Here is a 72,089-nt window from a genome sequence, read left to right on the forward strand (position 1 = left end):
TGGCATTTTTTTTTTCTATTTTCTTTATTGTGGTAAAAAGACAAATAATATTTTAATGCAGTATTTTAAAACATCAAAATCAGTGCAGAAAAAGCCACAATGAATGAAATAACAGTTTTCAATACAGTAAGGTGGGTGAGGTGACTATGCAAATTGAGGGTTGGATCCTGCTTTGTTTTATTTATTTTTAATTTTCTGGCTGCCCTGGGGCTTCATTGCTGTGCACAGGCTTTTTCTAGTTGCGGAGGGTTGGGGGCAGCTCTCTAGTTGAGAGTGGGGGCTTCTCTCGTTGTAGAGCACAGGCTCTAAGTGCATGGGTTTCAGCAGCTGTGGCATGTAGGCCCTTGATCGCACAGGCTCCAGTAGTTGTGGTACGTGAGCTTAGCTGCTCCAAGGCATGTGGACTCTTCCTGGACTAGAGATGAACCCACGCCCCCTGCATTGGCAGACAGATTCTTATCCATTGTACCACCAGGGAAGCCTCTATTTTGTTTTTACTGATGTATTGCTGCTGCTGCTGCTGCTAAGTCGCTTCAGTCGTCTTTGACTCTGCGTGACCCCATAGACGGCAGCCTACCAGGCTCCCCCATCCCTGGGATTCTCTAGGCAAGAACACTGGAGTGGGTTGTCATTTCCTTCTCCAATGCATGAAAGTGAAAAGTCAAAGTGAAGTCGCTCAGTCGTGTCCGACTCTTAGCGACCCCATGGACTGCAGCCTACCAGGCTCCTCCATCCGTGGGATTTTCCAGGCAAGGGTACTGGAGTGGGGTTATTGATGTACAACTGACATACAATATTATATTAATTTCAGGTGTACAACATAGTGATTCATTTGTATATAGTGATCACCACAGTAAGTCTAGTTGCCATACGTCATCATACAAAGTCAGTACAATACTGTTGGCTATATCTGCCATGCTGTACTGTGCATCCCCATGACACTTATTTTCTAACTAGAAGCTTGTGCTTTCTGACCCCCTTCACCCATTTAGCATGCCCTTCCTACATTTCCCTGCCCTCTAGAAACCCCCAATCTGTTCTGTGTACCTATGAGTCTGGGTCTGGTTTGGTTTTGTATGTTTATTCGCTTTATTTTTTTTAGATTCCACATATAAGTGAAATTGTGTGGTATTTGTCTTTCTCTGTCTGACTTATTTCACTGAGCATGATACCCTCGAGGTCTATCTCTGTTGTTTGAAAATGGCAAGATCTCATTCTTTTCTATGGTTGAGTAGTGTTCCATTGTGTATGTATAAACGACAACCCACTCCAGTACTCTTGCCTTGAAAATCCCATGGATGGAGGAGCCTGGTAAGCTACAAGTCCATGGGGTCACAAGGAGTCGGACACAACTGGGCGACTTCACTTTCACTTTCACGTGGATATGTGACCATGTGCATGTGTGCTAAAGTCCCTTCAGTCGTGTCTGACTCTTTGCGACCCCATGGACTGTAGCCCGCCAGGCTCCTCTGTCCATGGGATTCTCCAGGCAAGAACACTGGAGTGGGTTGCCAGGCCCTCCTCCAGGGGGTCTTCCCGACCCAAGGGCTGAATCCACGTCACCCATGGCTCCCACTGCAGGTGGATTCTTTACTGCTGAGCTACTGGGAAAGCACGTACATACGGTGTGTATGTGATATACATGTGCACCATATATACGCATCTTCTTTCATCCACTGATAGGCATTTAGGTTGTTCTGTATCTTGACTACTGTGAATAATGCTGCATTGAGAAAGCTTGGTACTATCAACGCTGCCAATCTAGAACGTGAATCTAAAACCGGAGTCAGTCAGTTAACTGGGCTATGTTTCATAGCTAAGTCATGACCACAACTGTCCACTGCTTCAGTTTACTAAAAAGTACATACCATTGGCAAGTCAATGCAGTGTTGATTGTTAGAGCAAAACACTGTAAACAACCTAAAGATCCAACAACAGGGAACAAAATGTTAAAATGGAACATTCTTCAAGATGTATTGTTAAAGAAAAAATTGAGTGAAAAAACTATATATTTTATAGTAATTGGAAGGATGCCCAAAGCATTAGTGACAATGCTAGCCTCAAAGTAAGGGTGCTGGGTGACTGAGGTTCAGGAAAGGGAAGGAAATTATTTTACGCTGGTATCCTTTGTACCTTTTGAATTTTGTACCATGCGCATGTGTTACAAATTCAAAAGTCTACAAAAAAAACTTTTAATGAGGAAAAAGTAAGAAATGTCATCAATTGAAAAGGCAATTGAGATGGTGGAGCAGATTGGCCAGGTGCCAAATGAGGGCTGAACGAGGACCCCCTCCTCCTGGTTCTGTTGCTCAGAGCATGATCCAGGGTCAGAAGCCACCAGCCTGCAGAAAGAACCTGGCTCAAAAATCCGTGCTTTAAAAATGTGGATTAGATGGACTCCAACGCAGATATGCAAATGACTGGTGAACACATGAAAAGATGCTCAATGTCAGTAATCATTAAACCACCATTAGATACAACCTCACACCCATTAGGATGGCTACTATTAAAAAGAAAACAAACAGAAAATAAGTGTCAGTAAAGAGACACAAAAAAGGGAATCTTTGTGCATTGTTTAGAAACAAAAAATGGTGTGATTGCTGTGGAAAACAGCATGATTGTTTCTCAAAAAATTAAAGATAGAATTACCGTCAGATCCAGCACTTCTGAGTATATTCCCAGAAAAATTGAAAGCAGGGTCTTAATGGGATATTTGTACATACATGTTCATGACAGCATTACTGACAACAGCCAAAAGATGCAACTCAAGTGTCCATCACTGAATGAATGGGTAAACAAAATGTGGTGTGAACAGACAGTAGAACATTATTCACCCTTAAAATGGAAAGAAATTCTGACACCTGTGACAACATGGTTGAACCTCGAGGACATTATCCTAAGTGAAATAAGCCACTCAGGTCATCTCAGGAGGCAGATCTTCAGAAAACTAAGATCATGGCATCCAGTCCCATCACTTCATGCAAATAGATGGGGAAACAATGGAAACATTGAAAGACTGAAAAAGATGTTCTTTTCATCATAGGGGACTGGAATGCAAAAGTAGGAAGTCAAGAGATACCAGGAGTAACAGGCAAATTTGGCCTTGAAGTACAAAATGAAACATGGCAAAAGCTAACAACGTTTTGCCAAGAGAACGCACTGGTCGTAGCAAACACCCTCTTCCAACAACACAAGAGAAGACTCTACACATGGACATCACCAGATGGTCAATACTGAAATCGGACTGATTATATTCTTTGCAGCCAAAGGTGGAGAAGCTCTATACAGTCAGCAAAAACAAGACTAGGAGCTGACTGTGGCTCAGATCATGAACTCCTTATTGCCAATTTCAGACTTAAACTGAAGAAAGTAGGGAAAACACCTAGACCATTCAGTTCAGTTCAGTTCAGTTCAGTTCAGTCACTCAGTCGTGTCTGACTCTTTGCAACCCCATGAACCACAGCACGCCAGGCCTCCCCGTCCATCACCAACTCCCAGAGTCCACCCAAACCCCTATCCATTGAGTCAGTGATGCCATCCAGCCATCTCATCTTCTGTTGTCCCCTTCTCCTCCTGCCCTCAATCTTTCCCAGCATCAGAGTCTTTTCAAATGAGTCAGCTCTTCACATCAGGTGGCCAAAGTATTAGAGTTTCAGCATCAAAATCAGTCCTTCCAAAGAACACCCAGGACTGATCTCCTTTAGGATGGACTGGTTAGATCTCCTTGCAGTCCAAGGGACTCTCAAGAGTCTTCTCCAACACCATAGTTCAAAAACATCAGTTCTTATGTGCTCAGCTTTCTTCACAGTCCAACTCTCACATCCATACGTGACCACTGGAAAAACCATAGCTTTGACTAGACGGACCTTTGTCGGCAAAGTAATGTCTCTGCTTTTTAATATGCTGTCTAGGTTGGTCATAACTTTCCTTCCAAGGAGTAAGCATCTTTTAATTTCATGGCTGCAGTCACCATCTGCAGTGATTTTGGAGCCCAGAAAAATAAAGTCAGCCACTGTTTCCCCATCTATTTGCCATGAAGTGATGGGACAGGTTCAGGTATGACCTAAATCAAATCCCTTATGATCAAATCCCTTACTGTATAAGTGGAAGTGGACAAATAGATTCAAGGGATTAGATCTGATAGAGTGCCTGAAGAACTATGGACAGAGATTCGTGACATTGTACAGGAGGCAGTGATCAAGACCATCCCCAAGAAAAAGAAATGCAAAAAGGCAAAATGGTTGTCTGAGGCAGCCTTACAAATAGCTGAGAAAAGAAGAGAAGCTAAAGGCAAAGGAGAAAAGGAAAGATATACCCATTTGAATGCAGAGTTCCAAAGAACAGCAAGGAGAGATAAAGCCTTCCTCAGTGATCAGTGCAAAAAAGTGGAGGAAAATAATAGGATGGGAAAGACTAGAGGTCTCTTCAGGAATATTAGAGATATCAAGGATACATTTCATGCAAAGATGGGCTCAATAAAGGACAGAAATAGTATGGACCTAACAGAAGCAGAAGATATTAAGAAGACGTGGCAAGAATACACAGAAGAACTGTACAAAAAAGATCTTCATGACCCAGATAACCACAATGGTGTGATCACTCACCTAGAGCCAGACATCCTGGAATGTGAAGTCAAGTGGGCCTTAGGAAGCATCTCCAAGAACAAAGCTAGTGGAGGTGATGGAATTCCAGTTTAGCTATTTCAAATACTAAAAGATGATGCTGTGAAAGTGCTGCACTCAATATGCCAGCAAATTTGGAAAACTCAGCAGTGGCCACAGGATTAGAAAAGGTCAGTTTTGATTCCAATTCCAAAGAAAGGCAATGCCAAAGAATGCTCAAACTACTGCACTATTGCATTCATCTCACATGCTAGTAAAGTAATGCTCAAAATTCTCCAAGCCAGGCTTCAACAGTATGTGAACCATGAACTTCCAGATGTTCAAGCTGGTTTTAGAAAAGGCAGAGGAATGAGAGATCAAATTGCCAACATCCATTGGATCATTGAAAAAGCAAGAGAGTTCCATAAAAACATCTGCTTCTGGTTTATTGATTACGCCAAAGCCTTTGACTGTGTAGATCACAATAAAATGTGGAAAATTCTTAGAGACGGGAATACCAGACCACCTGACCTGCCTCCTGAGAAATCTGTATGTAGGTCAAGAAGCAACATCTAGAACAAGACATGGAACAACAGACTGGTTCCAATTTGGGAAAGGAGTGCAGTCAAGGCTGTGTATTGTCACCCTGCTTATTTAACTTATATGCAGAGTACATCATGAGCAATGCCGGGCTGGATGAAGCACAAGCTGGAATCCAGATTGCCGGGAGAAATATCAATAACCTCAGATACACAGATGACACCACCCTTATGGCAGAAAGTGAAGAGGAACTAAAGAGCCTCTTGATGAAAGTGAAAGAGGAGTGGAAAAAATTGGCTTAAAACTCAACATTCAGCAAACTAAGATCATGGCATCTGGTCCCATCATCTCATGTAAATAGTTGGGGAAACAATGGAAACATTGAGAGACCGTATTTTCTTGGGCTCCAAAATCACTGCAGATGGTGACTGCAGCCATGAAATTAAAAGACACTTGCTCCTTGGAAGAAAAGCTATGACCAACCTAGACAGCATATTAAAAGCAGAGACATTACTTTGCCGACATAGTCCATCTAGTCAAAGCTATGGTTTTCCCAGGGGTCATGTATGGATGTGAGAGTTGGACTATAAAGAAAGCTGAGTGCTAAAGAATTGATGCTTCTGAATTGTGCTGTTGAAGAAGACTCTTAAGAGTCCCTTGGACTGCAAGGAGAGCCAACCAGTCCATCCTAAAGGAGATCAGTCCTGAGCGTTCTTTGGAAGGACTGATGCTGAAGCTGAACTCCATCTGATACTTTGGCCACCTGATGTGAAGAACTGACTCATTTGAAAAGACCCTGATGCTGGGTAAGATTGAAGGCAGGAGGAGAAGGGGACAACAGAGGATGAGATGGTTGGATGGCATCACCAACTCAATGGACATGAGTTCGAGCAAGCTCTGAGTGTTGGTGATGGACAGGGAAGCCTGGCATGCTGCAGTCCATGGGGTCGCAAAGATTCAGACACAACTGAGCCACTGAACTGAACTTTCCTGGTAGTGAGATTTACCATCTCAATTCAATAACATAATTTAACAAACATCAGTTCAGTAATAATGAAGAGGATTACTGGGTGGCACACAGATCAAAGAAATATAGTTTCTGACATCAGGAGCTCGCCCATAGCCCCTAGCATGCAGGACTATTTCTTCAGGTGTTTAGCCTGATTTGTAGTTTCTACTATAGCTAGTACCATTTTCAACCCTTCATATGTCTTGTATCTAAGAGTTCTGTAAATAGGAGCTGGTTTTTCTAAAGGTCCTTCGTTACTTCCTCCCTCCCACTCTCCCCTCACTCTGTCCCTTCCTTCCTTCCTTCCTTTCTACCTCCATCCTTACTCTTTGAGCATCTGCTATGAGCCAAATGCCATTGAGATATGGAAGGTACCATGATTAATAAGACAAAATCCTTAACCTCATGCCACTAACACTCTGATTGAGAAAGTTTCCTTCCTGGCCAAAACTCTGTAGTACTCTGAAAAACGTCATCTGTCTTTAAATAATGTCCTTGAAGAAGCTAGATGACATCAGTGTATCAACACACTGGGCACTGCTTGACTCTGACCTATGAAACAAGTAACAAAAATATTTGACTTTATAAATAATACTGTACGTATATTTATAGTGCGCCTTTCCCATGCACAGCTCCAAGTGTCTCAGGATTTATGTAGCGGAGGAGAAAATCATCCTCATGTGAAAGATACGAAAACAGGTTTAAAAAAAAGAAAACTCAAGTGATAGATCTCTGTAGGATTGTCAACTTGAGGACACTTGTCGAGGAATATCCCACAGGAGTCATCTTACTTAATTTTTTGTCAACAAGTTGGTTAAGTGGTTTTAATAAATGATTCAAAATATGTCTGAGTGGCTGGAGCTAGAAGCACAAATGGCTTTTAAGACAACCTTGACAGCCTTTTCCTGCTGACACCCCAGGGGCAAAGATGATGAACATTCCCAAAACAATAGGTCCTCCTTGTAAGGGAAGTGGTTGGCATGAAGGTTTGAACACATTGAGCCCAGCTGCTGTCTAAGATATTGCTATTCATTCAAAGATGCTAGAATTTGGAAAGGAGCATAGAAAGGAGCCTGGGAGATGAAGCCTTGTCTGCACTTCATAACTTTGGTTTTATGATGAAACCATTAAAATACTGAAGTCGACATGACACCTAACAAAGTCCCAGGGTGTCCCAGGTGTTGACTTAGAGCCTCCCGGCTCCAAAGACTCCTCTCATGGTTCCTCTTGTGATTCTGGAGGTGGATCCTCTGGCTGTTTATCCTCTGCCAAGTGGCACACTGTGGACCTCAGTCATAATGGTGCTGTAGGAGCACCGCAGGAGGAAGGGCCTTGTCTTCCTGGATCTGGGGCTTTTTCCTCTCTCCTTGTTCCTACAGCACATGGGACATCCTGTGGCAGTGAATTCAGTGGTTCCATTCCAGGTGGTCACCAGAAAGTTCTCCAGAGCCGCAGCCAGTTTCCTGGAAAGTACACCCCCACAGCAACTTGCCATGACTTGGCCAGTGCCCCAGTCAAACCCTAGAGGGTGGTTCATAGCTAGTTTCATCAGGACCTTACAGAACTTCTCTGCTAGCCAGAGGGCTGTATAGCCATGCCCTCTGCAGGAAATTCTGAGTCTCAGTTTGCAGGAGAGAAGGCCCTCTCTTCTAAATTTGTTCCTTCCTTGGGGGGTCTGCTCCTGTCTTGCTCCTGTCTATAGTTGTTCTTCCTGTCTATAATCTTGGGAGTTTCTTAACCCCTTAAGGTAACGAATCCTGTGTTACTAGTTAATACTTTCGTATATGAAACTTTTCCTGTTCATTACAGTGTGATTTCTGTTTCTTGACTAAAGACCTTGATTAATTCACTGATACCCAACAGAAATGTGTGTTTATGTTCACCAAAAGTTATGTACAAGAAATTTCATAGTTGCACTTTTCACAGTGGCCAAAGTGTCCATCACCAAGAAACTGTAGTACATTAATACAAGGGAATGCTATCCAGCAATGAGAGTAAATGAACCCCAAGTATATGCAACGCCACAGATGAACTGACAAACAATGTTAAGTGAAAGAAGCAGAAACAAAAGAAAATATTCTGTACGATTCCATTTATGTCAAGTCTAAAACCAGGCAAAACTAATCTCTGGTGCTAGAAAGTAAGAAATGTGGTTATTCCTGGAGGGGACTAATGATTCAAAGGAGGCACAGGGATCTTTGGGGGTGCTGGTAATGTTGTTTCCTGGCCAGGGTATTGGTTATATATCATTGTTTATGCAAATTCATTGAGCAGTGCATTTTTGACGTTTGTATTTAAGAAATGTTTCAAGCTGAAATGTATTATGTAGTTATTGAAATTATGAAGTGTGACTTATTTGACTCAAATAATGATAGCTCAGTCGGTAAAGAATCTGCCTGCAATGCAGAAGACCCCAGTTTGATTCCTGGGTCGGGAAGATCTGCTGGAGAAGGGATAGGCTACCAACTCCAGTATTCTTGGGCTTCTCTTGTGACTCAGCTGATAAAGAATCCACCTGCAACGTGGGAGACCTGGGTTTGATCCCTGGGTTGGGAAGATCCCCTGGAGAAGGGAAAGGCTACCCAAGCCAGTATTCTGGCCTGGAGAATTCCATGGACTGTATAGTCCATGGGTCACAAAGAGTCAGACGTGACTGAGTGACTTTCACTTTCACTTCCCAATGAAGTCAAATTCATTCATTCAACAAAAAGTATATGTACATATTAGATACCAGTCACTGTCTATAATGCTAAGGATCTAGAGATGAATTAGTTATTGTAGTTCCTGTTCATAAAGGGGCATAGTATAAAGGAGGAGGCTGACATGAACATGTAAACTACAGTGCAACATGATTCATGGGTTGGTTCAGGTGTGTATGGGGTGCTAGAGATATAGAGGAGAAGCTGTGAATGGTGCACTGAAAAACTACACACAGAAAGGTGATGTTTCAGCAGGGAACTGACCCCTGTGCACAGTGTAGAAGTGTCTACTCACTCCTCTGTCCTCCATTGCCATAAAGGGATGAGCGGGAGCTGGCCAAAGTGAAAAGGGTGTTCTGAGCAGGCCAAACAGCATGTGGAGATGTGAATTTTGAGTCTCCATAAACTCAGAGAACAGAGTGTTTAATGTGGCAGGAATCCAGGTAGTACTGGAAAGAATGGCAGGAGAGGAAATTCCAAATGTAAACTGAGGCTTTGGCAGGAGAGGAAATTCCAAATGTAAGCTAAGGTTGATGATGCCTTCTACAGTGTGAATTTCACACAAGGAGCCAAGAAACAGTGTATAATTAGTCTTCAAAGATGCCTCTCTACCCACATAGCTGATGCTTTCACTAGTCCCTTCTCAGAATGAATCTGAGACTCATTCTTGGCCAGTGGAACCAATAGAATTTGGTGCAAGTGATATCTGAGACCACTTCAGCTTCTGACTTGATTTCTTGGAATGCTTGTTCTAGGGGGAGCTAGTTGTCTTGTGGGAAGTCTGGCTATTCTGAGCTCACCTTATTGTGAGGAAGCACAACCTAAGAGAGGCCATGAGGAGAAACCCTTCACCAGCCAAGACTTCGGATGACACCAGCTGCAGCTGACATCTGGCCACAGCTACATCCAAAACCCCAGTGGAGAACGGACTAGCCATGTGTCAGATGTTGTCAACATACAGAACTGTGAATGAGAGAAAATCTTTTCGTTCTGTGCTATCTTTTCTAAATATTTATTTATTTTGGCTGCACTGGGTCTTCATTGCTTTGCATACAGGCTTTCTATACTTGTGGCAAGTGGGGGTTACTCTCTACTTGTGGCGTGTGGGCTTATTGTGGCTTCTCGCCTTCTCACGTTGTGGAGCATGGGCTCTAGGTTGCTCAGGCTTCAGTATTTGGGTTGCACAGGCTTAGTTGCTCCATGGCATATGGGATCTTCCCAGACCAGGGATCAAACCCGTGTCTCCTGTATTGGCAGGCGGACTCTTAACCACTGGACCACCAGGGAAGCCCTATACTATGTTTTCAATGGCCATATTTTGGGGTGGTTTGTAACACAGTGGTAGCAATTGGAAGACTTGTTGGAATAGCATTGTGACATAAAGAGTCTATTTTTGGGAGCAGTGTGGAGACAGCATGGAGGATGGGCTGAAGCTACCAAGAACGTGTTAGGAGGGGAAGTGGGCATGGATGTAAACTGAAAGGAGAGGCTGGAATCTAGAGATACTTGTCAGGTAGAAGTGTTGTGAAAAGAAGACTGTGAATATCTTTCAGGTTTTTGCCCAAAGAGAACAGGTGGTGGATAACGTCCTTAATAGAAATAAGGCCCTATTTGAGAGGGTAGATAATGAACTGTGTATATGTTGATGTTGAGGGGGTTACAAGGATTCATTGGTGAAAATGTCTGATAAGCAACTGGAAAATTTAAGGCACACAGCCGATTGGGGCTACACGTGTACATTCATGTACCATCTCAGTTACAAACAGTGATGGTTGAAGTTATGAAGGCGAGGTCATCAATAGAAAGTATACACAGCAACAGGAGGAGGGACAGACAGTGGAGGTTTGTTAGGAGAATTCAGTGGACAGAGCAGGAAAAAGCCAAATAAAAACTGAAAAAAGATTAGGTCAGAGAAGTAGAAAATTCATGTCATATAAGCAGAAGGACAAGAGAATGTCAAGAGCATTGAGCTCTCATTATCAAAAGTCATTCCAAGATTGAGTAAGGTGTGTTTGTGGTATTTGGTTTTGACAATTAAGCGGTCACTAGGTTTCTTAAATAAGACTGCCTTCAATAGGCTGGCTTCAGTCAGAGTGAAATGAAGAAATCATGAATATAGATTACTCTTTAAAGATATATGGTGTTAAAGTGAAGGAGGAAGACATGGTAGCTTATTTGAGCATGATTGTAGGCCATGGGGGAAAAAGGAGCCTGGCTGGCTGCCTGAAAGTGAAAGTTGCCCAGTCATGTCTGACTCTTTGCAGCCCATGGCCTATATAGTCCATGAAATTCTCCAGGCCAGAATACTGGAGTGGGTAGCCTTTCCCTTCTCCAGGAGATCTTCCCAACCCAGGGATGGAACCAGGTCTCCTGCATTGCAGGTGGATTCTTTACCAGCTGAGCCACAAGGGGCACTAAATCCCTGAGTCAAAGGAAGGGGTGGGATAAAAAGGTCTTCAGTGTCAACTATTTAATAGGCATCTAGGGGGGAAATCCCATAGACACAGGAGCCTTGCAGGCTACAGTCTGTGGGGTTGCAAAGAGTTGGACACAACTGAACAATAGCACACACACTTCAAAGTGTGGTAGATGGATCTGTAGCATCACCAGCACCTGGGAACTTGCTGGAAATGCAGAACCTCAGGATCTGCACTTTCACAAGATCCCCAGATGATCACAGCTTTTAATCCTCACAACCACCGGGTAAGATGGGCATTGCTGTGTTCTGTGCTTAGTTGCTTCTGCTGCTGCTGCTGCTGCTAAGTCACTTCAGTCGTGTCCGACTCTGTGCGACCCTATGGACAGCAGCCCACCAGGCTCCTCTGTCCACAGGATTCTCTAGGCAAGAATACTGGAGTGGGTTGCCATTTCCTTCTCCAGTACTGGGATGTGGGATACCTAAAACAGAAGGGCAACACATGTGGGAAACCAGAGTCGTAGAGTAGAGTGCGGCCTGGTCAGGGTACAAGAGGGGATTGCTTGGACTCAGTTTTTTATGGTCTGTAAAATTGAGGGAGTTGAGTGATAGCCCCTTCCAGTGCTGATATAATGTACTGTTGTGTTGCTCAGTCATGTCCAATTCCTTGCAATCCATGGACTGCAGCCCACCAGGCTCCTCTGTCCATGGAATTCTCCAGGCAAATACTGGTTGCTTCAGTTGTGTCCAATTCTTGGTGACCGCCTGGACACCTGGAGCCCCCAGGCTCCTTTGTCCATGGGGATTCTCCAGGCAAGAATACTGGAGTGGTTTGTCATGCCTTCTTCCAGGGGATCTTCCCAACCCAGGGACTGAACCTAGGTCTCCCAAATTGATGGCGGATTCTTTATCATCTAAGTCACCAGGAAAGCAAGATGGGCATTACTGTTCCTATCTTTACCTATAATAAGAAACAGGTTGCCTTCAGTTCAGTTCAGTTCAGTTCAGTTCAGTCGCTCAGTCGTGTCCGACTCTGTGACCCCATGAATCACAGCACGCCAGGCCTCCCTGTCCATCACCAACTCCCGGAGTTCACTCAGACTCACATCCATTGAGTCGGTGATGCCATCCAGCCATCTTATCCTCTGTCGTCCCCTTCTCCTCCTGCCCCCAATCCCTCCCAGCATCAGAGTCTTTTCCAATGAGTCAACTCTTCGCATGAGGTGGCCAAAGTACTGGAGTTTCAGCTTCAGCATCATTCCTTCCGAAGAAATCCCAGGGCTGATCTCCTTCAGAATGGACTGGTTGGATCTCCTTGCAGGTCAGGTTGCCTTAGCAGAGCTGATTAGTGGCTAAGCCAAGACTGAGTACTAGAACTTCCTGAGTCCAAGTTCAGTTCAGTCGCTCAGTCGTGTCCGACTCTTCGCGACCCCATGGACCGCAGCACGCCAGGCCTGCCTTCCATCACCAGCTCCCTGAATCCTAAGTTCTTCTCAAAAGGTAGAGAAGCAAGTTCAGAAAATTTGCACTTTCTCCCAATTCAGGAGAATTGTCAGATCCTAGAACACTTCTAATTATCAGTCAATAATAGGTGTGTTGTTCTAGTGCCCTCAGCTATGAGTTTGCCCTGAAAATGATGGACGAATCCCTTTCGTAGCCTTTGGCTGTCTCACGGGAAACAACACTGACAGCGTTGGAACTTCACTTCCCAGCAAGCCTCGCGGCTCGCTACGGCGCGAGGCATGACGGGCACCTCACCTCTCTCTGACTGAGCTGCTCAGCAGAAGCGGAATACGTCGCAGCCGGACGTACGGGCGCGCGGCATTCTGGGAAGTGTAGTCTAGAACGGACTCGGACGCCCCCTCGTATGAATGGGGCTCCGGTTGACGGCGAACTACAGCTCCTTGACCGGCAGCGTTGGTGGCAGCCGCTGAGAAAAGGGAGACCGTCACGCACCCCGGAGAGCGGCGCTCCAGGACGGTGGTGATGTTCAGTGCCGCGGCGAGGCGGTAGCCGGGCTTCCAGGGGTAGTGGTCTAGTTGGGCGCTTCCTCTGCGCTCTCGCTCCCCTTCCCCTGTCTTGGCAATGCGCCCGGCCTTCGCGGTGGGCCTGGTTTTCGCAGGCTGCTGCAGTAATGTGATCTTCCTAGAACTCCTGGCCCGGTGAGTGACCCCCGTCGGTCGCACAAAAGAAGCGGGAGGAGGGGAGCCCCCGAACGCCGCAGCTCGGCTTCCCCCCGCCCCGTCTTGATGCCGTTCCTTTCTCACCCCGAGGCGCGCGCGGGCCGGGATGGAACCGCCTCCGCCCGGGTCTGCTCTGGACTATGCCCCGTCAGCTCTCCTGCCCAACAGTTTCTCAGCATCCCTCGAAGGGAACCCTCTGGGTGTTTGCTGTCGTCACCCGCCCGTTTCATACCCTGGAGGATTGAAGCCTGTAGAGTTTCCCACCCCCAAGGTCGAAGGGAACTCGTGGCAGAAGCCAAGATTCCCCCCAGCTCTTCTTGATCCTGCTAATGCCTCTTGTATGACTTGAGCAAAGCTTGGACTTAAAAAGCAGTCTGACTTGGTTTACACTGCAAAGAAAGTTTCAGTTGTATTAAAGTAGGCTGCAAAACATTTGTTTTATTGGCCTTAGAGATGGTTATGATACTTCGCCCAGCATATCTCTTGGGGATGTAGTAGAACGAATTCTTAGGCAGAAAGTTGTCTAATTGACCGGAGATAGACTTTCCAGCATTAAGATACTATTGAATAAATTAGGAAGCTTGCAATTTGAGGCGTAAAACTTTATAAATTAAGAATGGTTATGACACTTTCCCAAAGGACACTAGGGTAGCTTTATTGAGATGGCACACAAACAGTATTAAGTAACAATGTGCAAAGGTCATTGAGCAGAAACAGTTACAGAAAAGGCGACAGGTGGACTGAAAAAGCTCAAGACTGAAAATCTCATGAGTTTCAGCCTTTGGCTCTGTCATTCCCCTGGCTGTGTGACATTTTCAAGTTATTTAGTCTCCCTGGGCTTCCTTTTTCCACCTATAAAATAATATCTGTGCTGTTTAACACCTTGTTTTAAAATCTGCACGATTATCTCCATTGCCCATCAGAACAATCTTATTTACAAGATAGGTCAATAATTATATTCTCTGTTTTACTGAAAGTGAAACATGTCCCAAGAAATTAGGTTCTCTTTCATCACTTGTAAGTGGCGGAACCAGAACTGGAACCCAAGAATCTAAACTCCTAGTCCAGCATCTTTTTCAGCCTTCCTGTTATTTTTAAACTGGAGTAGCCCATAGTTTTGGTCACCCAATTCTTTGTGTGGTGCCTATTAGACTTGTATTTTATTTTCATGACACTATTGATCGGTTAAGTTATTCTGAAGCAACCAGTTTTCTTAAGGGAATTCTGTGGGGTTAATTTTTGCAATTACAGAGCTTGAAATTTTATTATGCAAAAAGTGTTGATAAAGATCTGTCATTTGTCATTCTTGGGAGTAAGTGGTGAGGGATATGAAAATAAAAGGAAAAGATGCATCCAGCTGTCAGCTGGTACACTTCAAAGGAAGGTCACTTTGGAAATTGGTTTAAAAATATAAAAATGTGATGAAATCAGGTCAGCCATGGAAATGAAGGTCAGAGAATAATAGTGTGTTTATGTTGAATATGCCATTAAATTAAATCTTGCCAAAGGCTGTATGACATCAGAATACGCTAGCAACTGAGAGCCTTTTTTTTTTTTTTAACCAGTTGTGAGCCCTTAGCTAAATTACTTAGTCCTTCTGAGTCTGTCCTCTGAGCTGTGAAGGGATGGTGATAGCTCTGCCAGCCTTACAGGGTTTTGAAGAATTAAATGAAATTCACGTGCAAAGCCTGAAGCTCATATTCGGTTTGTTCCCCTTTTAACAACTTTTGTTTCAGTATTTGTATACCCATTTTATTGGGCTTCCCAGGTAGCTCAGTGGTAAAGTATGCGCTTGCAATGCAGAAGATCAGAGTTCAATCCCTTGGTCAGGAAGATGCCCTGGAGGAGGGCATGGCAACCTACTCCAGTACTCTTGCCTGGAGAATCCCATGGACAGAGGAGCCTGGTGGGCTACAGCCCATGGGGTTGAAAAGAGTTGGACATGACTTAGTGATAAACAACAACTCTGTTTTATTAACTGTTCCTGAAAAGTTGTGGGTAAATATAACTGTACAGAATGTTTTTCTGCATTATTCATCTGAATGTTTGCATACAGTGGTAAGGGGTACATTTGCTAATTTAATGAGTGGTACCCCAGACTGAATAGCAGTTTTTTCCTAATTTGCTTGCGCAACTCCAACTTAATCATGTTTCAGATTGAGAAAATAAGAACTGGTTGGACTAGATAGTCTTCATGGTTCTTTGTAGATTTGGCTTCCCATAATTTGTAATTTTTATCTTGGGACATCATGCTGCTGCTACTGCTGCTGTCGCTTCAGTCATGTCCGACTCTGTGTGACCCTATAGATGGGAGTCCACCAGGCTCCCCCATCCCTGGGATTCTCCAGGCAAGAACACTGGAGTGCGTGGCCATATCTGTCTCCAATGCAGGAAATTGAAAAGTGAAAGTGAAGTCACTCAGTTGTGTCGACTCTTTGTGACCGCATGGACTGCAGCCTACCAGGCTCCTCCATCCATGGGATTTTCCAGGCAAGAGTACTGGAGTGGGCTGCCATCGCCTTCTCCGTAGTGGAATGCTAATAAAATTTTGTAGAGCAGGCACTGTGCTTCTTCTGTGGTTTTCTTGGAATCATTAGGTATGGAACACCAAGTATGAATGGAAATATTAAAGCGACTTGTAAAGAGAGCATTTTTAACCGTTCTTTTCCAAATTGGAAAACAAATGTAGGTTTTTCTTTCTGATTTCATACCTATGATTGAGACCTATAATAAAATACAAAGCACCCATACAGTGTATAGGGCAAGCATAAAGTATTGAATGAGTGCCTTGATCTTCCTTCTGAGAGAGTTCACCTTCTACTTGGGAATCAAGATACACATCAGTTCCCTATCTAGGTGAAGTGTCTCAGGAAAACAATCTGAAACATTTTCTTTTCGGCATTTTATTTTTTAATCAAGTGCCTAATGTTAAATAAGGACATTTTCTAAAAGTAAAACTTTGGATTCTTGCCAAAGAGAATTCAAACAGAAATGATTTGCAGTTAGTGATTATAATTCCTGAGGAATAAAGTTCAAGAAAACAAGTGATTTAGGGGAAGAAGATCTAAGTTTGTACTCTGATGTTTTCAAAAGAATTATTCAAGTTGAATTGTTCCATTGGTAGCTATATAGCATTGTGTTCTTAAAAAGTTTGGTAAATTGATTTCTTAAAAATTGAATTATGGGGGCACATTAGGGAGATATGAAAATCCTATAGAAATAGAGGCAAAGTAGATTAGATTGTCAAGGGGAGGGGGAAATGGGGACCGATTCCTAATGGGTATGGGATTTCTTTTGGAATGTCCTAAAATTAAATAATGGAAATGACTGCACAATTCTAAATATACTAAAAGTCACTGAATTTAAAAAAAAAAAAGGGACCTCTTTGGCGGTACAGTGGTTAAGACTCAGCACTTCCAGTGCCGGGGCACGAGTTAATCCCTGGTGGGGGAACTAAGATCCCACATGCCACGTGGCAAAAAAGAAAAAAAAAAAAAGATAATAAATAGAATAATAATAAAATGCAAACACCACTTATTTGCCAGGTAGCCCTGAGAGACTTACCTAACTCAGTATCATATGGCCCTCGGTGTCTTTAGCAATGAAATGGGCATAATAATACCTACTATGGAGACAGGTATTGTTATAAAATAACACCCATGAAGCCATCATAATCAAGGTAGTAAACATATCCATCACCTCCAAAATTTTCTTGTGTTCTATTTTGTGATAAGAACACTGAACATAAGATGTACCCTCTTAACAAATTCTAAAGTGTACAATATGGAATTGTTAACCATGGGTACTACAATGCACAGCTATCTTTTGAACTTATTCGCTTTGTGTAACTGAAAACTTATACCCATTAAACAACAGGTCCTCAGTTTCCCTTCCCCTTTGACCTTGGCAGTCTCCATTCTATTGTCTGCTTCTGTTAGTTTGATTTTAGATGCTTCATGTAAGAGGAGTCATGCAGTATTTCCCCTTTTGTGACTGACTTCATTTAGCATGTCTGCCACATTGTTGCAAATGATATCATTTCCTTCTTTTTTTAAGGTTGAATAATATTGTATGTTTATACCACATTTTCTGTATCTATTCACCTGTCCATTGGAGAAGGACATGGCAACCCACTCCAGTGTTCTTGCCTGGAGAATCCCAGGGACGGGGGAGCCTGGTGGGTTGCCGTCTGTGGGGTCGCACAGAGTCAGACACGACTGAAGCGACTTAGCAGCAGCAGCATTGACCTGTCCATGGACATTTCAGTTGTGTCTGTATCATCACTAGGTATTGCAAATAGTGCTGCAGTGAATATGGGGGTACAGCTATGCTTTCAAGATCTTGATTTCAATCATTTATTTTTAACATTTTTAAAAAATTGAAATATAGTTGATTTCTAATGTGCCAATCTCTGCTATACAGCAAAGTGACTCAGTTATACACATACATACATTTTTGTGGGGTTGGGGGAGCGCTTCCCTTGTAGCTCAGTAGGTTAAGAATCTTAACCTATCTGCAATGCAGGAGACCCGGGTTTGATTCCTGGGTTGGAAAGATCCCTTGGAGAAGGAAATGGCTACCCACTCCAGTATTCTTGCCTGGAGAATCCCATGGACAGAGGAGCCTGGCGGGCTACAGTCCATGGGGTTGCAAGTGTCGGACACCACTTAGCGACTAAGCTACCAACCACCACCACAGACATGTTTTTAAATATTCTTTTCCATTATGGTGTATCCCAGGAGACTGGATATAGTTCCCTGTGCTATACAGTTCAGTTCAGTTCAGTTGCTCAGTCGTGTCTGACTCTTTGCGACCCTATGAATCGCAGCACGCCAGGCCTCCCTGTCCATCACCAACTCCCAGAGTTCACTCACACTCACGTCCATCGAGTCAGTGATGCCATCCAGCCATCTCATCCTCTGTCGTCCCCTTCTCCTCCTGCCCCCAATCCCTCCCAGCATCAGAGTCTTTTCCAATGAGTCAACTCTTTACATGAGGTGGCCAAAGTACTGGAGTTTCAGCTTTAGCATCATTCCTTCCAAAGAAATCCCAGGGCTGATATCCTTCAGCATGGACTGGTTGGATCTCCTTGCAGTCCAAGGGATTCTCAAGAGTGTTCTCCAACACCACAGTTCAAAAGCATCAATTCTTCGGTGCTCAGCCTTCTTCACAGTCCAACTCTCACATCCATACATGACCACAGGAAAAACCATAGATTTGATTAGACGGACCTTAGTCGGCAAAGTAATATCTCTGCTTTTGAATATGCTATCTAGGTTGGTCATAACTTTTCTTCCAAGGTGTAAGCGTCTTTTAATTTCATGGCTACAGTCACCATCTGCAGTGATTTTGGAGCCCCCCAAAATAAAATCTGACTCTGTTTCCACTGTTCCCCCATCTATTTCCCGTGAAGTGATGGGACCAGATGCCATGATCTTCGTTTTCTGAATGTTGAGCTTTAAGCCAACTTTTTCACTCTCCTCTTTTACTTTCATCAAGAGGATTTTTAGTTCCTCTTCATTTTCTGCCATAAGGGTGGTGTCATCTGCATATCTGAGGTTATTGATATTTCTCCCGGCAATCTTGATTCCAGCTTGTGTTTCTTCCAGTTCAGCGTTTCTCATGATGTACTCTGCATAGAAGTTAAATAAGCAGGGTGACAATAGACAGCCTAGACGTACTCCTTTTCCTATCTGGAACCAGTCTGTTGTTCCAGGTCCAGTTCTAACTGTTGCTTCCTGACCTGCATACAGATTTCTCAAGAGGCAGGTCAGGTGGTCTGGTATTCCCATCTCTTTCAGAGCTTTCCACAGTTTATTGTGATCCACACAGTCAAAGGCTTTGGCATAGTCAATAAAGCAGAAATAGGACCTTGTTATTTATCCATTCTATGTATAGTAGTTTGCATCTGCTAACCCCGAACTCCCTAGTCCATCCCTCTCCTCCCCTCCCCCTTAGCAATCACAAATCTGATCTCTATGTCTGTGATTCTATTTCTGTTTTATAGATGGGTTCTTTTTTGCCATTTTTAGATTCCACGTATAAATGATGTCATATGGTCTTTTTCTTTCTGACTTCACTTAGGATGATATTCTCTAGCTGCATCCATGTTGCTGCAAATGGCATTTTTTTTTAATGGCCGAATAATGTTCCATTGTGTGTATGTACTATATCTATATGTACTATATGTACTATCTTTATCCATTCATCTGTTGATGGACATTTAAGTTGTATCCATGTCTTAGCAATTGTGTATAGTGCTGCTTTGAACATTGGTGTATGTGTATCTTTTTGAATTAGAGTTATCTCTGGATGTATGCACAGGAATGGGTTTGCTGGAACATAAGATAAGTCTGTTTAGTTTTCTGAGGAACCTCCATACTGTTTTGCATAGTGGCTGCACCAACTTATATCCCCACCAACAGTATAGGATAGTTCCCTTTTCTCCACACCCTCTTCAGCATTTGTTGTTTGTAGTCAGACGGGTCATTCTGACTGGTGTAAGGTGGTACCCCATTGTAGTTTTGATTTGCGTTTCTCTAATACAGTGATGTTGAATATCTTTTCATGGGCCATCTGTATGTCTTCTTTGGAGAACTGTCTATTATGGTCTTATGATTGGGTTGTGTTTTTTTGTTGTTGGGTTGTATGAGTTGTTTGTATGTTTTGGAGATTAAGCCCTTGTATGGCGCATCATTTGCAAATAATGCTCCGGCTTTCATTCTATAGATTTTTTTTTTTTTTTTTTTTACAGTTTCCTTTGACTTCCCTGGTAGCTCAGGGAGACCCAAGTTCAAGCCCTGGGTTGGGAAGATTCCCTGGAGAAGGAAATGGCAACCCACTCCAGTACTATTGCCTGGAAAATCCCATGGACAGAGGAGCCTGGTAGGCTACAGTCTGTGGGGTCGCAAAGAGTCAGACACGACTGAGTGACTTCACTTGCTCTGCCAAAGCTTGTAGGGTCACATTTGTTTATTTTTGTTTCTGTTGCCTTGGGATATTGACCTAAGAAAACATTGGTATGATTTATGTCAGAAAATGTTTTGCCTGTGTTCTCTTCTAAGAGTTTTATAGTATCATGTCTTATGTTTAAGACTTTAAGACATTTTGAGTTTATTTTTGTGCGTGGTATGAGGTTATGTTCTAACTTCATTGATTTATTTGCAGCTGTTCAACTTTCCCAGTACCACTTGCTGAAGAGACTGTCTTTTTCCCATTTTATATTCTTGTCTCCCTTGTCAAAGCTTAATTGACTGTAGGTGTGTGGGTTTATTTCTGGGTTCTCTGTTCTGTTCCATTGATCTATACATATGTTTTTGTACCAATACCACACTGTTTTGATTACTCTGTGTGTGTGTTAGTCGCTCAGTTGTGTCTGACTCTTTGTGACCCCACGGACTGTAGCCTGCCAGGCTCCTCTGTCTGTGGAATTCTCTAGGCAAGAATACTGGAGTGGCTTGCCATGCCCTCCTGCAGGGTTTGATTACTGTAGATTTTTATTAACAGTATTGTCTGAAGTCTGGAAGAGTAATGTCTCCTGCCCCCCCACCCCCTTAGGATTGCTTTGGCAATTCTGGGTCTTTCATGGTTCCATATACATTTTGGGGTTATTTCTTCTAGTTCTGTGAAAAATATCACGGGTAGTTTTATAGGGATCACATTAAATCTGTAGATTGCTTTGGATAGTATTGCCATTTTTTTGTGTTAGTCGCTCAGTCGTGCCCAACTCTTTGCGACCCCATGGACTGCAGTCCACCAAGTATTGCCATTTTAACAATATTAATTCTTCCAAATCAAGAGCATGGGATATTCTCCCATTTCTTTGAATCCTATTTGATTTCCTTTATTAGTGTTTGGTAGTTCTCGGCATTTAAGTCTTTTACCTCCTTGGTCAGGTTTATTTCTATTTTTTTGTTTTGTTTCCTAGTGTGATTTTTTTAAAGGTTTTTTTTTTTTCCCTACATTCTCTTTCTGTTATTTCATTGTTTGTATAAAGAAATGCAACTGATTTCTGAATGTTAATCTTGTATCCTGCACTTTGCTGAATTCATTTAATTAGATCTAGTAGCTTTTGTGTGGAGACCTTAGAGTTTTGTATATATAGTTTCATGTCATCTACATATAGTGACAATTTTATCTTTCCTTTTGATTTGGATACTTTTAATTTCTTGTCTGATTGCTGTGGCTAGTACTTCCAATACAGTGTTAAATAAAAGTGGTGAGAGTGGGCATCCTTGTCTTATTCCAGATTTTAGCAAGAAAGCTTTCTTGCTAAAAGTATTATATTGAGTGCTGCTGCTGCTAAGTCACATCAGTTGTGTCTGGCTTTGTGCGATACCACAGATGGCAGCCCACCAGTCTCCTCTGTCCCTGGAATTCTCCAGACAAGAACACTGGAGTGGGTTGCCATTTCCTTCTCCAATGAATGAAAGTGAAAAGTGAAAGTGAAGTTGCTCCGACTCTTAACAATCCCATGGACTGCAGCCTATCAGGCTCCTCTGTCTATGGGATTTTCCAGGCCAGAGTACTGGCGTGTGTCGCCAGTGCCTTCTCTGTTTATATTGAGAATTAAAATGGCTATGTGTTTGTCATAAATGACTTCTGTTATGTTGAGATATGTTCCCTGTATACCCACTTTGGCAAGAGTTTTTCTTTTTTTAATCACAAATGGATGTTGAGTTTTGTCAAATGCCTTTTCTGCATCTATTGAGATGATCATGTGGTTTTTTACTTTTCTTTTGTTAATGTGTATTATATTGATTTTGCATATATTGAACCATCCTTATGAATTTGGGGTGAATCCCACTTGGTCATGGTGTATGATCTTTTCTGTGTGTTGTTGGATTTGATTTGCTTATATTTTGTTGAGGGTTTTTGCATCTATATTCCTCAGAGATATTGGCCTGTAATTTTATTTTTTGGCGATATCTTTGTCTGATTTTGACATCAGGGTGATGGTGGCTTTGTAAAATATCTTTGGGAGTGTTCCCTCCTCTTCAAGAAGAATCAGTATAAGTTCTTCTTTGTGTGTTTGGTAGAATACGCCTGTGAAGCTGTCTGGTCCTGAAATTTTGTTTATAGGGTGTTTTGTTTGTTTTTGTTTTTTTTGTTACAGATTCTATTTCACTTCTAGGGACTGGTCTCTTCAAATTATTTCTTCTTGATTCAGTTTTGGTGGGCTGTATGTTTGTAGAAAGTTGTCTGTTTCTTCTGGGTTGTTAACTGTGTTGGCATGTAATTGTTTATAGTATTCTGTTAAGGTTTTTATGTATTTCTGTGTTATCAGTTGAGATTTCTCCCTTTTTATTTCTTACTTGGTCTCTCCTCTCTTTTCTTCTTGGTGATCCTGGCCAGAGGTTTGTCAGTTTTGTTCACCCTTTCAAAGAACCAGCTCTTGGTTTTATTGATGTATTTTTTCTGCTGCCCTTTTAATTTCTATTTTATTTATTCCCTCACTAATCTTCAATGGTGGCTCAGATGGCAAAGACTCTGCCTGCAATGGGGAGACCTGGGTTCAGTGCCTGGGTTGGGAAGATCCCCTGAGGAAGGGAATGGCTTCTAATGCCAGTAGAATTCCTTGGAGAATTCCATAGACAGAGAAGCCTGGCAGGCTACTGTCCATGGGGTCTCAAAGTGTCAGACACAACTGAGCAACTTTCACACACAATCTTTATTATTTCCTTCCTTCTTCTGACTTTAGATTTTGTTGGCTCTTCTTTTTCTAATTGTTTTAGGTGGTAGGTTATTATTTCAGATTTTTCTAATATTTTGAGGAAGGCCTGTATCACTGTGAATGTCCCTCTAAGAACTGCTTTTACTACATCTTGTAGACCTTTGTATGGTTGTATTTTCGTTGTCATTTGTTTCAAGGTATTTTTTAATTTCCTTTTTGATTTCCTCATTGACCCATTGGTTTTTTGTATGTTGTTTAGTCCCCATATAATCCTTTCTTTTCCCCTCATTTCTTTTCCTATATTTGATCTATAGTTTCATGCTGTTGTGGTCAGAGAAGATGCTTGAAGTAATTTTTTTTTTTTCCTAACAAAATTCTTTATTTCACTAGAAAATAGCTTTATTGATGAAATCACCAGGAATTTTCAACACAAGATTTAATATCTTAATATCCACTAAGGCCTGGGCTCTGGGGTTTATTCTGCCTCTCCCAGTCCTTAAAGGGGTTTAGAGAGAGATGTCATTAGCAGCGATCAAGTAAAGTGGTTGGAGGTCCTCCTTTCCCAGGCATTGGACAAGCTGCTCAATTCTTGTCCAGAGTAGGAAAGAGCCAGTATTTCAGAGTAGTCTGAGAATTTGACATTGCATTTTAATCTCTCATAACAGTTTCAGTTTATCAACAGTATTGGTCCAAACTTATTTGCTTCTGATCTAAGTGTTTTTAATTTTGCAATTTATTTTTGGTGTCTATGTAATTTTAATAAATAACCTCACTGCTTGTGAAAAAATCAATTAACCCTGTGCCAAGAAATATATCTCAAACCTGAATAACCTCATCTTGCTCTTGGAAAGAGGAAATGGGGGTTCCTGCTCTTTTTCTCCTCAAGAGATGAACAAATCTACCCCTTGGAAGTCTAGAATGTTACTTCTGGCCTTGGAATCTGCAGTTTTTAATGAGCTAATTCGAATTACCTCGGAAGAGCAGCTGGCAGTACTAAGTGGGCAGCCTTCTTTGGAAATTTTTTCCTAAAACCAGCTGTAGAGAATGGTCCATGCTTGTGTACAACTTCTGCTGTTCCATCTCACAAGCCAGGCTCAGAGGAGGCACTGGAGTTCTCAGGAGCAAGAGCAGTAGCAGTGGTCCCACAAGGCAGGACCTCAATAACTCGAGGCTTGTCAATGATCCGGGCTGTCTGGTTTCCCTTTTCAACAATGCTGACAATCTGGGCTTGACGACCCTCTCCATACTTCGAAGATTTGATTTCTGAACAAAAGTGAGCTGCCTGTTCTCTTGGCAGACAAATCAGTAGCCCTCCAGAAATTTCTGCTGAGGTTCCTTGCAGGAAACCAGAGTACCTTGTGGCCTGGCTGATGGCAGCCATCTTGGCAATGATGGGCAGATTACAAATGACAAAGGACACTTCATTTCTGTTCTTTTACAAGGTTCTGAGAGTGACCTAGAATGCCAAAGCCTGTGATATCTGTGGCTGCGTGGGCATTAAAACGTGGGCATTAGTCCGGCAGCAATTCTGTTGAGGGTAGCCATGTTGAACGTAGCTTCCTGATGGCCCAGCTCTACCTCTTCTCTGGAGAATACCATCTTTATCTTATTCCATCCTTCAGGATTATCCAGCCATTGGTGCGCATTGATGGGCAACTTGGGTTCCTAAGGGTTTAGTTAACACAAGCACATCCCCAGTAGCCCCGCTGTCAGGCAAGACGAATTCATTTGGTTGACATACCACAGTGGCAACCCCACCAATGATACCACCGTTTGCCCACCGGCCACTGCAGTCCCTCCTTCCTCGGCAGCATCCTGAAAGCCTTTGATCATGGGTGGTGTGATCCTTCCTCAGGCGTATGCTGAGGCGTCTGGCTGACGCTGAGTAGCATCAGCATGTTGTCACAGTCAGTAATGCGCACGGCATAGCGGTCACCCAGCACGTTGGTGCATGTGATGGGCCCCATCACTGTAGGGATCTTCCACCAAGGGGTAAAAGAGGTCGGTGGTCTGCACCAGGGACAGGCCCCCTGTGCCTCAGGGGTATGATGCCGGAGTCCATCCCAGTGCTGAGAATGGGGAAGGGCAGGCTGGGTCCTGCCCTCACTGGGCAGATCGGCCTCCCACCAGGCTCCGGCCCATAGCGGGTCGCACTTCTGGTCGCATCAGTCCCGCCCGGGGTTTGAGCAGTGTCTCCTGGGGGACCTGAAAGGCTCAGCCCTTCCTGCCGAAGCCAGTGAGCCGCCAGCTCCGGCTGCTACCCAACGCCTGGGGCTCGAAGGGCCGGTAGTTCGAGAAGCTCCGGCCTAGAGGCAAGCCCGCCGGCCCTGAGGAGCCTTCTTCCCCGCGGCCACCGCCACCAGAGCCTCGTGCCAGCACCTGTCGCTGCGGCTTCCGCCACCATGCCTGCCCGGCAGGGAGAGGAAAAAGAAGATGGAGGAGGAGAGGTCCCTTTTACTTTCCACTCCAGTTAGCAAGGCGTAACGGATATTACCGCAGAGTGTCTCTCTGGCACAACTCGCGCAGCCCAACTGCCGCCACACCACACGCTCCGGGGCCTCCTTCTATACTCTCAAATTTGCTGAGGTTAGTTTGTGCCCTAGTGTGTAGTCAATCCTAGAGAATGTTCCAGGTGTACTTGAAAAGAATGTGTTTTCTTTTTTGGGGAAGAAGGCGGTTATAATGTCCTGAAAAACGTCAATTCTTTTGTATTATTTAGGATCTCTGTTGCCTGATTGATTTTCTGTCTAGAAGATCTGTCCATTGATGTGAGTGAGACTTAAAGTCTCCTACTATTGTATGCTCATCGGTTTCTCCTTTTATGGCGGTGTTTGTTGTATGTATTTGAGTGCCCCTCTATTAGGTGCATATATGTGGATGAGTGTAATTACTTTTCTTGTATTGATCCTTTTATCATTATATAGTGTTCCTCTTTATTTTTGTTTATAGCCTTTGCTTTAAGGTCTATTTTGTCTGATATGAGTATTGCAACTCCTTTCTTGTCATTTCCATTTGTGTGAAATACGTTTTTTCCATCCCCTCACTTTCCGTCTATGTGTGTCCTTTGTCCTAAGGTGGGTCTCATACTGCAGGCAGCATATTCTAGGCTCTTGTGTTTTAATCCAGTCTGCCACTTTGTTCTTTTGATTGGAGCATTCAGTTCACTGACATTTAAGGTAGTTATTGATACGTGTGTATTTATTGTCATTTTAAACTTTGTTTTCCTGTTGATTCTTCTGTTTCTTTTTGGGGTTTGATGTATTTTATGCTTGTGTTCTCTTCTTTTTGGTTTTTGTGAATCTATGTTTTTGATTTGTGGTAGCCCACCTTTTTTTCCCTATTGTGTTAACCACTTCTAAAGCTTTAGATTACTTAGACTATAGGCTCAAACACATTTTCTTTTAATCTGTATTTTTTTGCTGTCCTTCCCCACATTTTCTGATTTTGGTGTCTTTTTTTACGTTTATATGTTTATTTTTCTCATTTATCTTGTTCCTTGTGTTGATCATCACTTTCACAAGTAAGTTTGTTGTTGTTTTTTTTTTAATCTGTGTACTGGCCAATTTAAATGAATTCCTTTCCAATTGTGATTTCCTCCTTCCTATATCTTCTTGCTTTTTTTCTGTTTGGAGAAGCCCTTTCAATATTTCTTTTGGGATCGTTTTTAAAGTTGCTGTATTTGTTTAGTTTTTGCTTGTCTGAGAAATTCTTTATTTCTTCTAAATGATGATCTTGCTGGGTAATCTAAGCTCCAGATTTTTCCCTTTCAAGACTTTGAATATGTTTTGCCGTTCCCTTCTGACCTTCAGTGTTTCTGTGGAGAAATCAGCTCATAGCCTTATGGGGGGGGGGGGGTCCCTTATAATTAACTCATTTTAAAAAGTACTTTTATTTATTTCTTTTTGGCCTTGCTGGGTCTTTGTTGCTGAGCGGGCTCTCTCTAGTTGCAGCGAGCAGGGGCTTCTCTCTAGCGGCGGTGCACAGGCTTCTCATTGTGGTGTCTTTTGTTGCAGAGCACAGGCCCTCAAATGCAGGCTTCAGTAGCTGCGACCCTCAGGCTCCAGAGCACAGACTCAGTAGTTGTGGTACATGGGCTTAGTTGCTCTGCATCATGTGTGGGATCTTCCTGGATCAGTTGTTTATCACTGAGCCGCCAGGGAAGCCCTGTCGTTGACTGTTTTTCTTTTCATTTAGAAATCTCTCTTTAGCTTTAGCCATTTTTATTAAAATGTGCCTTGGTATAGGTCTCTTTGGGTTTATCTTGTTTGGAACTCTCTGTGCTTCCTGTATCTAGATATCTGTTTCCTTCTTTAGGTTTGGAAAGTTTTCAGCCATAATTTCTCCAAATACATTTTCAATCCCCATTTCTCTTCTCCTTCTAGAATACCTATTATATGTAGATTGGCATGCTTTATATTATCTCACAAGTCTTTTATATTGCTTTCATTCTCTTTTTTTTTTTTCCCATTTGGCTTCCTGTCTGCTGTTTTGATTGGGTAATTTCCATTATTCTGTCTTTCAGGTCACTTATTCTTTCTTCTGCGTTATTCATTCTGCTGTCCATTCCCTTTAGCTCTACTTTTGTCTTGGCAATGAATTTTTAAATTTTTATTGCCTCTTTATGTTTCTAGTAGTTTGCATTTCTGTCAATAGCCTTTGTTAATTTCTTCAGTATTTTCATTACCTCCTTTTTGAACTTGGTGTCTTTTAGGCTGAAGAGATCTATGTCATTGTTTGTTTCTTCAGGGGAATCTTCTTGGTCTTTTAATTGGGAGTGTTTCCTCTGCTTCTTCATTTTGCTTATATCCCTCTCACTCTGTGAGTTTTGAAAAAACAACTATCTACTGTAGTCTTGGAGGGCTATTTATATGTGGGAGCATCCCCGCATAGCTTGTGTGAGTTTAATATTTTTTGGCATGAGGGCTGTTTTGGGTTTGGATGGTGTCTCTTTCCTCGGGACTCCTAGAGTTCAAGTAGCCTGTGCCATGCCTCCTGAGAGTGTACTCAGAGAAAGAAGCTCCTATGGTGGGCCCACCACCTCCTCACACCGCCCCCCCCCCCCAACAATGGCCTTGCTTCTCTGGTGGGCCCAGGCATCTTCCCATACTCCCTTGCCTGTGGCACACCACATCCTAGGCAGCCTCCTCAGGCTGTCTGCACGCAGCCAACCCCAGTCCTCTCCCCAGAGTCTGAGCTCTGAAACCCGAGCCTCAGTACCCAGCCCTCACCCACCCCAGTAGAGGAGCATCTCAGTCTGGGGAGAGCTAGGCAACACTGACCATCTGTGTGGGTCTTTCTCTTCTTTGCCCTTCACAGATGGGTTGCTGTGCTCTTCTCCAGGACTCTGAAGCTCCCCCTCTGTCCTGGCTGATCTTCCTACTAGAGAGGGCCTTTCCCAGGGGCAGGAACCTTTCCTCCTTCACAGCCCCCTTTTAGGGGGTCAGGTTCCCATCTCGATTCCTTTCTCTTTTCTTTTTTTTGTCCCACCCAGTTACATGGAGATTTCCTTGCCCTTTTGAAAGTCTGAGGTCTTCTGCCAGTGTTCAGTAGGTGTTCCATGAGAATCGTTTCACACATAGATGTATTTTTGATGTATTTGTGGGAGAAAGTGAGCCCCACCTCCTACTCCTCTGCCATCTTGATCCAATCCGTTATGATGCCCTTTAAAACATCCTGTGAAGAATATACTTTTACAGGGAATTTTTTTTTTGAAGTAGTTTCTTTTTAACTTTCATACAATCCTAATATTCTAGGTCATATTTGCTTCAGTTGCTTGAGTGAAGGCCAGACTCAGTGCCCAGAGACTGGAGGCATGAAGATGAACAGGACACCCTTTAACCATCCAGGAAGAAGGATCAGGGCACTGGGTTCTTTCCCCCTCTTACTCCATCCATGCTTGGCAGGGATCATGTCTCATTCAGTTGGCAGCTCCCTCACAGCCAGCACTTAACTGCACATGCAGAATGTTCTCAATAATTATTCATTAGTTGAATTGGCCTAAGCCAATTGGCCTAAGCCATTGGTAAAGAGGAAATGGAAGGGAAGGCAAGAAGTATCATGAGCCCTCCTTGGACCGAGTCCTGTGATTGTTGATTTCTCATTGAATCCTCACTATGGCTTTAAAAATACAAAACTTCTATTTTACAGGTGAGAAGCTTTGGTCAGTATAAATGTCTTTAAAAGAGCTACTGTACTTAGGTTGGAGGCGTCCTAGCGTTCTGCTCTTTGCCTTTTCCCTCTGTTAAGTGCGTTTCAGGGACTGGCTTATTTACTCAAGGAGATAGGCACTAGTACTGTTCCCATTTTAAAGATAAGGAAACTAAACTTAGGGTAATTAACTTCCGCTGTCATCAGGTAAGTGGCAGAGCTGGGCCCTGCATGTCACTGTGTGCTTCTAAGCCGTAGGGTCACAAAGAGTCAGATATGACTGTAGCAACTTGGCATGCACAAGTTCTGTGGAGCACATGGACTCTCAGCCCCATGGCAGTCCTTAAGACTTGTGCATCTTATACACACACACTCCTACGCCTCCCAGACCTACCCTAGTGGTTCTCAGCTCTGGGTGCACATTAGGATCTAGTGGGAAGCTTTCAAAAGTACAGATTCCAGGGCCCCACCCCACAGGGGAAGGTGAGGCTTCTCAGGCTTACAGGTTTTTAAAGAGGAGCCTAGCCTGAGTCCCTTGTGGCTCAGCTGGTAAAGAATCTGCCTGCAAAGTAGAAGATCCCGGTTTGATTCCTGGGTCTGGAAGATCTACTGAAGAAGGGATAGGGGCTACCCACTCCAGTGTTCTTGGGCTTCCTTTGCGGCTCAGCTGGTGAAGAATCTGCCTGCAATGCAGGAGACCTGGGTTAGGAAGATCCCCTGGAGAAAGGAAAGGTTACCCACTCCAGTATTGTGGCCTGGAGAATTCCATGGACTGTATAGTTCATGGGATCGCAAAGAGTCGGACATGACTGAGCAACTTTCACTGGCATTTCAGCCGGAGATGAAGAGCACTGTGCTAAAGCTAAAGTTCCCTCTCCTGTCACTTATATTTAGGCTCATAGTCTTGATTAGTTCCTTGAATGAGGGAAATGACTTACATGATTATGTATGAATTCCTGCAGTGTTTCGCCCTGTCCCTCAAACATAAGGAGTGCCATAAGAGATCGTTGAATACAGAGCAGTAGTTTTCAAGGAAACCTTCATAAGCAGTAGAGCCTAGAGAGGAGCAACAGTTCTGCTTCAGATGGAAAGCACAGCTCCATACAGGAATGGCTTATGCTTGCCATTGTTCATTTTTATTTAGTGAATTTAAGAATGAGATCCTTGGGATTGCTATTTTAATATTAATACCACCAATAGGGGCTTCCCTGGTGGCTCAGCAGTAAAGAATCCACCTGCAGTACAGTAGGTGCAGGAGATATGTGTTCTATCCCTGGGTCAGGAAGATCCCCTGGAGGAGGGCATGGCAACCCACTCCAGTATTCTTGCCTGGAGAATCCCATGGACAGAGGAGCCTGGCAGGCTACAGTCCATAGGGGGTCAGGGAGTAGGACACGATTGAGCAACTGAGCACACACACACACCACCAATAGAGAATGGAGTTGTTAATAAAGAACATTATTTTAATATATGATAATTGTTAAATCCCTCTAATCACTAGGCTTGAGTAAATGTCTTTGGTTAAGATGTGGATACAGAATTGGGAGGCTCTGTTTCATAATATGGGAATAATGGTAACATGAGGACTGTGGAGGGCTCAGGAAATCAAAGACAACTGCTCATTTTGTCCTTCCAGTGATGGGGCAGCACTACACGATGCTAAATGAAGCTGAAAACAAACCACACATACTAAGTACCTAACTTTCACAAAGTGCCTCAAGAGGGACGTCAGAGAATTTTACTACCTTGTAGATTTGTTCCGAAGCATCACTGTGGAAGATTGCCCAACCCTTACATAGATGACTGAAGAGGTTCCAGTGAAGTCCAGGGATGTACGCTGAGTGCCTAGTACATTTGTGTTAAGGATGGTGGAGACTGGCAGACTGTAGCAGTGCTCCTTGGTCTTGTCTTCATCACTGCCCCTCCCCCAATGCCCACAAAAGACCCTTCCCCCTAGTCATCCCTCTGCAGATACACTATAAATGGACTTACATGCTGTATGTTTATCCTGTGCTTCATACTTAGAAAAAGAGTAAGATTCCGCGTCCCTCTCCCCACAACCGGTTGTGGCCCGCATCGGGTCTCTGTCTAAGGTAGTGTTCTTGTGGTCAACACTGGGCAGGAGTCTTTGATTGACAGCTGTCTTGGACATTCCTGGTCGGGAGGATATGTAAACATTACAGGTCAAAGTGAAAGTGGCTCAGTCATGTCACTTTGTGACCCCATGGACTGTACAGTCCATGGAATTCTTCAGGCCAGAATGGGTAGCCTTTCCTTTCTCCAGGAGATCTTCCCCACCCAGGGATTGAACCCAGGTCTCCCGCATTACAGGTGGGCTCTTTACCAGCTGAGCCACAAGGGAAGCTAAAACATTACAGAAGACCTGAGCATATTTCTGTCCCTGGACTTTGTGTCTAAGCTGACAAGGATCTGGACTAAAGCCCTCTTGGTTAAGTGAGGATCCCAATGAGAACCTATGACCAACTTCCTACAGTTCACTGGGAAAGTTGTATCATAGTTCTGGGAATGAGCATTATCAGAGTGGTTCTTCCCCCTGCCCTGCTACACCCTCAGAAGAGTGAAGGAAGAAAGCTGACGTTCTTCTCTGTGGGTCTGTTGCTGTGTGTGTGAGATCCATGGGATGTGAAAACTCAGATAAAGACAAACAGTGGGTAATAGAAAGCCATCTTCCCTGTTATTCTGAACTACCAGTAAAACAAGTCTTAATGCCCTTTAGCTCAGTTTTCTGTGCTTTTTTTTTTCTTTCTTTCTTTCATCCACTCCACAGGAAACATCCAGGATGTGGGAACATCGTGACATTTGCGCAGTTTTTATTTATCGCTGTGGAAGGCTTCCTCTTTGAGGCTGATTTGGGAAGGAAGCGTCCGGCTATCCCAATAAGGTATGGCACGTTGAAGTCTTCTTTTAGCCCCTTTATAAAACTTAGCAGCTGTTCTTCTCGTAACCATATAAAGGGAATGTGAGGCATCCTTTTATAAGATTTATATCAAAGATATCAGTAGAATAATTCATTTTCTGAATTTAATATGTGCAGGGAGCCTATTTTTAGAATACAGTTCCTGCCACAACACTTAAAATAACTCATTTGTGTGTGTGTGTCTGTGTATCTTCTGTGTCTGGCATATGGTCAGTTAAAGGCCTAGTGTGGTAACCAGTTTTTAAGTACTTATGTGTGTTATCCTCATGATGGTAACCAAATATGGTAAGAGTGGTATTGTTGTTACTTTTTAAAAAACTAATGGCTTTTGGAGATAGAGGTTGTAGTTACGTAACATTGTAATATATTGGGTTGGTTTTTCTGTAACCCAAACTTTTTGGTCAACATAATACTAAATACCACTGAATTGTTCACTGTAAAATGGTTGGGTTTTCTGTTATGTGAATTTCACCGCAATCGAAACAAAATGAATGGCAAGCTAAGGTAAGATTCTTATTTCCAGACGTCCCTCCATGAGTCTAAATTTGTGTAATTATACTCATGGGGCCAGATACAAACAGGGCAGATCTTATAATAAGCACTGTATTGAAAAACAGTGTTCTTACTCTGAGATACTTGAAATCAAAGTGTATTTATTATTATTTTTAATTTGATTTTTATTTTATATTGGGGTGGCGTTGATTAACAATGTATTTGTTTCAGGTGTACAGCAAAGTGATTCAGCCATGCATATACATATATCTATTCTTTTTCAGATTCTTTTCCTGTACAGGCTATTACAGAATATTGAGTAGAGTTCCCTGTGCTATACATTAGGTCCTGTTGTTCAATTAAATTAAAAAGATACATGCACACAAAAAACAAAGTGTAATCCATCCAGTTGTGAGTATTTAGTAGGATAAATACCCCCATCCCCCAGTGTCTTTAGTATCTGTATAAAACTTTCTTCTCCCAAGACCAGCATTTACATCAGAGTAGGTGCCCCAACCTTTCTTTTATTCCTCGGGTCCTTCTTCTCCTCCTCCCTCCACTATTTCTTTCTACTCTGGCAGCCAGTAGCATAGCTCAAGAACATTTTCACTCTCCCCATAACTTTTATACTAGTAGCCTAGCAGGCTGACCTCCTGCCCATCACCTGTTCCTCCCTCCATGTCAGCTTCCTACCATTGTATCATAGCACCCACTCTCTCAAGCGCTCAGGGTTCACCACTGGACTCAGAGTGAAGCCCAAACTCCCTAACCTGCCTTTGGAGGCTCCCCCTGAACTTGCCCTAACAACCATGCTCCCATGTGTGCAGTTTTTGCTGGATATTTTATTTTCTATCAGTGAAGGCATAATCAAAATCTTGCTCATGTCATTCATCCCCACAAGCAATTTCTAGGCAGTGCAATATGTAGGCAGTGAGGTGGAATAGTTGGAATTAATTATCCTGAAAGAACTTGATGAACTCTATCTCCAAATGGCATCTTTTCAAGACAGGACAAGGAAAATTGGACAAAAAAGCTTGTGAAATCACTAACAGTTTATTATTCAGAAGCTGTGAAATTGCTCTTAGCAGTAACTTTGCATGTGTGTATTACTGGGTTCTGCGTTCATTGTAAAGCTCTTCAAACTTCCCAGACTGGATTAATGTTGCCCTGGCATGGCTGCCTATGAGGGCAGAGAGTCCTCTACCTCACCAGGAACACAAAACTGGTTCTTGTTAGGGAAGGTAACTTGAGACTCAGTCTGTTACATTCCCCAGATGTGCAAAGGGGTAAAAGGATGGAATTCTGTGCTCAAAGACTTCCGACACGTCTGAAGAATATGGAACCACTTGTTCACGTTTGCCCTGAATTCTTTAGCTCTGCTTTGGGTTGGTCATAAAGTTCATTCAGGTTTTTCTGTAACGTCTTGCAAAAAAAAACCCAAACAAACTTTTTGGCCAACCCAACTTCAAATACAAACAAAGCTAGTGGAGGTGATGGAATTCCAGTTGAGCTATTTCAAATCCTAAAAGATGATGTTGTGAAAGTGCTCCAGTCAGTATGCCAGCAAATTTGGAAAACACAGCAGTGGCCACAGGACTGGAAGAGGTCCGTTTTCATTCCAATCCCAAAGAAGGGCAATGCCAAAGAATGCTCAAACAAACACACAATTGCACTCATCTCACATGGTAGCAAACTAATGCTCAAAATTCTCCAAGTGAGGTTTCAACAGTCCGTGAACCAAGAACATCTAGATGTTCAGGCTGGGTTTAGAAAAGGCAGAGGAACCAGAGATAAAATTGCCAACATTCATTGGATCACAGAAAAGGCAAGAGAGTTCCAGAAAAACATCTATTTCTGCTTTATTGATACACCAAAGCCTTTGACTGTGTGGATTACAACAAACTGTGGAAAATTCTTAAAGAGATGGGAATACCAGACCACCTTGCCTGCCTCCTGAGAAATCTGTATGTAGGTCAAAAAGCAACAGTTAAAACCAGACATGGAACAACAGACTGGTTCCAGTTGGGAAAGGAGTACGTGAAGACTGTATATTGTCACCCTGCTTATTAAACTTACATGCGGAGTACATCATGCAAAATGCCAGGGTGGATGAAACACAAGCTGGAATCAAGATTGCTGGAAGAAATATCAATAACCTCAGATACGCAGATGACACCAACCTTATGGCAGAAAGTGAAGAAAAACTAAAGAGCCTCTTGATGAAAGTGAAAGAGGAGAGTGAAAAAGTTGGCTTAAAACCCAGCATTCAAAAAATTAGGATCATGGCATCCGGTCCCATCACTTCATGGCAAATAGATGGGGAAACAGTGACAGACCTTATTTTCTTGGACTCCAAAATCACTGTGGATGGTGACTACAGCCATAAAATTAAAAGATGCTCGCTCCTTGGAAGAAAATCTATGACCAACCTAGACAGCATATTGAAAAGCAGAGACATTACTTTGCCAAGAAAGGTCCATCTAGTCAAAGCTATGGTTTTTCCAGTGGTCATGTATGGATGTGAGAGTTGGACTATAAAGAAAACTGAGCCCTGAAGAACTGATGCTTTTGAATTTTGGTGTTGGAGAAGACTCTTGAGAGTCCCTCGGACTGCAAGGAGATCCAACCAGTCAGTCCCAAAGGAAATGAGTCCTGAATATTCATTGGAAGGACTGATGCTGAAGCTGAAACTCCCAATACTTTTGCCGCCTGATGTGAAGAGCTGATTCATTGGAAAAGATCCTGATGCTGGGAAAGATTGAAGGCCAGAGAAGGGGACAACAGAGGATGAGATGGTTGGATGGCATCACCAACTTGATGGACATGAGTTTGAGCAATTTCTGGGAGTTGGTGATGGACAGGGAAGCCTGGCGTGCTGAAGTTCTTGGGGTTGCAAAGAGCCAGACACAACTGAGTGACCGAATAGATACTTCAAATACAGTTTTTCTCATTTTGAATATATTAGGTTGGATCGTATGAAATTGCTGATGTTTAGCATACCAAAAGAGAAAAGCATTTTAAATGGCTTAAGCTGATTTATATGAAAGTCATCTTAAGTATTTTCTAGCTCAAAATGGGGGCATACAAATATAAAACTTTTTCATTTGTATTTATCCCTTTATCTAAGTGATTAGAGTTCCTAAATTTTTTAAAAGTTGTTTTTTATCATTATGCTGCTGCTGCTATGTTGCTTTAGTCGTGTCCGACTCTGTGCGACCCCAGAGACAGCAGCCCACAGGCTCCCCCGTCCCTGGGATTCTCCAGGCAAGAACACTGGAGTGGTTTGCCATTTCCTTCTCCAATGCATGAGAGTGAAAAGTGAAAGTGAAGTTGCTCAGTCGTGTCCAGCTGTTCACGACCCCATGGACTGCAGCCTACCAGGCTCCCCCGTCCATGGGATTTCTCAGGCAAGAGTACTGGAGTGGGGTGCCATTGCCTTCTCTATTTATGGGAGAATATTAAAATAGTGTCACATTCTATAGTTCAAACTTTTCCTGTGTTAGTCTAGCTTTGTGAAGTATTTTGATATATACTTGGTATTTGACTTCATGTGATAGTGTTACCATCTTTTAACATAGAGAAGATAAGCACAATACTTTTAAAATCAAAAATATGTATTTCCTAGTCGACTTGATTTTCTTGAAATTGTGGACCCTGTGTGATGATGAACTGCTGTCTCTGCCTCTCAGGTACTACGCCGTGATGGTGACCATGTTCTTCACTGTCAGCGTGGTGAACAACTACGCCCTGAATCTCAACATCGCCATGCCCCTGCACATGATATTTAGATCTGTAAGTCTGCAGACTCACAGGCATATGTTCCTCTGGAAAATGAAGTTAAGTGGGTCCATTAAATTCAAAGGTCCTATAGGAAGTAAAGTCTAGGGTGTAAGACTAGGTCTCATGGATGAATGAAAAGAAACTGAATTTCCTCTGAGACAGAAAGCAAAGAGACAGAAATGTGAAGGTGGATGGTTTACTTTCATTTATCAGAGAGCTTATAGGCAGTTAATAAAAGAAAAGTTAAAATTTCCCCTGATAACAGATCTTGCCTTTAATTTTCTAGTTGGTTTTATATTGTCTTGCTATGAATGTTATTTAACTTTTTTCTCATCACTTTTTGTCTCTTCTGTAAAATTATATTTACTTCTAGTATGTGGTATGAAAGTGAAAGTGAAGTCGCTCAGTTGTGTCCGACTCTGCGACCCCATGGACTGTAGCCTACCAGGCCCCTCTGCCTGTGGGATTCTCCAGGCAAGAGTACTGGAGTGGGTTGCCATATCCTTCCTCCAGGAGATCTTCCCAACCCAGGGATCGAACCCGGGTCTCCCGCATTGCAGGCAGACACTTTACCATCTGAGCCTCCAGGGAAGACTCAGTATGTGGTATAGATTACTTCTTTTTTCTGCTGTTTTTTGAAAGCAGAGACTTGAGATAATTAGCTAAAGGGAAATTCTTGAGGAAGGTAGGGTTTCTCCCGAAGCAGCAGAGGTTTTCGTCTTTGCCTCAGGCATGGTGGGAGAGCTTTGTTTAATCTGTGTATAAATAAGGACAGTGTTTCCTGAAGAACAGGAGAGAAACTCAAAGGGGAATGTAGTTAGGCTTGTAGAGGAATGCAAAATGGGTGAAAATTGGAATAATAACTTTTTTGTGTGGCCTGAGATTTTTGTGAGATGAAATGTGAGATTCCCTAAAGGAACTTTCCAGAGCTGATTATAATAACTAAGATGACCTTCAGAGCACTGCACACAGAGTAGACTTTCAGTAAACACTTGCTGGCTGACTGATGCCTTTTGAGAGGATAGAGAGGTCCCTGCACAACTTCATTCAGTCGAACAGCAGCTCAGGAGAAGCTTATTAAAGGCTCCTGTGAATTATATGGGTGTCCCAGGTGGCTCAGTAGGAAAGAATCCTCCTGTCAAGCAGGAGACCTGGGTTCAGTCCCTGGGTGGGGAAGATACCCTGCAGGAGAATGGCAACCCACTCCAGTATTCTTGCCTGGAGAATTCCATGCACAGAGGAGTCTGATGGGTTACAGTCCATGGGGTTGCAAAAGAGTCGGACATGACTAAACAAAAACAACAATTATACCATCTGCCCAAAATAAGTCTGGAATATTCCTGCTAGCCCTAGCTTCACCTGTGACCATATTGGGAACTGATCATTTTTATTCTTAATTTCATCTCTAAAAGGTGTTGTTATTTTCTATGATAGATTTTTATAGCTTGTCCTTTTTGCTGTCCTAAGAACAAGTGATTCTCGCTAGTTATTGATCCTAACCTCCGTCTTTGTAGTTGTTTCTCCCCCTTGTGTATTTTCATGGTTGTCTTGAATCACATCATTTTCTTTCCCTCATGCGCTAAAACTGTTGTCTCTCTTTACAGGGTTCTCTAATTGCCAACATGATTCTGGGAATTATCATTTTGAAAAAAAGGTAAGCAGTGCTCTTTTATTTTGTGTATAGGAAGGCTCACCCCCGCCACAGTTTTGCCTGGATTCCTTTTCTCATAGTGCTGATAAGTTTGCTCTTGGCCATCTGCCTTGGTTCTTGGTTCTGTCTGTGACAGTGAGGCCCATTCCTGAGGCAGTGGATCAGGGAAGAGGCTCCACCTGTGTCTTTGGAGCAGCATTTTCTCTGTGTAGAATTAATAGACTCTTGTCATTAAATCTTTAGTACCATACTAACGTGTGAAGCCAGGCTTCCCTGGTGGCTCAGTGGTAAAGAAATCTGTCTGCCAATGCAAGAGCCCTAGGTTCAATTCCTGGGTTGAGAAGATCCCCTGGAGAAGAGAAGGGCAGCTCACTCCAGGCTTCTTGTCTGGGACAGAGGAGCCTGGCAAGCTATAGTCCACAGAGGGTCAGATACAACTTCACAACTAAATAACAACAGTAACTTATAAAGCAATTGATCTAGAACTTCACTGTCCCACATGGTCATCACTGGCTACATGTGACTATATACTAAGACATATATGTGGAGTTTAGAAAGATGGTAACGATGACCCTGTATGCGAGACAGCAAAAGAGGCACAGATGTATAGAACAGACTTTTGGACTCTGAGGGAGAGGGTGGGATGATTTGGGAGAATGGCATTGAAACGTGTATGCTATCATGTAAGAAACGAATCGCCAGTCTAGGTTCGATGCAGGATACAGGATGCTTGGGGCTGGTGCACTGGGATGACCCAGAGAGATGGTATGGGGAGGGAGGTGGGAGGGGGGTTCAGGATTGGGAACTCATGTACACCCGTGGCAGATTCATGTTGATGTATGGCAAAACCAATACAATATTGTAAAGTAAAATAAAGTAAAATAAATAAAAAATTTTTTAAGTAAATAAAATTAAATATATAGTTTCTCCATCTCTCTAGTCATATTTTAAATGTTCAGTAGCCATGTGTGACTAGTAGTAACCATGTTGGAGAGCCCAGGTGTGGAACATTTCCAGATTTACCAAAGTTCTGTGGGACAGGGCTCTCCTAGGAAGCATACAGCATAGTGAACTAAGGAATAATCATACCCATTACAAAGAAGATTCCTAACAAAGGCCCAAGTGGCCAAGAAGAGGCAAGGAAAAGTTTTAGGACTGGTGTTTGTGGCTATCACGAGCAGCTCACTCCGGGTACAGTTGGGAAGTATCAGAAGTACATGAGGGACTCTCCTGAAGGTCCAGTGGTTAAGACTTCACCTTCTAATTCAGGCAGTGCGGGTTCCATCCCTGGTTGGGCTAAGATCCCACATGACCCCAAAGCATAAAACAGAAGCACTATTGTAACAAATGCAATAAACACTTTAAAATGGTCTACATCAAAAAACAATCTTTAAAAAAAAGTAGCAGTACCTGGGATGCTGTTTCCAGGGATTTGTGTCTCACCTTCGTTCAGAGCCTCACCCCTCACACCCAAGGAGGAGGGGCAAGGGGCAGAGACAGCACATATAGGCCGGAACGTTTCTTAGGGAAAGTTCAGCCTCACTGTTAGGACCAAAAATGTGAGTTGGTGCCAGCCTTTCAACGTAGTCCATACCCAATCCCAGTACTGGAACTCTGTACCAGCTTGGAAAGTAGCTGTCAGCTCAGCATGGGAACCTAGGGTTTTTTAAGTAAAAAGGACTGGGTCATAAAAAGGATAATTGTCCTATCCTGCTGGCTCCTGGTGATGAGCTCTTTATCTCCCGAGGCTCATATATTCCCCAGATGAGAACACCCTTGCAGTTGATTGCTTTTCTAGGCTCTTCTGTTCAAGCATACAGAGATAATGCTCAGGCTCATTATCTTTGAAGTGACCCCTGTGCTTCTTGGTAGTGTAAAATTCACATTGGGACAGACCTGTGGTCTTTATAACCTTTGATTTTGGTGCATAGCAGGGATATAGAAGAACTTACTATAAAAGGAATGCATTAATATTCTGACATACCCCAAATGTCAGGGGCCTTTATCAAACATCTAATTTTTCCTTAAGAACCTGTTCTGAGTCTGTCATCTCTCTCTCTCTTTTTGACTCGGTCTAGTAGGTCTTACCCAGAAAGCAGAAACTTCTCTAAGCTAACTATCTATATCATGGATTAGTCATTTGGCATCTCCTTTTGCTTATCTTGAGTAGTGCCCCTTCAAGTTTATAGTGTGTTCCCCACTATAGACCAAACCTCTGTTCACCTTAACTGTGTTCTTCATGATTGTTCAGACCTGAATTTTAGACCTCTCTCTCTGATCGTTGCAGACTGAAGAGCTCCCATCTGTTTATACATCTGCTGCAGCAGTGCCTGTCTCCTCACCCACCCCTCTTCTCTAGAGGGTGCTTTTGGCTCCTTACCCCACCCCTTGGCCGGTTCTTAGTCACCCCTTGGCCTTTTTCTGACACGCTGTGACCAGAACTATACAAAATATTTCAGTAGAAAATTTCAGATTTTCTGAAGGTTTTAACACCTTTTTATTGTCACCGGAAGCGTTTTGCTTCACCAAGAGCCTGAAAGGGATGTTAATTGATACTATTATAGTTAATGTGAAATGCCACCGTTATTCCTGCTAATAGTCCTATTGGTTTAGTATTACTTGCTTTATCCAACTATGCCCACATTTAAAAACAATATTTAAGTCATTCAGAGACATTAAGACAGCACCCTCCCCTGAAAAGGGACAGTTGAATTCTTTTCTGAGGGTGGAATCCTGCTGCTTGTCCTGGTAGTCCTTCTGTCCTGTTCTTCCCCTGCAGGCTGTGTCTCTTCACACTATGTTTGGGCCCCAGAAACCAGGAAAAGCAACAGGAATTCCGTATTAAGATCTGTCAGACTTTCATTTAGACACAAGAGCAGAATAGACTGTCCTGCCTGATCTGTCTTTTTTTGTTTTCTGATGAAACAGTCTGATGAAACAGTTTTCTGATGTACGAAGTCTTGGACACCCCCAGAAAGGGTGTGGTCTAGAAACGAGTCAGTATCCTGATTCTTTCACGCACAGACTTAGGTGGACTCTGCTGAGAAGTGATCCCCTTGATCATGTCTTGGTGATCTGTACGTTCGTGAACCACACTTTACTGTCAGCATCATGTGGAAATTCATATCTGTGCTCTTTTTATTATTTTTGCAGATACAGTATCTTCAAATATACCTCCATTGCCCTGGTGTCTGTGGGGATATTTGTTTGCACTTTCATGTCAGCGAAGCAGGTGGTAAGAGTCTGTTCACAAATGATTTCTATTCACTCCTCACCAGGGATGCCCAGGTACTTATTAATGATACAATAAATGTAAGTACTCATGTAATACAAGGATCTACATCTTTGAAAGAGAATTATGGAGGGAAATTGGTGACATAAATATTTTCCTTGTATCAAGGCCCCTTGCATGTAGTTCTGGTCTCTGTACCTCATATGTTTTTTTATTTCCTAGACTTCCCAGTCCAGCTCAACTGAGAATGATGGATTCCAGGCATTTGCATGGTGGTTGCTAGGCAAGTACAGTAATTACAGTAAAGCTAATTGCCTCTGCAGTTCTGTTTTCAGAGTTTTCTCCTAAGGGATATGTTTCTTGGCAAGAAGCTTCAACTGAACAGATTACGCCATGGAAGAGAGAGGCACCTTTAACTATATATCTCTGAACCTTAGGGTTGAAGAAACTAAAAAGAAAATGTCTATGTTCAGGGTAGCATGTTCTACAACATGGATGTTTTTCCTGGTTGCCACTAGTATAGAAAGAAAAGTCTGTGTCTAGTTGCCCATCACACTCTCTGGGAACAATGGGAGTGTCACCCATTTCTTTATGATCTGTCTGCTGAGCAGAAGCTTCTACAAAAGGAGGGCACATTACAGCAATTGACTCTTTAAATTTCCATAGGACCCATTTCTAAATCTTAGATTTCTTTTCTTCATAAGCTCTTCCACAGGGCAGTGTTCCCAAACCTGACTGGTCATCAGAATCTCCTGGGTAATTTTTAAAAATACAGATATCTCTTGCTTTAATTAATTAAACAACTCCTATAGAGCTTTGCCCTCGATGTATCCTATAAGGAAGGGAGAGTCAGTGACAGCGATAAGAGATGGAGCCTGACCAAACGGAAGGAAAGTAGTGAAAGAACTGGATTCTCCTTGCTTCTTGACTTTGCAGCTTTATCCCTTTAGGTTGCTATTCTTGACATACGAAGATCTTTATGAGCTATTAGGAAGATACTTTCTCTAATAAGAATGAAAGACATTAACACACAATTCATGGGCACAGAATTAATATTCAATAAACTTATGTTCAGCCTCATTGGTTTACTAAACAAAGAAATGCAAACTGAAACCAAAATGCAGCACCTTTTTGTTTTGGTCTATTATATTGGCTAGATATTGATTATTCTCATTGCTGCTGAGGGTGCAGCAAGGCAGCCATATTTATATAAATTGTTTATGGTAAATTGACACAGACTCTCTGGGCAAAAAATTAAGTACTGAGCTTTTTAAATGTCTGCAACTTTTATGTCAGTAATCCCCCTTATAAGAGTTTTCCCTAAGGGAATAATCAACATTTTGTTTAAAGATTTATGTACTAGGATGTATGTTGATTTTAATGATGAAATAATTAGAAGTAATCTAAGCATTCTCCTCTTGTAAGACATTTAAGTATGGTACAGTCCACATGATAGAATAGTATGCCATTTTTAAATCATACTTTTGAAGACATTTTTAATGGAATGACTTGAAAGAAAATCCAGGAAAAAGATCATGAAGAAAAAGATATGAAATTACATACTCATTATGATCCCATCTCAGCATAAAGTATCTATTGGGTTGGCCAAAAATCTCCTTTGAGCATTCTGTAAGATCTTAGAAAATCCCGAATGAACTTTTCGTCAACCCAATATCTACGTAACATATACAGGGAAAGATAGCAAACTATTGGGGACTGGATGGTAATATGGTGGTTGATTTTTATTTCTTTTTAAATTTCGTACATGTTCCATGTCTAGTGTGTAATATTTGTAGAACTGAATAAATGTTTGTTTTGTTTTTTTTTTTAAGAAAAGAATAAATGTTTTTTGAGAAGTTAGCCAGTATGGGCGTTTTATAATTCCATGTTTGCTTTTCAGGCATTGGGGCACTGACTTTCGCTCTTCTGATGTCTGCAAGGATGGGTATTTTCCAAGAGACTCTGTACAAACAATTCGGGAAACACTCCAAGGAGGCTTTGTTTTATAATGTAAGCAATTTCTTGAACCCGGGGAAAAGGAAATTACTGAGTTGTTTTTATAGTATATTAGTTCAAGTATGATATGCCATCTTTCTGATATAGTTGAAGGATCAATTTATTATCCAGTAAACTGCTTTGGGGCCCACCGACTTTGGCACTTTTAATAGCCTGCTGTAGCTCTCTACAAGAAGTGATTGTTATTAGTCAGTGTGAACAGAATATGTCTGCCAACCAAGAACAACCATTCCCTTCTAGGAACCCAGTGTTCCTGAAGATGAAATCAAGTTAAAACCGATATGGAAACCTGGAAAGTTCCAAAAGCCCTATGCCAAGGAAAAGATGTGCAGGCGGGAGTTGGGGAGAACTGGGGGGATTTGAGGAGCAGGCCGCTCAGACAGTCTCTGTTCCTTTGAGAGAGAGCTTAATTAGCTAATTATATGCCCGTTTGCCTTTTGTTTGAAATTGCTGATCTAGAGCCACCTTCTCTAGCTTTCTTCTTTCTCCCCACTCGTTTGTGTTGAGATAACGCCCAGCTCCTCAAGGTCTCAGGGACAGCGTTGCCTCCAGGTTCAGTAACCTCAAGGAATCCTTCCCTGTGAACCTTTTGAACTGAAGTTGCAAACAAGCAATTTGAGATATTTAATTGTAGCTACATTATGTGGCTGGGAGTTTAAAAAATAAAGGAGCATTCTGTTTGGTTCCCATGTTTCTTTTAGCACAGTACCTGGCATATAGTTAACTGCTTGGTAAATGTTTACTGTGGTGGGGGTAGGTGGGTGGGTGTCAGGCACCTTAATGTTTGCTTACCTATTGTATCCGCTTCCTCTTCAGTCTCTCTCTCTGTCTTCATTTCTTTTCCCCTGACTTCATATTATCCTCTAGTCTCTCTCCCATTAGTTTCATGAACTCCCTAAAATCTGTCTTCACATTCCGTATAATTTTAAAATCTGTTATATTGTTTAACCATTCTCAAAAACAGTAAGATGTAGGCAGATCCTTTGGGCAGAATGACTGTGTTTCAATTTCCCATTCCCTTTTGTTGAGGAAAGGATGCTAGCTCTATTGTTTTGTAATGACCATCAGCTTCTATGGGGCAAGACTGTAATTCCCGGGTTGATATCATACCATACAATGTCAGGACTTCCTAAAAGTATCCAGTGCTTTAAAAGGCACTGCGTATGTGCCCAGTCACTTAAGTTGTGTCCAACTCTTTGTGACCCTATGGACTGTAGCCTACCAGGCTCCTCAGTCCATGGATTCTCCAGGCAAGAATACTGGAGTAGGTTGCCATTCTCTTCTCCAATGGATCTTCCCAACCTAGGGATTGAACCCATGTCTCTTACATCTCCTGCATTGACAGGCAGGTTCTTAACCATTGGTGCCACCTAGGAGACTATTAAAAGCATTGGATACTTTTAACAAGTCTGACTTGTTTTTCTTGATATTGCTTGTTGCTGCTGCTGCTGCTGCTGCTGCTAAGTCGCTTCAGTCGTGTCTGACTCTGTGCGACCCCATAGATGGCAGCCCACTAGGCTCCCCCGTCCCTGGGATTCTCCAGGCAAGAACACTGGAGTGGGTTGCCATTTCCTTCTCCAATGCATGAAAGTGAAAAGTGAAAATGAAGTCGCTCAGTTGTGTCCAACTCTTCATGACCCCATGGACTACAGCCTACCAGGCTACTCCGCCCATGAGATTTTCCAGGCAAGAGTACTGGAGTGGGGTGCCATTGCCTTCTGCGTGATATTGCTTTTTACACAACTTGTAAAACTTTCAATCATTGTAAAAGATACTCTGTATTATACTTCTGTAATGTTTTTGCATTTAAATTTACATGAAATGTTTCTTCCCCTAGCACGCCCTTCCACTTCCTGGTTTCATCTTCTTGGCTTCTGACATTTATGACCATGCAGTTCTGTTCAATAATTCTGGTGAGTTTGGGGTTATCCAGTAGAATTACCTGACGGTTTCAGACGCAGCGTCTCAGTTTTACTCATGACTTCACCTCTGCAGTTTTTGTCATATCCAGATCACCCATCCCCATGCCACCTTCCTGAAATATAGTGCCATTAATCAGTGGTTGCAGAAACAAAAGCTTTTGCAGGCACTTCTCAATTATTTGCCAATGAAGTAAGATAGTGTCTTCAAATTTTCTGTTTTGCTTTGGAATTTGTGTGCTGTTTGCATTTGAATAGGGAATGTATGCTGATCTGAGAATGCAAACAAATCGTAATAGTACTGCAGTGACTGGAGCCGTGAGAAGTTGGACAGCAGTCCAGCTTCTTTTCCCCTGTTCCTCCTTCTCTGCTAGGAAAGGCACATCTACTCACAGATACAGGCCGAGCTGCCTCCAAGCAAGGAGGAACAGAAATGACAACAGGGTAGATAGGCCACAAGAATAAGCAAAATTAGTTCAGGTATCTACAGTGTGACTTGGCTGTTACTTTTTACAGTGGCTGTTTAGTACATTAACTAATAATTGCTAGTTAACTTAAAAGAAATTACCAATGTTAGGTTGGCCCCAAAATTCCTTCAGGTTTTCCCATAAGATGTAATGAAAAAGTTGAACAAACTTTTTGGTCACCCCAATATAATCTGATTATCTACTAAAAGACAGAGCATGTTGTACAGACAAATGAATACACAGGGAACAAATGTTTTTAAAATTAAGGCTTGATGTTGCTCAGACCTATAAAATGGGAAGTGTGTTTTGTAGAATGACAGTAGAGGCTCAGTAAACATTTGTTTGCTATCTGGTCACAAGTTGTGAGCTTTGACTGTTCTCTGAGTCTGCAAAGTTGTATCTCCCATTTGACTGCAAAAAAGTGTGTGATGACGGCATGTAAGAGTTTTTAAGGCTCTGAATTATTCAATTGGTTCTGACTTTTTAAAAAAATTGAGATATAATTGACATATAGATGATTTTTGACACAGGGTTTTCTAAGGTCTCTTAAGAGGCTCCATATAGCAAAGGGCTATTGAAATAAATACATTATCAAGTTCCTTGAGATTGATATTTAGTTACTTGAATGCTCCTTCTAGAAGTCACAGAGATGGGTATTTTTATAAAAAAAAAATCTGTTAAGGTCTGCCTTCAACTTCTTTAAAACTGTTCCTAAGTATACATTTTTTCATCTCAGATGAACTTGTTATTTGCAAGGAAACTGAAAATCCGTCTAAATACTGTATGTCATATGGATTGTCTTTCCCCAGCAAGCTGATACAGTGAATCTCTCAAGTTATTATACAGTAATAACATTTGTTGACTTTCTTTTCATTTCAGTACTTGCTAAGTATTTCAAAGATAATAGAACACTAAATTATTGGGATTTCCCACTAGTCCAGATGTAGAATTTCAGAAATTATTTATATGTATATAAATTTTTATTTTTTGCAAAAGAAAATTAATGTTCATTTACTAACCATATTTCAGCATCACTTTGTTAGACTTTACTCAGTTATGCTGTATAATTCAAGTGAAAGTTTAGTGGTTCAGTCATGTCTGACTCTTTGTGACCCCATGGACAGGCTCCTCTGTCCATGGAATTCTCCAGGCAAGAGTACTGGAGTGGGTAGCCTTTCCTTTCTCCAGAGGATCTTTCCTGACCCAGGGATTGAATCTGAGTCTCCCACATTGCAGGTAGATTCTTTACTGTCTGAGCCACCAGGGAAGCCCGTATAATTCAAGCCTCCCCAACAGTTTAGCAATATAAAAAGACTGATCCTTCAAGGATTACTATGTCCTTATTCTCTTTGATCTTGAATATTTTATTTCCTCCCACATATTTACCGTGCAAGCCTCATTATATAAAACTAAACGTAAGGAAGTATTTTAAGGAAAGTTACAGTTCTATTGTCCTACACATGAGCTAATTTCGTTTTACCAGTTTCCGTCCTGACACTATTTACATATATTCTCACACAGTCATAATCCTTGTGTAAATATAATTTTATACTTTCTTTTTCACTTTCGTTCTGCGTGTTTTATGTGACTATATATAATCTTTGTGATTTTTTTTTAATCAAGTGTATAATGTCACATCTAGTTAAAGTACCTTTGCTTACATAGTCCTTGCTCTTATCACAGGGCGTTGTGACTCATTTAGTTTTTCCTTTATTATAAACACCACCACAATGTATGTTGAACTTGTTTCTTCTTTTGAATTAACTAGGACTAATTCCTGAGAATAAGAATCAATGCCTTTCTGACCACTTAATACCTATTGTGAAACTGATTTTGAAAACACCAATTTATACTGCCACCGCTGAATGGCTGCTAGTTCTGCCACCACCTTGCCTGATCAGGATATTATTATAAGTGTTTAATTGCTAAGTTAATAGATAAAGAATGGTATAGCCTTGTAATAATTTAGAATTCTTTGATTACTGGTAGGATTGAACATATTTCCAAATGGCATTTATTTAGGGCTTGTCTCTCAAGACAAGTATTTTAAGTATACTTAAGACCGTATCATTTTGAACTTCTCTGTGTTGCACAATCTTTCTCTGTAAAGTGGTAAGAAAGGTAAAAAGTTTAAAGTTAAAATATAAATTTTTTTAAGAAACCGGTGTTAATGACTCTTGAGGACAATGTAGCCTGGCATCAAGGCAAGTAAAGTACATGACCCAAGTCTATTTGCAAGAGAAATAACATTTCTATCTCTACTATGTTCATCTGTGTTACTGTGTTCAAAGGGATGAAAACATAAGCTGTCCACAGTGATACGACTGTCTCTCAATCTCTGCAGAACTGTATCGGGTTCCAGTCGTTGGTGTGACAGTGCCCGTCATGTGGTTCTACCTCCTCATGAATGTCATCACTCAGTATCCTTTGCACTCCTCTGCCATGTGGTCGTTGCTGTGCTACTTTGCCACAGAAATGTTTTTTCTTCTAACGGTGCAGTGACTTGAATTTCGCTTTTGCTCTGATCTATTCTGCAGTAAGTAGGAGACAGGCCCATCCAGTGAACGCATTTTTGCAGGGAGAGAGAGGCAAAGAGATGCTGGTGGTGTGGAGGGTCAGTAAGTCATAAGACACCAGGAAGGAAAACCTCTGGGTGGAGGGATAGAAGTCAGTGGGCAACTAAGAATTAGTATGTGACAGAAATCCTCTATAATTTCTATATGGAGTTTTCCAGTGTCCTAGGATATTTCACAAGCTGCCACAAAATTCTGCAAGAAATTTCAAATTAAATAAAGCCTAATTTTTTTAATGGCTCTTTTGAACCACCTTGAAAGTTGCTCAGTCATGTCTGACTCTTTGTGACCCCATGGACTATACAGTCCATGGAATTCTCCAGGCCAGAATACTGGAGTAGGTAACCTTTCCCTTCTCCAGGGGATCTTCCCAACCCAGGGATCAAACCCAGGTCTCCCACATTGCAGGTGGATTCGTTACCAGCTGAGCCACAGTGAAAACCCTTGAAACACCTTATGCCCATTAGAAAAACCCTTGAGCCTTTGAAACAATGGAACGGATTGTAGTTGACCTCATTCCTCTGAAGTCACCTCATATGCTTGCCCTACAGAGTTACTTTTTGGAGATGTGATCAGCTTTACTGACAGTGTTACCTTCTGTCATTACTTGGGAGGTGACCTTCACTGTAAACTATGGGAAGAATCAAAAAAAAATCCGAAATAGCTATCATAGGAAGTTTTCAGGCAGCTTCAAGTTAGGATCCACAAATGGTGTGGCAGGACAGGAATTCTGCAGGGTGTTCTATCAAGGAGCCGCCTCAGGGCAGCCGTGGCCAACGCCCTGTTTTCTGGTTCCTGGAGTATGAAGTCATAAACCTTGCCAGAAGGTTCTCCCGCTAATCTCTGGGTTGTTTACAGAAAACTGCCTTAACCCCGCCCCTCCAGGTATGTGTGCATCCGGGGCGTATTCATTCTCACCACAGAATGCGCCTCCCTCACCGTCACCCTTGTCGTGACACTGCGCAAGTTCGTCAGCCTCATCTTTTCCATCTTGTACTTCCAGAACCCTTTCACCCTGTGGCACTGGCTGGGCACCTTGTTTGTCTTCATTGGGACCCTCATGTACACAGAGGTGTGGAACACCCTGGGGGCCACCAAAGGCCAGCCTCAGAAGGAGGAGAAGAAGAACTGAGGCCCAGCTGCAGTAGAGACCCGAGGCTGATGGTCTGGGGCCTGGCTGCTGTTTCACCTTGGTTAATGCTGAATTACCCACCGGGTACCAGGGAATCCTCAGAGGGAGGGGCTTCTCAGATTTCTCATGGCTCTGCAGACCCACATTTGTGGACCCTGAGTAGAAGCCCCTCTACCCTGAAGTAGAAAAGAGAACGGTTCTCCACTATCGGGTAGCCCTGTTCATTTGTTATTTCTGTTTTGTTTACCAAAATATTCAGCACTGTACTGGCTTACTGAATTCTGAGTCCCCAGAGCTACTAGTTTTATATCCATGGTCTCAGACAAGATTCTCCCTGTTCTGATGATTCTCTTCTGTAACAGCCATCCTCCTCCTGGGGCCTTGACCCCTTGCTCCATCACCCTGCCACCCGCAGCTCCACTCTTCCGTCTGACGCTCCAGGCACCCTCACCAGGAAGAGAACTGAGGCTCCGGTGATAGTGGGGCTGGGCTTTCTCCCGAGAGTTGGGAAAGAAGCAGGTGTCCCTGTGTGCCCTGGTGACACTGGGGCAAGACTGGTGGGAATCCTTTCCCACATTTTTCCTTTTTTTCCTCCCTCTATGCAACAGTCATGTGCTTTCATACCTTTTGCTTTCTACTGCAGCAATTCTCTATGGCACAGTGCTAAAGAAGAGTTGTATATGAATTGGGAAAGAGAGACTTTTACTCTCTGTCTTCTCTCAGTTGTCTGAGTCATTTAACCTCAGGGTTAGATGGTGATGCCAGGAGGACACAGGAGAAACTGGCCAAGAGGGCACTTGGAGAGCCTCGGGCTCTCCCGCCTCTACACCCAGCCAGGCATTCAGGGCGGGTTCCACGTGGGAGAGAGGTTAAGTCTTTGAAATGCTGCTTAATCAGAGAGGTTCATCTCTGCCTGGCAACTCTTTTCAGAGTTATGACCAGTCAGGCTAATGGGTAAACCAATATATTCAGTATGCGTGGGTGTGGTGTATCAGGTCAAACTACATCTGAAGTAGAAGGGTTTTCTTTTTTTAAACAAGGCATCTTAATGTTCTTTGCTGGGTTTGGGGGTGAGCGTGTTTTTTTATATGTAGAAACCTGTCCCACCCCCTCCCCCCGCCTTTGCTAATCATTTCAAATGTCTGGTTTTCCTCCCATGGGATAATTTTGAGAAAGAACAACAGCGTTAGGGTGGCGTGTGTAGGGGTGTGTATGCTCTTGTGTGGTTTGTGATCACTGGTGAGAGGAGAACCTGAAAGTCAGTGTTTTATTTCCTCATCCTTCAACAGCCCTGACCTACATCGTCTCACCAGGTATGTGCTTTGAGGGTCCATCAGATTTACCAGCCTCTCTTTTTGCACATAGAGGCCTCTGCTTCTGTGCTGGGCACAGATTGTGTTCTTAAATCGAGAGGTGGCTCTCCAAGTCTCCTGGGCTCACCCAAGGTATGATGTGTTTATTCCACTTTCAGGAGCTGTTCTCTGATGGGCCTGAGATAAGTGTCCTAGAAACCCTGGGTCACTTTAGGGGAAGTCAGTTAAGCTGCCTCGGGTTTTTTGTTACATACGGTATGGATACTGTTTCTCCATCTAAGTCCCAGGGTTTTCAGATCGATTTGTTGTTCTGGACATTGACAGCTGTGCTGTGCCAGTGAGAGTCTATACTAAAAGATGCTGAATTAAGTGTGAATTTGTTCATGTACTCAAAAGGTATTTATTTAATTTCTTTGAACTGTGTAGAGTTTCTCAGACTGGTGGTGCTATAAATACCATGTGTTAAATAGCCTCTTAAGAACAAAAGCTACTTTTCTTACTGTATAATAAAAGAACCTGTCCCCAGGGGCTGTTTGATTGCTGCATGTCTGGAGTCTTGACAGGATAACTATAGAGCTTTACATGAAATAGTATCACTTTTTTAATTTTTTTAATGTGGATGGGAAATATTACAATTTTTAGTAACTGAAACAGTGTTGATGTACACAGACAGCATTTAACTGGGTTCCTGAGGTTTTAGGTTCTGCTTATGGAGCGTGTGTTTCTCTCAGGCTGAACACTTCTGCTGGTCTTATTCATAGGAGGATGGGCATGGATAGCTTAGGGCACTCGTACAATGAAATGAGTCCATGTAAGAACACAGTGCCCTGGGAATTGGTTTTTCTTTCCAGTAGTTGTATATAAGGAAATACATCTAACAGATCCTAGTTAATACTTTTTAAAAACAGTTTATTCCCCACCTTGGTTAACTGTTTTTTCAGTCCTGGTTGAACTTGATTTCAATCGCTGTTGAAAGGGCAAATAAACCATTTTAGAGGATCCAGCTCATCTGTAGCTGGAGAAGAAACGTCTGTTAAATGCCTCTCCTCTTTCTCTGGATCAAGGCCATGTAATTTTGTGCCCCAGAGAGGGTATGGTTTGTTTACAAAAGAGATTGATGTTTCAGGCATCCAAAACTCTACCCTTAGAGCGAAGATCAAATAGCAAATGACTAGCTAGAAAACACAAGTTTTGTGTGTGTAAATGTACCTGTGAACTCACTTCATAGCTTGACCAGGGTCATAAATGAGGCAAAAGGAGAAAGTTGGTGATATTTGAGTTTTTCCATTTAATGTCTGCATATCCTTTACCACAGTTTCATTGTTGTATTATCAATGCTTTTTCATTTTTTATCAGGAATTTGTTTTTGGTCTTTTATATTCTTTTTCATCCAGCTGAAACCATTAATCCATTTAATAAGTTTCTGTCAAGTTCTGAAGTATTTGGACACAGACTAGATAGTCTTTTCCTTCTTTCTGCACAGTTACCCACAGTGAATACAGTACCTGAAATTTGGTCATTGCGTCCAGTGAAGAAAAACACAGAAGCTGAGTTGATCTCTGCCAACCTCACCAAACCCCTTCCATTCTTCTGGGAAGATTACCTGGTGTTTTGTAAGGACTATAATAGCTTGTGTCATTCCCTGAGCACCCTTCCTCCCTTCTGCGTATTTTTTTTTTCACATCCTAACCCCTACCTCCGATTTCTTCAGCAGCCTCTGGTTACTCGTGTAGTTTTCTACTGAGCGACACCTATAATGTTGTATTTATTTATGCCTCTATTCTTTGGGGCCTCTAGGTGTCTTTTGTGGATTTTTATAGGATATACATATCTGTGTAGCATGTATTTTGTTATACGTTGTTTTAAGCACTGATACTAGGGGTGTGTATGTATACAGATGCAAATATCGGGCAGAGCGAATGTATGTGTAGATGAGTAAGAACAAGAAGGGTTAATGTACAAATGTTTATATACTGTTACAGCTCAAAGTGGGGTGGAGAATCCTATCAATCCTACCACATTCTTTTCTTTCTTATTTGGGAAGCAGTAGTTTTCGTCTTTTGCTCTTTTTACCCTACCTCTAGCTGACTTCACTCACAGTGCCAAATGTCTGTGGTGAGGGGAGGTGGGCCTCATTAGGTCAGGAGTAATTGTAAACCAATGAATTAGTTCTGGGCTGGGGGACACGCTTATTGGTGGGCTAGCACATAAGCCAATATAGCAAAGACCTGAGCATCTCCACAAATGCATGGTGAAACGCACCCTAACATGGAGATAGGAAATCAAGATCCTACATTGCTGTAGTTTGTTTCTCTTTGACTAGAACTATGAGCATTTTGGTCTCAATAGCTTTATCCTGAAAAATGTGCATGAAAGTTACCTATGAGAGTTCAGTCACGGGTGAAAGAACTGTCAATATAGATAAAATCCATTTTTATTACAGATGTGTGACCTTTGGAAATGAGTATAAACAGTAAAGTTAAGAATAAGCATTAACATACATGTGTGTACCAGGCTGGGCTGGGAGACAACTATAGTTGTGTGTGCTCTCTAGTGCCTTCCTTATAGTGGGCACTGCAGAGGAGGGAGGGACCAGGGTCTGACTTGCATCCCATGAATAAATAAATCCTCGCCAAGATCTCTTACTCCCTCAAGTTTCTGAGAAAGCTTCTAATGGTTCTTGATAGCTGTTCCCACCCTTCATCAGTAGGTCAGCAAGAAAGCAAATAACACAACATTCCTGAGATTCTAAGCCAGAGAAGGAAGGGAGGATGCACACCAGTCGTGCAAATGCCGCTTTCTGCTCTCCAGTGGCCAGTGGGAGGAGGGCAGAGCATTACATATTTAGCACCTTGCATCGTTTGATGCTCAGTGCAAGCAGAGGCCCTCAGGGTACCATTAAAGATGCTTAAAAGTTTTTGGAGTAGGCTGCTTGGGGTGTCCCTTATATCTCCAAAGCTGGTATAGTGGGTTTGCATTGGCTGATGCCTTTAAGCTCATTGTCTTTTTGTCTCCTCAGAATCACACGGAGATTTACCTACTTAAATCACTCAGCGTTCTACCAAATGCCCTCAATTTCAATCAAGTAAGGCAAGCTGCAAGGGTACCAGAGATAGGTGGGTGTGGGGAGGAAAGCTGGGTCTCCATTTATAAGACTCATACTTTTTAAAGTAAACGTTGTAATGATTCTTTGGCACATTGATTTATTTATAGCTTTGAGATGTAAAGAAGACTCCCGTGAACCAGGAGAAGCAGTAATTATTCCCCAACCTGCTAAAAATGTTCCTTGTGTGTCACTTGCAATCACAAGTCATTTCTGTGCTAGTTGCTTTCATTCCAGAGAATGGCATCATCCTCTCCAAAAAGAGGATGATTTTTACAGCAGGATTTTGTAACAGATTATGTGGCATGGGGCTGGGGAAGGATGATGGGGATTTGACTTATCCAGCCTCTGAGCTCTTCATTCATATTGTGATTTAAGAACAAAGATGGCGGTGGGAGGGGGCCGGTGGCTAGACAGTAGTGGAGTATGTAGAACAGCTCAGACATTAGTGAGTATTCAGATTTTGAGCTGTATAAATATCAAATGTCAGCTTCCAGCCTTCTGAGTTATTTGAGCAGAGAGTTACAGAGAAAAGGGAGATTTTGTGAATAAAATGTTTTTGCCAAACAAATTGAATGAGTCTTTTTACCATGATTTCTTATAAAGAGCAAATTTCTGCCTTCTGAAACAACTCATCAGACACCTGGTTTTTAATCTTGAATTGTACAATCATTGTTTCTTAATAAAAGTGATACATATCTTGCAGGTGTTTCCAATCACCATTACCTTTCAAGCGCTTGGGTGCCGTTTCAAAAGCTCTGCAGTTTTTGCCTTATACAGTGGTGAGACATTTTACCACAATCGTAAGCAACCTATCTTCTGCTGCCTGGCAGCTGGGTCAATCACAAACCACTTCCCCGGCTACAGGTCAGTTTCAGCTTCAGAAATTTAAAGAGGATTGGCTTTCTTTGGGAGGTTTTAGACGTTCATGGCAGTAAGTTCTGTAGCAAATCTCTCAAAACCTCTTTGCCTTAATAGAAACACATTGATTTTTGTAAGGTTGCAATGGCCAGCTCTTTTCCTCTTCCATCTGTTGCTTTTAAATGAATCTTAATGTGGAAGCAGCTTTCATAGCAGTTTACTATACTCTGTCTTTTTTTTTCTTTTTTTATTGCAGTATAGTTGATTTACAATAATACTAGTTTCAGGTGTACAACCTGGTGACTCAAATTTTATAGATTATACTCCATTTATAGTTATTATAAAATACTGGCTGTATTCCCTGTGCTGTAAACAATATCCTTGTAGCTTATTTTATACTTAGAACTCTATCTCTTCATCCCCTACCTCTATCACGTCCCTCCCTGCTTCCCTCTCCCCACTGGAAACCACTAGTTCTCTATATCTGTGAGTCTGTGACTTTTTCGTTATATTCACTCGTTTTATTTTTTAGATAATATATAAAAATAATAACCTACAGTATTTGTCTTTCTCTGACTTTAAATTTCACTAAACAAATTTAACCCTCCAAGTCCATCCATGTTATTGCAAATAGCAAAATTTCTTTGGCTGACTACTGTTCTCTTATATTTATACATATCTTTATCTATTCACCAGTTGATGGACATTTAGGTTGCTTCAAAGTCTTGGCTATTGTAAATAATGCTGCTATGAACATTGAGGTACATGTATATTAATGTTTTCATTTTCTTTAGATACATATACCCAGGAGCAATATTACTGAATCATATGGTAGTTCTGTCAATATCTTTAGATTTTTGAGGAAAGAACCTCTATACTGTTTTCCACAGTGGCTGCATCAATTTACATTGTATGAACCTTGGTAGTTCTTTTTTTAGTGTTATGCTTGAATTCCTCTGTTTGTTTGTGCATGTACTACAGATTTTTGGTTTGTGGTTACCACAAGGTATCTGAATCCATATATGTGTATGTGTACACACACATATATGTATACACACATACATATGATTAAATTGCTAACTCCTTAAACATTTTAATAACACTGCGTTTTACTCTCCTTCCCTCATAGTTAGTTTTTTACATTATATATGTTTTGTGTATCCCTTAATTCCTTGTTATGGATATATTTTACTGCTTTTGTCTTTTAACCTTCCCACTAGCTTTGTATATGGTTGACTTTGTACCTCTACTGTCTTTTTTTTGCCTTTACCAGTGAGCTTTTCCCTTTTATGTTGCCTTTGCTTAGAGAAGTCCCTTCAACATGTCTATTAAACAGCTGATTTGGTGGTGCTGGACTCCTAGTTTTTGCGTATCTGTAAAACTTTTGACCTTTCCATCAAATCTGAATGAGAGCTTTGTCAGTTAGAGTATTCTTAGTTGTAGGTTATTCCCTTTCGTCGCTTTAGATATATCATACCACTCCCTTCTGGCCTACAGAGTTTTTGCTGAAAAGTCAGCCTTATGGGAATTCCCTTGAAGGTAACCTGTTGCTTTTCCCTTACCACTCTTTAATATTCTCATTAATTTTTGCCATTTTACTTATAATGTGTCCTGATGTGGTCCTCTTGGAGTTGATCCGGTTTGCAACTCTCCATTCTCCTTGGACCTGGATGTCTGTTTTTTAGGTTAGGAATATTTTTAGCTATTATTGCTTCGAATATGTTCTCTGCCTATTCTCTCTTCTCCTTCTGAGATCTCTATAATGCCAATATTAGTATGCTTGATGTTTTCCCAGAGGTCTCTTAAACAGTCATTTCTTTTTATTCTTTTTGCTGTTCACCTCATTATTTCCACTGTTCTGTCTTGCAGCTCACTGATTCATTCCTCTGTATCATTTAGTCCTCTGTCTATTCCTTCTGTATTCCTAGTGTATTTTTCACTTCACTAATTCTTCATCGTTTGTTCTGTATATTTTCTAACTCTGTTAACAACTCAAAACTTTTCACCCTTTATTCGCAAGATCTTTATCTTTGACTCTTAAACTCTTTCTCAGGTACGTTGCTTACCTCTAATTCACTTCTTCTGGGTTTTTTCTATCTTATTCCTTTATTTGGAACATGTCCTGTCACCTCATTCTGCCGACTTGCCATTTTTATTTTACTGTATGTGGCAGGCTGGTTATGTTTCGCGACCTTGGAGAAGTGGCCTTTCGTAGGCGACTTCTTATGAGTCTGAGCAGCACACTGCTCTTCAGTCACCAGAGCTTTATGCTCTAGTGATGCCCCATCTGAGGGGTGTGTGGATCCTTCTCTTATAGTGAGCCGACTACTGTGAGAAGTCTGGTAGGCATGGCCTGATCCCACTCTGGTTTCCAGGCCCTTCCTCATGTGGAGGCTTCTGGCCACTGGCTGGCAGGGCCAGGTCATGATGCACCTGCCTGTGAAACTGCTGAGAAAGTGAAAGTCACTCAGTTGTGTCTGACTTTTTGTGACCCATGGACTATACAGTCCATGGAATTCTCCAGGCCAGAATGCTGGAGTGGGTAGCCTTTCCGTTCTCCAGAAGATCTTCCCAACCCAGGGACTGAACTGGGGTCTCCCACGTTGTGGAAAGAATCTTTACCAGCTGAACCACAAGGGAAACCCAAGAATATTGGAGTGGGTAGTCTATCCCTTCTCCAGCAGATCTTCACGACCCAGGAATCGAAGTGGGGTCTCCTACATTGCAGTGGATTCTTTACCAACTGAGCTATCAGGGAAGCCCTGAAACCACTGAGAGCCCCAGGGCTAATGCTGGTATTCTGGTGAGTGGATTTGGGTTCCAAGAGGAGATCTTAGGACTGGTGCCCACCCACTGGTGTGAAGTCATGTCCTGGGGCTAGTTCCAGCCTACTGATGAACAAAGCTAGGTCCTGAAGTCTGGCTACAGGGTTTTGAGTGTCCTAGAGCTTGTGTTCGGAGCAGGCAATGGCATCCCACTCCAGTACTCTTGCCTGGAAAATCCCATGGACTGAAAAGCCTGGTAGGCTACAGTTCATGGGATCGCGAAGAGTCAGACACGACTGAGCGACCTCACATTCACTTTTCAGTTTCATGCATTGGAGAAGGAAATGGCATCCCACTCCAGTGTTCTTGCCTGGAGAATCCCAGGGACGGCGGACCCTGGTAGGCTGTTGTCTATGGGGTTGCACAGAGTCAGACACGACTGAAGTGACTTAGCAGCAGCAGCAGCAGAGCTTGTGTTGGCCTGCTGGTAGGTGGGGCCATGGCCTAGCAGATCTGAGAGCTTTTGCCCTCTGTTAGTAGATGAGGCTGGTCCTGACAGTAGAGGAGGTTTGCTAGTGGATGAGGCCAGGGCCAGAGCTCAGGCAGTTCTGAATCTAGCACCTGAGCCCTTGTGTGTGGCAATGGGTCCTGGGCCCTCTAGTGGGCAGGGCTGTGTCCCTGCCCAGGTAGTTGCTTGGCCTAAAGTATCCCAGATCTGGTGCCTACAGGTTGGTAGGTGGCAGTGAGGTTAGATCCTGAGGCTCATAAGCTAGAGGGAGGATTCCAAAATGGTGGCTGCCAGCGCCAGTGTCCAAATGGTAAAAAGAACTCACCAAAATGACCGCTGCCAGTCTCTGTCCCCAGGATGAGCTCCAGTTGCCTCCTGCTTCTCTAAGAGACTTCCAAGATCAGCAGCTATGTCTGCCCCTTTCAAATTACTGCTGCTGCTCTGGGTCAGTTCAGTTCAGTTGCCCAGTCGTGTCCGACTCTTTGAGACCTCATGAACTGCAGCACGCCAAGCCTCCCTGTCCATCACCAGCTCCCAGAGTTTACTCACACTCATGGGCATTGACTTGGTGATGCCATCCAACCATCTCATCCTCTGTCATCCCCTTCTCCTGCCTTCAATCTTTAGCATCAGGGTCTTTTCAATGAGTCAGCTTTTCGCATCAGGTGGCCAAAGTATTGGAGTTTCAGCTTCAGCGTCAGTCCCTCCAATGAACACTCAGGACTGATCTTTAGGATGGACTGGTTGGATCTCCTTGCTGTCCAAGGGACTCAAGAGTCTTCTCCAACATCACAGTTCAAAAGCATCAGTTCTTCGGCACTCAGCTTTCTTTACAGTCCAACTCTCACATCCATATGTGACAACTGGAAAAACCATAGCTTTGACTAGACAGACCTTTAATATGCTGTCTAGGTTGGTCATAACTTTCCTTCCAAGGAGTAAGCGTCTTTTAATTTCATGGCTGCAGTCACCATCTGCAGTGATTTTGGAGCCCCAACAAATAAAGTCAGCCACTGTTTCCCCATCTATTTTCCATGAAGTGATGGGACTGGATGCCATGATCTTAGTTTCCTGAATGTTGAGCTTTAAGCTTTCACTCTCCTCTTTCACTTTCATCAAGAGGCTCTTTAGTTCTTTGCTTTCTGCCTTAAGGGTGGTGTTATCTGCATATCTGAAGTTACTGATATTTCTCCCAGCAATCTTGATTCTAGCTTGTGCTTCATCCAGCCCAGTGTTTCACATGATGTACTCTGCATAGAAGTTAAATAAACAGGGTAACAGTATACAGCCTTGACGTACTCCTTTTCCTCTTTGGAACCAGTCTGTTGTTCCATGCCCAGTTCTAACTGTTGCTTCCTGACCTGCATATAGGTTTCTCAAGAGGCAGTCAGGTGGTCTGGTATTCCCATCTCTTTCAGAATTTTCCACAATTTGTGGTTATCCACACAGTCAAAGGCTTTGGCATAGTCAATAAAGCAGAAATAGATGTTTTTCTGGAACTCTCTTGCTTTTTCGATGATCCAGCGGATGTTGGCAATTTGATCTCTGGTTCCTCTGCCCATCTGGAAGTTCACGGTTCACGTACTGCTGAAGCCTGGCTTGGAGAATTCTGAGTATTACTTTACTAGCATGTGAGATAAGTGCAATTGTGCAGCAGTTTGAGTATTCTTTGGCATTACCTTTCTTTGGGATTGAAATGAAAACTGACCTTTTCCAGTCCTGTGGCCACTGCTGAGTTTTCCAAATTTGCTGGCATATTGAGTGCAGCACTTTCACAGCATCATCTTTTAGGATTTGAAATAGCTCCACTGGAATTCCATCACCTCCACTAGCTTTGTTTGTGATGCCCTCTTCACTTCGCATTCCAGGATGTCTGGCTCTAGGTGAGTGATCACACCATCATGATTATCTGGGTCATGAAGATCTTTTTTGTATAGATTTTCTGTGTATTCCTGCCACCTCTTCTTAATATCTTCTGCTTCTGTTAGGTCCATACCATTTCTGTCCTTTATTGAGCCCATCTTTGCCTGACATGTTCCCTTCGTATCTCTAATTTAAGATCTCTAGTCTCTCTCATTCTATTGTTTTCCTCTATTTCTTTGCACTGATCACTGAGGAAAGTTTTCTCATCTCTCCTTGCTATTCTTTGGAACTCTGCATTCAGATGGGTATATCTTTCCTTTTCTCCTTTGCCTTTCACTTCTCTTCTTTTCACAGCTATTTGTAAGGCCTCCTCAGACAGCCATTTTGCTTTTTTGTATTTCCTTTTCTTGGGGATGGTCTTGATTCCTGTCTCCTGTAACAATGTCACAAACCTCCGTCCATAGTTCATCAGGCACTCTATCAGATCTAGTCCCTTAAATCTATTTCTCACTTCCACTGTACTATCATAAGGGATTTGATTTAGGTCATACCTGAATGGTCTAGTGGTTTTCCCTACTTTATTCAATTTAAGTCTGAAGTTGGCAATAAGGAGTTCATGATCTGAGCCACAGTCAGCTCTCGGTCTTGTTTTTGCTGACTGTATAGAGCTTCTTCATCTTTGGCTGCAAAGAATATAATCAATCTGATTTTAGTGTTGACCATCTGGGGATGTCCATGTGTAGAGTCTTCTCTTGTGTTGTTGGAAGAGGGTGTTTACTATGACCAGTGCGTTCTCTTGGCAAAACTTTGTTGGCCTTTGCCCTGCTTCATTTTGTACTCTAAGGCCAAATTTGCCTATTACTCCAGGTGTTTCTTGACTTCCTACTTTTGCATTCCAGTCCCCTATAACGAAAAGGATATCTTTTGGGGGTGTTAGTTCTGAAAGGTTTTGTAGGTCTTCGTAGAACCATTCAACTTCAGCTTCCTCAGCATTACTGCATGGGGCATAGACTTGGATTTCCATGATATTGAATGGTTTGCCTTGGAAACGAACAGAGATCTTTCTGTCGTTTTTGAGATTGCATCCAGGTACTGCATTTTGGACTCTTTTGTTGACTATGATGGCTACTCCATTTCTTCTAAGGGATTCTTGCCCACAGTAGTAGATATAATGGTCATCTGAGTTAAATTCACCCATTCCAGTCCATTTTAGTTCACTGATTCCTAAAATGTCGATGTTCACTCTCACCATTTCCTGTTTGACCACTTCCAATTTGCCTTGATTCACGGATGTAACATTCCAGGTTCCTATGCAATATTGCTCTTTACAGCATTGGACCTTGCTTCTTCCACATCCACAACTGGGTATTGTTTTTGCTTTGGCTCTGTCTCTTCATTCTTTTTGGAGTTATTTCTCCACCCATCTCCAGTAGCATATTGGGCACCTACCGACCTAGGGAGTTCATCTTTCAGTGTCCTATCTTTTTGCCTTTTCATACTGTTCACAGGGTTCTCAAGGCAAGAATACTGAAGTGGTTTGTCATTCCCTTCTCCCGTGGACCACGTGTTGTCAGAACTCTCCAGTAAGACCTGTCTCTCTTGGGTGGCCCTACACGGTATGGCTTAGTTTCAGTGAGTTAGACAAGGCTCTGGTCCATGTGATTAGATTGGTTAATTTTCTGTGATTGTAGTTTGTCTGTCTGTCCTCTGATGCCCTCTGTCAGCGCCTACCTTAGCCTGTGAGATTTTGTGTGTGCCCTTTAAAAGTGAAGTCTCTATTTCCCACAAGCCACTGGGTCTCCTGAAAGTAAGCCCCACTGGCCTTCAGAGCTAAATGTTCTGGGGTCTCATCTTCCCAGGGCAGGAGCCCTCTATGGGAATTACATCCCTTGCTCCTTGGGGAGAAGCTTTGCAATTCTGCTTATTCTCCCATTTGTGGATTCCTTACTCGTGTGTGGGTCTTGACTTCACTATAACTCCACTCCTACACATCTCAGTGTTACTCCTTCTTTGTCTCTTTAATTGTAGATCTGTTTTGGTAGGTTCCAGTCTTTAACATTGATAGTTGTTCTGTAAATTGTTTTAGTTTTTAGTGCACCCATAAGAGGAGGTGAGCTCAGGGTCTTTCTACTCTGCCATGTTGAGCCTTTTCCCTATCTTTAATTATGTTATTCAGTGGCCCTTAGGTACAGAACACTAAAGGAAAAAAAAACAAAACAGATTAACACGAACTATAGCATAATTAAAGTTTCTCTCTATAAGAATCACAGCACAGATAGGGGAGAGAAAATGGTGTAATAGAATGATGTATGCTCACCTCCTCTCATGAAAACACCAAAAACACAACTAACTGCTGGAAAACTATCAACAACTACAAAAAAAAAAACAACAAACAAACACTGAAACCTACCAAAAACAGTACCCTGCATCCACAAACAGAGAGGAAGCCTCAGTGAGACAATAGGAGGGGCACAGTCACAATAAAATCAGTTTATTGCAGTCACACTAAAACCACTCATAGCTGCTGGGTGGCCTACCCACAGACTGAAAAATAACTATATTGCAGAGGTTCTACCACAGTAGTGAAAGTTCTAAACCCCACATCAGGGTCACCAGCCTGGGGGTCTGGCATAGGGAAGGGCCACCAGGGCATCTGGCTTTGAAGGCCAGTGGAGTTTCACTGCAGGAATTCCACAAGATGAAGGGAAATAAACTCCACTCTTGGAGGGTGTACCTCAGGACCCAGGGGAAAAGCAGTGACCTCGTAGGATCCTGGGTCAGACCTACCTGCTGGTATTGAAGAGTGTCCTGCAAGGACCAGCTGAGGGTCACTGCAGACACAAGGACATTGGTTGTGGTAGTTCTGGGAAGTGTTCACTGGTTTGAGTCTGCCTGCAAAGTACTATTTTCTCACCAAGACCTGGCCCAACCCAACAGCCTATAGGTCTAATGCTGGGATGCCTTGGGCCACAAAACCAACAGCAGTCTGTCTGCCTGAAGTTTTCCTGAGCCTACAGCTGCCTGCTAAACAGATCCCTTGACATGGCCCTGCCCAGCAGAGGGACAAGACCCACCAGTGGAAAGGAAACCACCTACCAGGACATCTGCACAAGCCTCTTAGACCAGCCTCATCAACCAGGGGACAAACAGCACGAGCAAGAAGGACTATAGCCCTGCAGAACAGAAATTGCAATCACAGAAAATTAGACAAATGAGATGGCAGAGGAATTTTTCCCAGACAAATGAACAAGTAAAACCACCAAAGAACAACTAAGTGAAGTGGAGGTAGGCAATCTACCCCAAAAAAGAATTCAGAGTAATGATAATAAAGATGAGCCAAACCTTGGAAAAAGAATGGAGGCACACACTGAGAAGACACAAGAAATGTTTAACACAGAGCTAGAAGATCTAAAGAACAAACAAGCAGATGAATAATACAATACCTGAGATGAAAGATTAACTAAAAGGAATCAATAGCAGAGTACATGAGGCAGAAGAATGAATAAGTGAGCTGCAAGACAGAATGGGGGGAATTACTGTCACAGAGCAGAATAAAGAAAAAAGAATGAAACGAAATGAGGACAGTCTAACAGACCTCTGGGACTACATTAAAAACCAACATTTGCATTACAGGGGTCCCAGGAGGAGGAGGAGAGAGAGAAAGGACCTGAGAAAATATTTGAAGAGATAATAGCTGAAAACATCCCTAATGTGGGAAAGGAAAGGAAAGGAAAGGAAGTAAGTCCAGGAAGCAAGAAGAATCCCAGGCAAAATGAACCCAAGAAGGAACATGCCATAGTGATCAAATTGACCAAAATTAAAGATAAATATACATATATGACAAACATACATATATATATATATATATAGACATATATATATATAGAGAGAGAGACGTATATATATATATAAGCAATAGGGGAAAAGCAGCATACAAGGGAAATCACACACATTATCAGCTATTATTTTAACAGAAACTCTGCAGGCTGGAAGGGAGTGGCATAATATATTTAAAGTAATGAAAGGGAAGAACCTCCAGCTGAGAATACTCTACCCAGAAAGGCTCTCATTCAGATTCAACAGAGAAATAAAAAACTTGACAGCCAAGCAAAAGCTAAGAGAATTTACCACCACCAGACCAGCTTTCCACAAATGCTAAAGGAACTTCTGGTGGAAAAGAAAAGGTCACAAACAGAAACAAGAAAATTACGAATGGAAAACCACTGTTAAAGGCAAACATACAGTAAAGGTAGGAAGTAATCCACACACCATTGTGATATTAAAACTAGCAACTGTGAGAAGAGGAGAGTGCAGGATATTGGAAATGCATTTGAAATGAAAAAGACAAGACAAAATATTCTTTTTTTTAATAGACTGCTATATCAAAACCTCATTGTAATCACAAACTGAAAATCTGCAATAGACACACAAAAAAGGAGTCCAAACACAACAATAAAGTTCATCAAATCGCAAGAGAACAAAAAAGAGGAAGGGGAGAAAAAAAGACCTAACAAAAACAAATCCAAAACAGTTAAAATGGCAGAAAGAACATACATGTTTCCAAGTGGTGCTAGTAGTAAAGAATCTGGCTGCCAATGCAGGAGATGTAAGAGATGCAGGTTCAATCCCTGGGTTGGGAAGATCCCCTGGAGGAGGAAATGGCAACTAACTCCAGTATTCTTGCTTGGAAAATCCCATGGACAGAGGAGCCTGGAAGGCTACAGTACATAGGGTCACAAAGAGTTGGACACGACCAAAGTGACTTGGCACACATTGATAATTACCTTAAACATAAGTGGATTGAATGTTCTAATCAAAAGATAGACTGGCCGAATGGATACAGAAGCAAGATCTGTCAATATATGCTGTCTATAAGCGACTCATTTCAGATCTAGGGCCATGTACAGACTGAAAGTGAGGGGATGGCAAAAGGTATTACATGCAAATGGAAATCAAAAGAGAGCTGGAGTAGCAATACTGATATCAAACAAAACAGACTAAAGAATGTTACAAGAGGCAATGAAGGGTACTAAGTAATGATCAAGCGCTTGATCCAAGAAGAAAATATAACAGTTATAAATATTTATGCACCCAACGTAGGAGCACCTCAATATACTAACAAATACTAACAACCATAAAAGAGGAAATCAAAAGTAACACAATAATGGAGACTTTAACACCCCAATTAAACCAATGGACAGATTATCTAGGCAGAAAATAAATAAAAAAACACAGGCCTTCAATGACCTTAATTGATATTTATAGAGCATTCCATCCAAAAGGAGCAAAATACACATTCTGTTCAAATTCCCATGGAACATTCTGCAGGATTGGTCACATGCTGTGCCACAAAGCTAGCCTGAGTAAATTTAAGAAAATTGAAATCCTATCAAGCATTTTTTCCAACAACAACTCTGAGATTAGAAATCAATTATAAGAAAAAGAACTGCAGAAAACAAATACACAGAGGCTAAAGAATGTGCTGCTACTAAATAACCAATGGATCACTGAAGAAATCCGAGGAAATCAAAAAATACATAGATACAAATGAAAATGAAAGCACGATAATCCAAAACCTATGAGTTCAGCAAAAGCAGTTCTAAGAGGGAAGTTTACAGCATACAGTCTAACCTCAGGAAACAAGAAAAGTCTGAAATAAAAAACCTAACCTTACACCTAAAGCAACTAGAGTAAGAAGAACAAACAAAACCTAAAGTTAGTAGGAGGGAAGAAATCATAAACATCAGGACAGAAATACAGACAGACAAAACAATAGGAAAAAAATCAATGAAACTAAAAGCTGGATCTTTGAAAAGATAAACAAAATCGATAAACCTTTAGCCAGACTCATCAAGAAAAAAAAAGAGGGCTCAAATCAATAAGATTAGAAATGAAAAAGAATAAGTTTTAGTGGACATCACAAACATACAAAGGATCATGAGAGACTAGTACAAACAACTATATGCCAATAAAATGGACAACCTAGAAGAAACCGACACATCCTTAGAAAGGTATGATCTCTCAAGACTGAATTAGGAAGAAATAGGAAAAAATATGAATAGATTAATCAAGTACTGAAATTGAAACTGTCATTTAAAACTCCCAAGCTGGGCAAGGAGCTGGTGGGACAAACTGAGAGAGTAGCATTGACGTATATACACTGCCGTTTGTAAAGTAGATGGCTAGTGGCAAACTGCTCTGCAGCACAGGAATCTGCCCTTGGCACCCAGTGATGACCTAGAAGGGCAGGATTGGGAGGGGGCGCTCAAGAGGGAGGGCATATATATACATATGTATACTTATAGCTGATTCACATTGCTGTATAGCAGAAACTAATGCAACATTGTAAAGCTATTATACTTCAATTAAAAATAAAAATATTTAAAAATAAGCAAAAGACTCCCAAGATAGGAAAGTCCAGGACCAGATGCTACACAGGCAAATTCTAGCAAATATTTAGAGAAGCATTAACACCTATCCTTCTGAAACTTTTCCAAAGACTTGCAGAGGAAGGAATACTCCCAAACTCATTCTGTGAGGCCACCATTACCCTGATAGCAAAACTAGAGAAAGACACAACAGAAAAAGAAAGTTACAGTCCAAAATCACTGATGAACTCAGAGGCAAAAATCCTCAATACTAGCAATCCAAATCCAACATTACATCAAAAGGATCATACACCATGATCAAGTGGGATTTATCCCAGGGATGAAGATTTTTTCAGTATCCACAAATCAACCAGAGTGATACACTAGATCAACAAATTCAGGGGAAGAAAAACCCACGTGATCATCTCAATACATGCAGAAAAGCTAGTGACAATTCAGTTTTTGACAGAATGGACCCATTTGTGATAGTCTCTGGAAAATGCACATAGAAGGAACCTACCTCAGTATCATACAGGCAATATAACTGCAGACGCTTTACCCTCTGAGCCACCGGGGAAGCCCCGACAAACCTATAGATAACATCACATTCAGTGGTGAAAAGTTGAAAGCGTTTCCTCTAAGATCAGAAATAAGACAAGAATGTCCATTCTCACCACTTTTATTCAAAATAGTTTTGGAAGTCCTCACCACGGCAATCAGGGAAGAAAAATATAAGAAATCCAAATTGGAAAAAGTAGAAGTAAAACTGCCACTGTTGGCAAATGACATGATACTATACATAGAAAAGCCCCAAACCCTACCAGAACTACTAGAGCTCATCAGTGAATTTAGTAGAATCGCAGGATACAAAGTTAATACACAGAAATCTGTTGCATTTATATACACCAGCAATGAAAGACCAGAAAGAGAGAGAGACAATCCCATTTACCATTGCATCAAAAAGAATAAAATACCTAGGAGTAAGCCTACCAAAGGAAACAAAACACCTGTACTCTGTATAAGACATTGATGAAAGAAATAGAAGACAACACAAATAAATGGAAAGACGTACCGTGTTCTTGGAAGAATCAATATTGTCAAGATGCTTATACTATTCAAGGCTATTAATTTAACACAAAGGAGGGAGGCAAGAATATACAATGGAGAAAAGACAGTCAATAAGTGATGCTGGGAAAACTGGACAGCCACATGTAGCAGAATGAAATTAGAACATTCTTTAACACCATGCACAGAAATAAACTGGATTTTTAAAATAAAAATGGAATAAAAGACCTATAAAAATGGATTAAAGACCTATGTAAGACCAAATATTATAAAAACGCTTTGAGAGGAAAAAGGCAGAATACTATTTGACATAAATTACAGCAATATCTTTCAAACTGTCTCCCAGACTAATGGAAATAAAAATAAATGGGACCTAATTAAACTCAAGCTTTTGCACAGCAAAGGTAAGCATAAACAAAGCTTTTGAAAAGACAACCCATGGAATGAGAGAAAATATTTGCAAACAGTGTGACTGACAAGGGATTAATCTCCAAATTTTACAAACAGCTAATGCAGTTTGAGATCAAAGAAACAAACAATCCAATAAAAAAAATAGGCAGATGATCTATATAGACATTTCTCCACAGAAGATATAATGATGACCCATAGGCTCATGAAAAGATGCTCAACATCGCTAATTATCAGAGCAATGCAAATCAAAACTACAATGAGGTATCACCTCACATCAGTCAGAATGGCCATCATCAAAATGCCTAGAAACAGTAATTGCTGGAGAGGGTGTGGAGAAAAGGAAACCCTCTTGCACTGTTGGTGGGAGTGTGAACTGGTACAGCCCCTATAGAGAACAGTATGGAGGTTCCCTTAAAAACGAAAAATAGAGCTACTATAGGATCCAGCAATCCCGCCCATGGGCTTATTCCCAGAGAAAGTCACAGTTCCAAAGCATACATGCTCTCCAGTATTCACTGTAGCATTATTCACAACAGCCAAGCCCTGGAAGCAACCTAAACGTCCACTGATGGATGAATGGGTATAGAGGATGTGGTACGAATATACAATGGACTACTACTCAGCCATTAAAAAGAATAATGCCATTTGCAGCAGCATGAATGGACCTGCAGAATATCATACTAAGTGAAGTCAGAGAAAGAAAAATACGTAATATTGCTTATATGTAGAATCTAAAAAAAGATACAAACGAACTTATTTATAAAACAGACTCACCAACTTAGAAAATTTATGTTTACCAAAGGGGAAAGGAGGAAGGAGGAGTAAATTAGGAATTTGGGATTAACAGATACACACTACTATGTATAAAAGAGATAACCAACAAGGATCTACTGTATAGCCCAGGGAACTCTACCCAATATTCTGTAATAACCTAATGGAAAGAATTTGAAAAATATGTGTGTGTCTGTATCTGAATCACTTTGCTGTACCTGTCAAACTAATAAAACATTGTAAATCAACTATACTCCAATATAAAATAAAGATTTTTTAAAACCACACAATCAAGAAAAAAGTCACACAATTTTAAAAAAAAACATCACAGTACAACTTCATCAGAAGAACAGGACTCAGTGCTCTTAAACAGTACTAAGCCTGTAGTTGGATGTTCAGAATGGTCTCAGCTGCTTCTGAAGCCCCTTCACTCTCAAGTCATATAGGCATAGAGGGTGGTATTTCTAAAAAGTTACAAACCATAAAGCCTAAAAAATGTAACACTTTGGGAGACTAAATCATGGTTTTAAAGTGAAAGTCGCTCAGTTGTGTCCAACTCTTTGCGACACCATGGAGTATACAGTCCATGGAATTCTCCAGGCCAGAATACTGGAGTGGGTAGCCTTTCCCTTCTCCAGGGGATCTTCCCAACCCAGGGATCAAACCTAGGTCTGCCGCACTGCAGGCAGATTCTTTCCCAGCTGAGCCACCAGGGAAGACCAAATCATGGTTGAACTCCTCAGCAAAATGTATAACCTTAGTGGAGCAGTCTTCTATAGGGTACGCTGTGATTCCAGTGCCAGCAGCAAAACACAAGTACAGATGCTGCAGCCACTTCTCAGCCTTCAATATTGCTCATTAATAAGGGCTTGAGCACTTATGTGCATGTCAGAAAAGAGTCAGTTTCTTTGTCCTTGTCTTATGTTCGGCATTCAATCACCTATCATAAATGAACACAGATGAATGAATGGAATGTGTATTAATGTCAGAACTTTTCTTTAAAAGAGAAAAAAAGCACATCTGGCTATGGAAGTATTTAATAGAGATTTTCAGTGATGTTCTTTATCTGCAAATTAATAAAATCATCCCATCATTAAAATTAAGTTATGTTCACGTTTGATTGTCTCTTAATCAGCACTTCAAGAACTTAGCATCTGGCTTCATTATTGCATGTGGCTCTGTGGTGCACAGATGCCTTCTGTAGCTGAGGGAGCATATGATGATAATTATTGGAGGTTTATTATTTCCTGTAATAGCTTCGAATGACGTTTATTGCGTGAACACCCTCCTTTCATGAAGGCCACACATCTGTATCAATTTCCCAGCATCTTCAACACCGTCACAGTGATGGGTTTCATTCCAACAATTACATGCCATGAAATGGTAGCAGTAGCAAATGTGTATTTACCATGTGTGAGGCACTTTGCTCCGCTTACAGTAACTGATGTAATCCTCAGGACAAATCACTAAACTTAGAAAATTACCTTAGAAAACAGTTTTTTAGGCACAGAGGAGCTAAATTGCCTCAGACACTCATATGTGAGATTGGAGTCGAGATTTGAACCCATGAAGACCGAGGCCAGCACCTACACACTCATCATCACCATACTATGCCACCTCTTGAATCACAGGAAGAGGCTGCCTGAGCTTCCTCTACCCTACGCCTCCCTGTTTGGTGTTGATCTCTATGTCAACAACTGTGATCTGTTTTCTCACCGTTATGTTAACATATGTCTTTTGAGTTCAGCTTATTAATCTATTTTTCCTCCAAGAGTTTATGATCAGTGGTATAAACAAGAGGAACATAGAAGAGGGGTTCAGGATGGCAGAGGAGGAGGATGTGGGGCTCACCTCCTGCCACAAACACATCAAAAATTATTACATCTACACGTGGGAAGTCTCTTACAGAAAGCCAACTGGAAACTGGCAGATCATCTCCTATGCAACCAGGGCTGCGAGATTCTCATGGAACTGGCAAGGACAGGGAGAAAACAGCAGGTGGGGACCTGTACTCCTGGGAGGAGACTAAGAGGAAAAGGGAGATCATAGGGAGTAAACAGGCCAAGCCACAGACTAGGCACCCCAATTCCAGGGTCTGCAGGATCAGAATATTATATACAAATATACACTATACATTCACACTATATACAAAAGTAAACTAAACGTGGTTTAAAGACCTAAACCTAAGACCTGGAGCCATAAAAGAGAATGTAGAATGGAAGAGAATGTAGGCAGAACAGTTAACATAAATCAGCAGTATTTTCTTGGATGCGACTCCAAAGCAAAATAATAAAAGCAAAACAAATGAGACCTTATTAAATTTTAAATGTTTTGCACAGTCAAGGAAACCATCAACAGAATGAAAAGACAACCTGTGAAATGGGAAAAATATTTTCAAATGCAACCAACAAGGGGTTAATACCCTCAAATATACAAACTATAACTATATACACAGTGTTCCAGAGAAGCCCTACAGATGGCTAAGAGGCATTTGAAAAGATGCTCAACATAGCTAATTATTAGAAAAATGCAAATATACCACAATGAGGTATCACCTCACCCCTGTCAGAATGATTATCATAGGAAAGTCTACAAATTATAAATGTTGGAGAAGATGTGGAGAAAAGGGCCCCCTTGTAAACTTGGTAGGAATATAAATTTGGTGTAGCCACTAGGAAAAACAGTATGGAAGTTCTTTAAAAAATGGAAAATAGAACTATCAAATGATCCAGCAATTCCACTCCAAGGTATACATCTGGATAATATGAAAGCACTAATTTTAAAAATATACATGCACCTAAATGTTCATAGCAGCACTTATAATAGCCAAGACATGCAAGCAACCCAAAGTGGAAAAATGAGTGTAGTCGCTCAGTCATGTCTGACTCTTTGTGACCCCATGGACCATAACCTGCCAGGCTCCTCTGTCCAGGGAATTTTCAGGCAAGAATACTGGAGTGGGTTGGCATTCCTTTCTCCAGGGGATCTTCCTGACCCAGGAATCGAACCTGGGTCTTGCACTCTGCAGGCAGATTCTTTGCTGTCTGAGCCACCATGGAAGCAACCCAAATGCCCATCGATCGACTGGATTAGGAAGATGCAGAAACACACACAGAAATATTACTCAGCTATAAAAAAGAGTGAAATTCTGCCATTTGCAGCAATGTGGATGAAGCTACAGAACATTCAGTTCAGTTCAGCCGCTCAGTCGTGTCCGACTCTTTGCAACCCCATGAATTGCAGCACGCCAGGCCTCCCTGTCCATCACCAACTCCCAGAGTTCACTCAGAGTCGCGTCCATCGAGTCAGTGATGTCATCCAGCCATCTCATCCTCTGTCGTCCCCTTCTCCTGCCCCCAATCCCTCCCAGCATCAAAGTCTTCTCCAATGAGTCAACTCTTCGCATGAGGTGGCCAAAGTACTGGAGTTTCAGCTTTAGCATCATTCCTTCCAAATAAGATAAATACTATATGGTCTCACTTATGTGGAATATAAAAAATAATACAAATGGATGTACATACAAAAGAGAAATAGGTTTACAGATATAGAAAACAAACTTGTGGATACCAAAGGGGAGAGTGAAGTTGAGATGG

The 72,089-nt window shown here is 42.0% G+C and overlaps 1 protein-coding gene and 1 pseudogene across 5 annotated transcripts; one reads left to right on the forward strand and one right to left on the reverse strand.

Moving 5' to 3' along the window:
• On the forward strand, nucleotides 13,049–54,455 carry SLC35B4 (solute carrier family 35 member B4). Of its 5 annotated transcripts, XR_001295631.2 has the most exons (12): nucleotides 13,049–13,427; nucleotides 32,057–32,170; nucleotides 36,388–36,490; nucleotides 38,083–38,132; nucleotides 41,283–41,364; nucleotides 41,584–41,644; nucleotides 43,262–43,371; nucleotides 45,215–45,290; nucleotides 48,108–48,183; nucleotides 49,222–52,394; nucleotides 53,801–53,866; nucleotides 53,995–54,455. XR_001295631.2 is itself a non-coding variant. In XM_005679485.3 (10 exons), exons 1-10 carry the CDS (start codon nucleotides 13,351–13,353, stop codon nucleotides 49,466–49,468), a joined length of 996 nt encoding a protein of 331 aa, XP_005679542.2. In that variant the 5' UTR covers nucleotides 13,049–13,350; the 3' UTR covers nucleotides 49,469–54,455. The 5 variants fall into 5 exon arrangements, 1 of the variants encoding a protein (XP_005679542.2); XR_001917944.1 differs by having other exon boundaries at nucleotides 49,222–53,897; XR_309964.3 differs by having other exon boundaries at nucleotides 49,222–53,866.
• LOC102168801 lies at nucleotides 24,203–25,621 on the reverse strand (annotated as a pseudogene).

The sequence above is a fragment of the Capra hircus genome, chromosome 4, assembly GCF_001704415.2.
Source record: "Capra hircus breed San Clemente chromosome 4, ASM170441v1, whole genome shotgun sequence".
NCBI classification, from domain to species: domain Eukaryota; kingdom Metazoa; phylum Chordata; class Mammalia; order Artiodactyla; family Bovidae; genus Capra; species Capra hircus.

What these genes read in the sequence shown, in the direction of transcription:
- SLC35B4 (XM_005679485.3), top strand. Translation starts at nt 13,351, where the DNA reads ATGCGCCCGGCCTTCGCGGTGGGCCTGGTTTTCGCAGGCTGCTGCAGT. An exon ending in TCATGTCAGCGAAGCAGGTG is followed by an intron (nt 41,365 to 41,583) that starts GTAAGAGTCTGT and finishes TTTATTTCCTAG; the next exon opens with ACTTCCCAGTCCAGCTCAAC. An exon ending in CTCATGAATGTCATCACTCA is followed by an intron (nt 48,184 to 49,221) that starts GTATCCTTTGCA and finishes CCGCCCCTCCAG; the next exon opens with GTATGTGTGCATCCGGGGCG.